Source organism: Nannobrachium achirus, assembly GCF_963921795.1.
Source record: "Nannobrachium achirus genome assembly, chromosome: 13".
Taxonomy (NCBI): Eukaryota; Metazoa; Chordata; class Actinopteri; order Myctophiformes; family Myctophidae; genus Nannobrachium; species Nannobrachium achirus.
Genome location: NC_137833.1, coordinates 57,291,199 through 57,363,287, shown reverse-complemented (window position 1 = coordinate 57,363,287; position 72,089 = coordinate 57,291,199). Strand labels below are relative to the sequence as shown.

The 72,089-nt window shown below is 41.3% G+C and overlaps 1 protein-coding gene across 1 annotated transcript; it reads right to left on the bottom strand.

Moving 5' to 3' along the window:
* Nucleotides 1-32,307: 32,307 nt before the first annotated feature.
* On the bottom strand, nucleotides 32,308-69,906 carry LOC308297468 (protein NLRC3-like). Its single transcript, XM_080740873.1, has 9 exons — nucleotides 69,805-69,906; nucleotides 66,893-67,006; nucleotides 62,855-62,968; nucleotides 58,564-58,622; nucleotides 56,414-58,251; nucleotides 35,741-35,823; nucleotides 35,505-35,657; nucleotides 35,139-35,188; nucleotides 32,308-32,922 (listed from the first exon to the last, which is right to left on the bottom strand). Exons 1-9 carry the CDS (start codon nucleotides 69,870-69,872, stop codon nucleotides 32,363-32,365), a joined length of 3,039 nt encoding a protein of 1,012 aa, XP_080596999.1. The 5' UTR covers nucleotides 69,873-69,906; the 3' UTR covers nucleotides 32,308-32,362.
* Nucleotides 69,907-72,089: the final 2,183 nt, after the last annotated feature.

Genomic DNA, 72,089 nt, shown 5'->3' with positions numbered 1-72,089 from the left:
ATTCTGAGTTAAAACTATAAATATCTATAAATGTCCCTCTCCACTCTACTGATTGACACAGCTGCGATTAACTCTCCCCACGCTTTGAACGTTCACGTTCGCCCGATTTCGCAAGACCTCTCCGCCAATACGGCGCTCGTTCGGTTCGTTCGTCTGATGACTGTAAGCTGATGAGGGGTCGCGCGGCCGTCTACTGTAAACACATTTTCCGCGGTGATGGTGTAAAAAATCCATTATGCGTTAGATCAACGGAGAACAATTCACTTCCTTGTTGATATCTCTGGCTCTGAGGCGCTGTGGCCAGTGACTGGTCTTCTTTTTCTTCAACACATAACAGGCAAATTCACATTCATTCTCGCATGACGCCGCCCTCTGCTGCCTGGCAGACCAAATTGCACTATTGCACAACCCAAAAAAATAAAAATAAATAAATAAATGTCTGTCTGTCTATCTACTATAACGTCGCAAAGGTAAGCCGCTTTTTGATGGCGCCAGACCCAATAAATAAATAAATGATCTGGCAGTAGGAGAGTTAAAGGCCTGTCTGTCATTGGCTGTTCTGTGGTTGCCTGACTGCGAGCGCCAGACATCTCACACTACGTTTCACTTCGGGATGAGAGTCTGAAATTGAGGGCAGACATTCTATTTCGGCGGGGGGGGGCTAAAGCCTATTGACGTCACACACACACACACACACACACATACACACACACACACACACACACACGCGACGGCGACGTGGCGTGACATTGCAAAAATACGTTATTTCTCATAACATATTATATGTCTGCATGTTTACGTTAGTGCAAAATGGTATTAAAACGTGAAGAAACGGCACTATTTCATAGTTTATTAAAATAATACGAGTCGAGTCTGACTCAGCCATGACAGTTTTCACGGACCAATCAGAGTCCACTAGACTCTCACGTGGGCAGAGGACACCAATCAGAGTCCACGAGCGAGTCTCACGTGAGCTCAAGAGCTCTGTTTGGAGGGGGCTGGGACCGGAGCAGCCTACCACGTGCCCCAAGCACACAACCCTGATTGGCCCATTCAATGCGCCCGCTCTTTGGGCGCTTTCGAAATAGATTAAAATGTGTGCAGCTTCAGTCCACACTACACACCACCCACCAGCAGGGGGTGGTGATGTGCGGACTGAAGTGTCAGGCTAGTTCTGTGGTGCTGCAAAGTAACCAAGTACATTTACTCAAGTATATACAAGTACTTGTACCTACAGTAAAATTTTGAGGTACTTTTACTCTACTTTCCATTTGTGTTACTTATACTCTACTATAAATACAGCATTTGACAGCTTCAGTTACTTGTTACTTTGCAGATTTTATTATTAATACAAAACATAGATGGACCACTTAATACTGTAATCATATGAAGTTGATCTACAATGTGCAGTGTTGTGAGCTTGTAGATGAAAAAGTTATGAAAAAGCTTTTCATTGGCTATTTATCTGGTTCTCAAAGTGTGGTTCAGGGAAACCCAGGGGGAGCATTGCTGATTCCCAAAATGTGGTTTGGGGACCCCCGCAGGGGGATTCTCACACACACACACACACACACACACACACACACACACACACACACACACACACACACACACACACACACACACACACACACACACACACACACACACACACACAAAGGGTCCCTCCTCTGGTTTTAGAAACCCGGCCTATGGGATTTACAGTATATCCTGGGATACTCAGCCGTATTAGTGGTTGTTGTTGGTTGTCAGGGAGATACCACAACCAATGCATTTCCAAATCAGACGATCAGCAGCACCTGCCGAACCACACCCCAAACAATAAAAGCCATGGATTGCAGCCTGGAGTGGCCACAAAGAGCAGATTTTATTATTAATACAAAACATACGGTAGATGAATCACTTACTACTTTGGCTTATTGTAAGAAGCTGATCTACACTGTGACGTTGTGACATGTTGTGAGCTTGTAGATCTGCTGTTTTTAAAAAGCTTGTCAATATTAGGACCATCTGAGTAGATCTGCTGTTTTTAAAAAGCTTGTCAATATTAGGACCATCTGAGTACTGTTACTTTGAGGGGGTCCATTGCTGGTTTGCAAAGTGTGGTTCAGGGAACCCCGGGGGTCCTTGAGGGGTTTCCAGTGGGTCCATTGCTGGTTCCCAAAGTGTGGTTTGAGGACTCCTTAGGGACCATGATGTGTTTCCAGGGGGTCCATTGTTGGTTCTCAAAGTGTACACACACACACACACACACACACACACACACACACACACACACACACACACACACACACACACACACACACACACAAGGGTCCCCCCTCTGTCTTCCAATTGGCCAGGCTTTAAACAGCCATAACTTCAGTTCCCAACATGCTACTGGTCTCGAACTTGTGTTGTTTGTTTACCCGTCCACATTATGTTTTAATGTTATTTTGATTTAATTGTCCATACCGTTAAGTTCATGTAATAACACTGCTTCTCTACATTGTTTTTCCATTACCATTACCAGTAAAATGAAAGAGAGCATTTGCCTTGGACCTTGATACCTTTTACTATTATTTTTTGGGTGGAAGCGAGCCCACACTGTTTCGAAGGAACAGTATTTCTAGTTTAACTATTTATCTGTCCCTTTAGGAAAAACAATGATTTGTGGTTGTCTGGGTGGCCTAGACAAAAGGCCACCCAGACAACCACCAATCATCTGACCCGAAAGTTTCCAGAAAAAGAGTGAACTGAGAAATAAAAAGGAACTGAAATCATACAGCATGTATTTCACACGTATTTCATTGCACTTTCGGTGCGAGTTCTGGCACCCATGGAGAGCATCAGGGAGCGTCATGGCCGTTCCCGGCGGTCACGTGGTTTCCCTTCCTTATTTGAACTTGCAAATACGCGTTCAGAACAAACCACAAATCATCTGACCAGATGATCAAGTGCTGTCAGCAATATTTTAACTGTGTATTTGTCCCTTTAGCAAAAACTGTACTTTTTTTTTTGTTAAAGACAAGGAACTTGCAAATACACCCAGACAACCCACAAATCATCTGACTGAAAGTTACCCGAAAACAGTGAACTGAGAGAACTGAAATGTGCAACATACAGCATGTGAAACTTGACTTGAAGTGCATTTTAAAAGTTCTGTGAATCATTGTTCCATAATTGTTTGCTGTCTTGCCTTTATTATTGACAATAATTCTTGCCTTTATTATTGACAATAATAAAGGCCTGACACTTTTTGTTAGTTTTCTTTTAAAACCCATTTAGTGCTCCAGACATGAACGGGTTAAAAGTCCAAGCTGCCGTTCGCCTGCTCCGTCCGCGGCCAGTCTCTTATTTTGAAGGCCAGAAGTAGATCGCGCTCACAATTCCTACTTGACGACCTTTTGAAATTTACCCAGAAGTTTTGTCGTCCAAAGCGTAAACAGTAATGGCGGATCGATGCCTTTCAGCTTGTACTATTTTAGCGAGAATCCAATGCCATCCTTGGCATCAAAAGTGTTTTTTGGAGAAAATGGACATCAAAGATGAGAAAGACCGTTGGCTTCCATGTTAAGGGATCACTATTGTGTGCACGTGGATGCGCGATGATGATGAATCAGCGGCACCACCAGTGCCAGGGCTTTTCACCGGATCGGTAGGTAGCCAGGCCAGCTTTACTGTATGTATATTTTGCGAGTATTCGCGGGATCGGCACTATAAATACTCGCGTATATTTCGCGAGTATTCTCGGGATCGGCTACAAATGAGTTAACTAAATTATTGACGTAATCTATGTTTGCATTTTTTTTTATTAGCAGCATTAAACTGACAGTACTAGACTTGGATCTGGGGCAATTTGAGCCACTTGACTTGACCAATTCTTTTTTTAATAACTCATATTTGTATGGCCCTTTGCCATAGATGCTTGGCATGAAGGCAGAGTAAATTTACGTAGCTTTTATAATTGTAAAGGTTTTATCAACTTATTGCAATAATGTAAACACACAAAGGTAAATCCAAGACAACATATCTGATTTATTCATGCTTGCACACATTCTTTTAACTAATACAAACACAACATAATATCTAATAAATTATCGTAATAAAAAATCATAAAATAATAAATCATGAAAATCATGATATCTAATAAATATTATCTAATAAAAAAACGATTTTTGGAAAATGAGAATCGATTTCCGAATCTTGCCATGTTAGAAACACGAATCGATTTTTTCCTGCACCCCTAAAACTTTAAGTTTAAGCTCTACTTGTGGCATTTGGTTTAACTTTTTCTGTGATGCTCCTATAGTGTTAATTTTGTCAACTAAAACTAAGACGAAAAATGTTAGTCGACTACCTGTTTTCACTAACGAAAAACGAAATAAAAAACTAAGCTGATGACTAAAACTAAGACTAAATGTACTGACAATTTCTTCTACAAATAAAAACTATAAACAAACTAAGCCCTGATTACTAAAACTATGACTAAAGCCCATTTTCCACTGGCCCAACTCCACACCACTCCACACCACACCGCCCACTTGTGCCAGGTTTTCCACTACAAGGACCTGGGTAGAGTGGTGTGAAAGTGGTACTAAACGGGGTACTAAAAAGTATCCACTCTAGAGTAGGTCTGAGCTAGGCCAAATAGGGCCAAACACTTCATAATGACTGATCACTCACTGACTTTTCATTTAGACCACCAGGATATAGTTGTAATACATGATAATAGATTCTATTGTGTTATAACAACTATTATAATCTATTATAGTGTATTTTAATTATCATAGTAATACATTAATACTTTATAATGTATTATAATCACAGTTATAATCCATTACAGTGCATTATAATTAGGATAGTTGTAATACAAATTTATATTGTATTATAATCACAGTTAAAAGGGTCAATTTGTTTCTTACCGATAGGGGTACTTTTTTGTAATGGAAAATGTAGATATTTTTATGTGGTGCGGTGTGGTGTGGTGTAGTGTGGTGTGGTGTGGTGTGGTGCTAAAACTGCAGTCGAAAAGGGGCTTAAGTGTACTGACAATTTCGTCCACAAATAAAAACGAATACAAAATAAAAGGTACTGAGCTGGTGATTCTGACCAGACAATGTTAGGCTGTACTTGTTAACCTAACTGTTGTACTGGGTTGGTTGAAATATGGTTCTATAACCAGGTGTGGTGTTGTTGTAATGTATTGTACTGTATCCCTTAAAATGTGTTTTTCATCAAAAGGATGCGAGAAAATGCTATATGAAATCATTTTAGATAAGATGGATAATATGTTCTATATTATTTGCTGACAAAAAATGTAAAGGGGTAAAATAATCGTCCTGACTAAAACTAGACTAAAATGTCGTCCTGACTAAAACTAGACTAAACAGTTTTTGTTGACTAAAACGAGACTAACTAAAATTACCTTGTCTTGGACTAAGATAAATACTAAAAGGCTTGACTTTTAGTCGACTAAGACTTGACTAAATAAAGACAGGATGAGGTTGACCAAATGTGATAAAAACTAACAAGGGTGATTGAAACTGGACTAAGACTGACATTTTAAAAGAAATGGCTCATAAAATCAACTCTAGAAGCTTTGCTGTATGCAGACTATGGACTGTGGAGTGAGAGGGCCAAGGGGGTCTTATTTATTTGTCAAAAAAGAAGACTGAAATGGCAAATTGACCAGTGACTCACTCACTCACAGTGCATCAAAAAGTTAATGTCAAGCCCTGCTACTAGCTAGCTGGTTATAGAACCATGATTCTATTTCAACCAACCCAGTACAACAATTAGGTTAACAAGTACAGCCTAACATCTGTCTGTATTATTGTCTCCACCAGCCGAAGGCATGGGGGAGAGTATGTTTTCCCCTCCGTCCGTCCGTGTGTCCGTCCGTGCGTGCGTGCGTGCGTGCGTGCGTGCGTCCGTGCGTCCTCGCAGTTTGTGAGCACCTAATCTCAGTCGCCGTTGGCCCGGTCGCTGCCAAAGTGAGCACACACATTCCCTGGATGCCAATCTAGAACCTCTGCCCTAAATTTTTCAAATGGGCCTTTTCTAGCGCCACCTAGTGGCCGATGTTTGCAAAACACATTTCTGTGCACTACTCTTACAGATTTTGTCCAAAAATCCTACAAATCGGTAGGCAGTATCTCGACAGTCATGTGATCGACAAGGATCTATCCGAATTTGCATATTCCATCCTGATTGGCTAAAATTGGCTTCCAAAGTTTGTAGGATTGAGCCGTTTTGAACAAAATGCCTCAAATCACAAACGCAAAGTGCAATTATCATGAAATCGCACACACACATTCCCACTAGGCCGAGGAAGAAATGCCACTTAATTTTTTTTAAATCAGCCTCATGGTGGCGCTATAACAGGCCAATTTGTGGTTTTACCTATAACTCCACCGATCAGTTTCAAACTTTGTAAGCGCACTCCCTAGAGGCTAAGGATAAACCTTTGCCCTGCATTTTTCACATCAGCCTTTTATAGCGCCACCTTTGGGCCGACTTATGTAAAATGCATTTTTGGATATTACTCCTTGAGATTTTATCCAAAAATCACGCAAATCGGTACACAGTATCTCTATAGTCATGTGATCAAGTACGATCCGTCTGATATTTCATATTCCATCCTGATTGGCTAATATTAGCTTCCAAAGTTTGCAGGATTGCTCCGTTTTTGAACAAAATGCCTCAAATCATCAACCATGCTTGCGATTACCGTGAAATTTGCCACACATATTCCCACTAGGTCAAGGAACAAATGCTACCTTTTTCACATTGGCTTGTTATAGCGCCACCAGCAGGTAGACTTTAGCAAAACATATTTTTGGAACAATACTTCAAATCATGCATGCAGCGTCCGATTGCCATGAAAGATCTAAGGTGATAGAACACATGCCACCCTTTTTACATTGGCCTATAATACAGTAGCACCACCAGGACGCACGGCCTGGTGGAGACCTGTGCTCGGAAGAGCACTGCTTCTAGTTTTGTATTTGTTTTTATTCGTCGACGAAATTGTCAGTACACTTAGTCATAGTTTTAGTAATCAGGGCTTAGTTTGTTTAAAGTTTTTATTTTTTGAAGAAATTGTCAGTACATTTAGCTCGTTTTTTTTCTTCTTTTTTTTCCGTTTTTCATTAGTGAAAAAAGGTATAACGAATAACATTTTTCGTCTTAGTTTTAGTTGACAAAATTAACACTATAGGAGCATCACAGAAAAAGTTAAACCAAATGCCACAAGTAGATCTTAAACCTTTATCCCATGATTTTGTAACCCATTTTTCACCCAGTGTCAAGTACATTTTTAATTAACTTGTTCATAAAGATTTATTAGTTGTCCCAGACAACTGGACAAGCCTAAAGTCTATGAGCCTTTCTGCACCGCAAAATATATATATATATAGTTGAGCCTCAATGCATGCGTGCAGCGCACTAGCTCTAAGGAACATTTTAAATGCACTTTTGGCTTTTGGTTTCACTTTTTCTGTGACGCTCCTAGCAGCTTATTGCTGTATGTAGACTATGGACTATGGAGGGGTGTTATTTGTCACTAAACTAGAATTTAAATATTCAATATTAAGTTTTGGTGATTGTTGTTTTCTTAATGCGTTAAGCGGCAGGGGGGTGGGGGGGTAATCTGCTTAAAATGTATGGGGAAATCAGTACAGTTGTGGACACAAAATGACAATGATCGTGCGTAGTGTTGACCCACCAAATGTCAGCTAACCTCTGGAAATGCACAAATGTAGTGTAAAACATGACACTTTTCCTTATAAATTGTCCTGCTGTGATCACTGTTCTAGGAAAAGATGATTGAAAAAGACACAGCCGGTTGAAAATGTGCATTTTGAATAGAGATGGAGCCTGAAGATCTCATTGGATGTGATCAATTGAAAGGCAAAATGTTATGAATATATTTGAAACTATGTAAACTGATGATACAACCACAGTAAAGACATCACACATTATATCCTTCTCCTCTCAGAGTGTAATTTACTATATTTTGAGAGAGACAGACAAAAGTTAACAGTACAGTAAACACATCCAATCCGTTTCATGGTTGGAGCTCTCTCACAAGATGGTGGTCAGACATTCGTTTATAAATAATACAGTATATGACAGTTAGGTGTGGGACAAGTTCATCGGTTCCTGTTAATATGATGAGGTTGCCACATCCATCAAAAACATGTGGGGGTCTTCCTAGTAGATTTCCACAAAGGCAGTTAAACTGTTGTTGAGAGAAGATGGCCAGCAGCATAGCATGGAGTTGTGAAAAGCTCAAGGAATAGGGTAGGACATGTTATTTTCTGCCATACTTCTTATTTCTGTTTTATCTATTAGTTTGGTCATTAAGGTCCACAGAATGAGAGGCCTGCTCTGCCGGAAACATCGCGAAAAAAATATATTCACTGTCCCATTGACTCCACTAGAAATATTTAAAAAAATAAAATACATGTGCTTTAAGTAGCATGTGAGGGGTCAAACTAGGGGTTCTTCTTGATTCTGAATCCATTTCAAGCATTTGTTTTGCATGAAAAACATTCCTTGCGTTAACTTTCAGCAGCCCAAAACTGTGAAAAGTGGAAAAAGGTGATAACTCATCACTTTTCACAGTATTTGGGGGGCCGAAATCTAGCCCAAGGAATGTTTTTCATGCAAAACAAATGCTTGCAATGGATTCAGGATCATGAAAACCCCCAGTTTGACCCCTCACATGCTGACTTTTTTTTTCCTTTTTTAAATATTTCTAGTGGAGTCAATGGGACAGTGAATATACAAATGGCCATAACTTTTTTTTCGCGATGTTTCCAGCAGAGCAGGCCACTCATTCTGTGGACCTTAATGACCAATCTAATAGGTAAAACAGAAATAAAAAGCACGGCAGAAAATCACATGTCCCCTCCCATTTTGGTGACTGGGTCCCCGGCTAGTGGCATTAGCCTGCTGGATAACGTGGGGTTGAACAGCCGTGAGAGGAGAAGGGGAAGGGCGGTCACAGCCAGTAGTGTAGCAGTGTGGTGGAAGCATGAAGGGGACCAGTGGCTGCCATGAAGGGGACCAGTGGCTGCATGGACAGAGCAGCCTCAGCCTGAGGCTCCAAAGCCTCAACACCACCAGCTCCTCCTGGAGCAGGTGGTGCTGGTCTGTCGATGGAAGGGGCAAAATCTCTGAAATAAAAACAAAGTAAAGAAAAAAAAAGTGAATTAATACACAATTTAACACATTGGACGTCATCTAACTCATATTATTATGGATATACAGTGCTGCCATTCACTTGGACTAATATAAATGATAGGCCTAATGCAATTTATAACAGGACATAGGTGACAGTTGGCATGGGTTGAGCAATGCAGCGAGTTGCATGCTGTAAACAAGCCGGAGCAAGCTAGTACTATACTGCCATTGTTGTGGGCAGAGATGGAAATTAAATCATGTTATGCCCTTTTGGGTGGGGACTGTACCTATGTTCCCCAGGTTCTGTTCCCCATTTACCCCCACAAAAAAGGTTCTATGTTCCCCGCTTACACAAAACAGGTCCTATGTTCCCCAGATTCTGTGGAACATAGGGTGGACCCCATTCTGTGTTCCCACTTACCCCCACAAAAAAGGTTCTATGTTCCCCGCTCAACCAAAAAAAGGATTTATGTGCCCAATAGCAAGAAAAAGGTATACAGTATGTTCCCAACTCAAATGCAGGGACATCTGGACACTAAGAACATGTGGGCAGTCCTAATTTAGGTGCCCACTCGTCCAGGTGCTCCTAGTGCCCAGATGTCTCCACCCCTAAGTGCCTACTTTTCCAGGTGCCCACTCGTCCAAATGCCCACATGTCCCTACCTAGTGCCCAGATGTCCAGGTGCCCACTCGTCCAGATGCCCAGTCATAACACAAACATGGTGCCCAGATGTCCCTAGTTCCCCCCTGACTAGTATTTGTAATTTCCCCCCATTATGTTCCATTGTGTGTTTTGAGTTATTTTTGGATGAGCAGGGAACACAGAACCTTTTTTTTTGTTGATTGGGAACATAGAACCTTACATAATACCTTTGTTTGGGGGATAAGTGGGGGACATAGAACCTGGGGAACATAGGTACGGTCCCGCTGCTCAGAGTCAGATGCAAAACATGATTTAATTTCCATCTCTGCCCATGCAAGATGTGTATTGTTTTGAAAATGGCATATCGACAAGCTCACACTGTTTTAAGCTTGTAGATCAGCTATTTTCAAATGGCTGTTATTGTTGTTGTTATTGTTCATTATAACAGTGTGAGCTTGTCGATCTGCCTGCATGGGCAGAGATGGAAATTAAATCATGTATTGCATCTGACTCTGAGCAGCAGCAGGCTGAACCTAGGCTTGTTTCTGATACATCATACAACCTCACTTATCCCCACTCCAAATGGACATTAAACATGTCACCTAGTGTCCCAGAAGCCTGTATGACTCCATTCAAGGACCATATACATAGACGCTAGCCAAACATGCTAACGGAGGCTAACAGACAAACTTTATGACAGCTAAATCAGATGGAAACGGCACCAAATGCTTTGTTTATAATTGTCAGGGCTTCATCTAAGACCTGGCTGATAAAGACAGTAAACTTTGATGTGTTTAGGGCACTTAACAATATTATATGATTTTATGAATTCTCCTCTCTTTGTGTGCCCTGTCACTTGGGTCATAATTAAATAAAAAAAGAAAAATAAGCAACACATGCACTCATAACTCATTTCGATTTCCTAACTAAGCCTTGGCTAATGAAAAATGTTAACTTTGTTGATTTAGAAGCACTTACCAATGTGTTACTACATAGACGCTAGCCAAACATGCTAACGGAGGCTAACAGACAAACTTTATGACAGCTAAATGGAAACTGCACCAAATGCTTTGTTTATAATTGTCAGGGCTTCATCTAAGACATGGCTGATAAAGACAGTAAACTCTGATGTGTTTAGGGCACTTGCCAATATAATATGATTATGAGCCTGCTTCCTGGCAGAGCGCCTGCTAGCTAAAACTTCAGTTCACTCCATTACGTTCCCCCCTCCCGAACCATAACTTGTGATATTGCATAAAAAGACGAATTGCAGAGATAACGAACGTTGTCCTCCTAGCTATAATAACGCATTCCTCGAGTCATTTCCAGTGACAACATAGGGTGTTTGCTACATAGCTAGCCAGCTAACGTGTTAGCAATGTACTTTAGGGTACTAACGTTAGGGAACAGTTAAACGTACCAATCGATTCCCGAAGCTGTACACAACAGTGCTTCACAAACGTACATCTTAACAACAATATCAAGCTTTATACTGTACATTAAGTAGACTATATGGTAAACAATAGTGGGAATGTAACAAACCTTGCTTTGTAATGAATCGCTCGCGTCTCCTCACTTCAGTGGTCCGCCATTACTGTCCGGTCGGCCTTGGGGCGTTAGTAGGGGCAAAATCGCGCTCTTTCGAACGACCATCATTTCGACCCTCCGTAGTAGGGTGTCGAAACATGACATGTAGAAACAGCGACACACTCCCGATAAAGAAGGGAGGGCTACTCAGCCCACTCAGGCTGTGGCGCTCGATTCCACATCTATGCTATGGCGAGGGCACTAACATACGTGCAGACAGCCTGGCGCCGCCCGCCCATCCACCTTCCGACACATTTATCGCCTTCCCCAAACCAAACAAGGGGGGCTACTTGGAGCAACTAGCAAAGCCCACTAAAGGAGGAGCGCTCGATTCCACATGCTGTGGCCGCTCACGGGCGGCGCTCTATATGGAATACATGGAGGCAGCCTAGAACGCCGCCCGCGTGTCCTCATCAGGGGACATTTATCACTTTCCCATGCCCACGTGACTGTCAAAGCGAGTTCCCGGAGGTAGGTAAAGAGTTTTGGCTATCACCAAACTAATAAATACAAATGAAATACAATAAAAATTAACAAGTGACTTTTGTGAATGGACTGGACAAGTGAATGGGAAATGTACTTGTCCAGAGGACACTGTGCCTCAAAAAGTTAATGTCAAGTCCTGCTACTAGCTAGTCCCTACCCTGTCAAGATGGCTGCCTGGGGGAGGGGCAGCCCAGTGTGACATCAGCCTTGCATCCCCCGCGCATCCCCCAGTGGCACAGCTTCTTTAAACGACATTTGACTTCCTTCAGGTTTAGATATGAAATAGGATCTAAATTACTTAATTGCTTGTCAGCTGCTAACCTCACTTCTTTTTTTAACTAGGTGTGTTTGTGTTTGGTCGGTTGGACTGTAAGATATACAGTCGTTTGAGGAAATCAGCAACACGTTGCATGCACATTAACCACTTGGTTCAGAACCAGCTTTATTGGTCACAGGTTTACAATGTAAAGTGGGTTATATTTATTATGTTTTGTATAAAGGAAAGGAAGAGCAATGAGAAAAGCACAGGATAGAAACAGATCAAAATTTGATCTGTTTCTATCTTGTGGTTTTTCTAATTTAATTAGAAAAAGTGCTCCTCGGAGCAAATGTCTCCACTAGGTAGAGGGTGTTATTGTATCAGACAGATCTGTCTTTATCATGACTATAGGTATGTGTACCAAATATCTGAACATTTTCAGAGCCCCAAACTGTTCCAGTGTACCAAGTTTCATACTTTTACGAAAAAGTGAACGATTTTCGTCTCAATCCACCAGACTAGAGGATCACCGACTAGTGACTACCTCTTTTCCCCCTGGGAAACACCTCCCCGAAATGAAATCAGTGTCTCTTAAATATTCAGAAGAAAACCTGATGACATAGCCATATGAATAATTGGTTCTTATCAGTACAGTTACTGCTTTCATCGCACATTGCAGAAACAAAATAAGAACTTTGTATTGTTCAAATTTAAAATTTATTTAAATTGTATTTTTATTAATATTTCAAAATCTTTACCATGGACTCATTTCTCCGTGTAACGCCTGTTCATCATGACATCACGTGCTCCAGGACGCCCTGACGAATCAGCTGCTCACAAGCTGCTCCAAGCTTATGACACTTGTAGATAGCTAGTTTTAGGATATTAGTTAGTTAGTAGTACCCACTAAGACCTGAGGCCAGACTTTCAAGACTTTCAGACTTTCACAAATCACAGATAAGCCAGTGACAGTCGGTGGTCATGATTAGGGTTGGGGACGGTAACCGCCGTACCGCGGTATACCAAGGCCTACCGCGGTGTCAGGGTCCTTAGCGCGGTCAAAAAAGACAAAAGAATTGTCTATTTTTTTTATTGAAAACAAGCAAGTTTTAAAACAGGGGAGAAGCGAGGACCACATGCGCTCCATGCCGCTCTGCTCTGGGCCGTGTACCACATGTTTGGAAGCCACATACGTCACTCGGAGACCTACACAGATTTGTAAGATTTTATTGAAGGAAAGCCCCATTAAGATGCAGCATCTCATTTCAAGAGGGACCCATAGGAACATGACATACAAAAAACATGAACAGCAGGCAAACATACATACATACATACAGGACAGGGATACAGATACATTCTTACACGGATAGCTTGCTCACCCTCACCCACCCTCCCTCCCCAACATTCACCACTTCAGCTGATGTGCAAATAAGAGGCACAGTACAAATACATAAACAATGATTATACTTACAGGTACGGTCAAATTAAAAACACATACAAGTTGTTTCAAGAGGGCAGCAGCAGCCTTGTAGTAGGGAGCACGGAGCAGCGTAAACTTTCTCTGTAATCCACACGACACAAGTATGTTAATACATACCCTGTGTTGTGGCAGTACCTTGGCTTGTGGCAGTTTCTTTTTTATTCATACGGATTACGGGCGGAGCGCGGGCAGCGTGGACTAAAACCAAAAATGAAAATATTTTACTTTTTCCACCGCGTCGCGCGTTGTGCTCCGTCGGCGATTTTATAACCTTTTCTGTCAAGTCAAGTAAAACCTGTATATCAGCACTCAATCACTGCGAGTTGAGACTTGAGTTTACAGAATCACTGTACACGATCTGACTACCCGTCTCTCTTCTGGTTTGTTCACACACAGCTGTCTGTGTCTGAAAAGCCCAAGTGACTACCCGTCTCTCTTCTGGTTTGTTCACACACAGCTGTCTGTGTCTGAAAAGCCCAAGTAGCCTACGTTACTATGGTAACCCGACAGTGCACAGATCTAAAAGCTCATAACGCTCCGCGACGCGTTGTGAGCTTGTAGATCTGCTCCTTTCAAAGCCATACCCGCTGTGCTGTACGGGGCAGTATAACTCGGGCAGTCAGGCTGTGGAGAGGCGACTTTTGGGAAGACGATTGCAATATTTTGGCTTATCGCCGAACCTTAATTAATAGATACGGGGGTGTGGTAATTACCGCAATACCGGCGGTAAATGGGAAGACGGTAACCGCGATAACAAAATGACGATACCGCCCCACCGCTAGTCATGATGGGAGAAATGAGGCTCTTATGCCTTGAAAAAGTGCCATGGAATGGAGTGTTTTTCTTTCTTTTTTTCTTTTTTTTTTGGTACGGCATGTGTTTGTGTTGCAGGACCCAGGTAGCCAGGACAAGCAATCAGTTATTAATGTCCTGTAAAACAGGAGAATGAAGCACACAGAACGTTCTTGTTGTTAACAGACTGGTTGCTCTCATCAGAATTTATTCACAAAAATCACAAATCCACAATTCACTTCATTTCCCATTTCTTTTGTTAGTTAGTATTATATTTCAATGTCTTTTCCTTTATCTTAATCTCTGTTTTCACAAAATCACTCAATTAACATCACTGTATCACTGGAGTTATATTTACCATTACAATACTGCATGTTCTTCCCATATATTTTCACCATAGCAAACCGGTTCTCATCATTACTTCAAAACATACAATAAAGTACCCATAATCAGACCTTCATTAGTTGTCTTGTCCATCTCAGGAATATTCACCTTTAATTCAATGCACTTAGCAATATTCATTTAAGCAATAATACTTTTCTCATTCTTCTCCATTTTACCGCATAGCAGCTTTAAGTTACTCTGCTTAACTGTAATATTTAATTATTAATCCTGAGAGCTGAACTTGTAGAAACCATGTCCAAATACAATAAAATAGCAGGTCAAACTTCTTATAAAACACACACTATCACACCAAAATACTGTACAAAAGCATACAAAAACGGGAGCTGTAGTTTTGGGAGTCTGAACTAAGATTCACATGTTCCTTTGTGCACGGACATTGCCATTTTGCGTTCATTGCTATAGTCAGCCACACTATGTGTTCTGCAGTGGATTCACTCACTAACAATAACCACATCTTATAAACACTTTGGAGTTAGGCTCCACCATCAGAATGTGTCATTAATGTTATTATAATAATCACATATCATTCAGTGAGTTGATGCACCAAAACTAACCTGTAAAACACACAGAACGTTCTTGTTGTTAACAGACTGGTTGCTCTCATCAGAATGAGGGTGAGCTTCAGGTCTGCTGCAGGTAATAAGCTCCTCTGAGGGAGAATTGGGAAAACGCTCCGCTACTGCCACCTACTGACCTTACTGAAGATGAATTCCAATACTACACTGACACTTAAAGCTCCCAAAACTAATTCAAATCACAAAATAAAATAAATAAACCAACACAAAAATGTGACTACATTCTAGGTGGGTCACATTTGTAACAGAACTTATTGAGTTACTTAGGATATTGTTGAAATGAACATTCCAGGTTGGCATGCGTCACAAAAGCCTCTTAATCATCACTAGGGCTACACGTCAAATTGATAAAATTCAATAAAAAAGGACTTGAGAATGGTTGGATTCGCACAGAAAGGAGATCCTCTCCTAAGAATGTGCAAAATGTGCTACAATAAGTAAGAATTCTGTTTTGCCGACCGTGTACAAATGCATAAATCATAATAAGAGAGTTTGTCGGCTGTTGAACGGCTTTGTACAGTACCTCCATGTGGCACAGGGAGCCTCCTGGCTCTGTTTGACTGAGCACCAGCTCACCACTTTATCATGGATCTCCCGCAAGCAACACTCCTTAATAGCCAAATTGCAACACTCAAATTCCTGCCGCCTGGCCTGCTCCGTTACTCCAGCATGCCGGTGTTGCAGTGAAATTGGTGACCTGCCAAAATCTGCGACCTTCTTGTGAGACGTCAAAGTAACGCACAGTGAGGTCTTCTTAGGCAATATGTGGGCCAAACACCTTTTTGAATAGGCCTACTGGACTTCGACTTGTAATAGAGTAGTACACTTGCATTGACCAATCCATCTTGTCTACAACCAGCGAACTGTCAATGCTGTTCTCCGGTCATCGCTTCCTTTTATCCAAGAGTCTCACAAGAAAGATAGCAACGAACATGGCGGGCGGAAGTGGACGATTTTTGCAAGGCAACGCCCAGTCCTCACCCCCTATAGGTTTAAAAAACAAACGGCAGTGATTTACGTTTCGGATATTGATTTTACGTGAAGAGACCATGCAGTTTTATGCAACGGTTAAAATGTTATTTAGATTGCATGTTTGTTAGACATATACCAGGTTCATTTGTTGACCATGGCATCCCATAGTTTGTATAGTTTCAATGTACATTTTATAGATTTTTATATTACACTGTTTAGACTGATTCTAGGTTTACCAATGATCCTAGATTAATGAGGCACTACACTGTCTCTCTGCATTTGCTGTTTATTACCTTGCACTCTGCATAAAGCCTAAATTGTGAAGTCCACAAGATGGTCACATGATTGTCAGGTTACCAATTTGACCGTAACACCACCATGCTAGTTGGAGATTGGCGAATGGGGGAGTTGGCAGAAATATGAATAGTTGGCTCTTGTCAGTACTAAACCACTATTTGTGATGCATATGCGTGTGCACAAAGTGTGCTGTTATTTGTTTTTCATACAGCACCTGCAATTTATATTGTATTTCTGCGCTCTGTTATTGTGTTCACATTTGCAGCGTGATTGTCAGCATCAGCCAGGGCAATCCTCATATGATTTATATTTATTTAAAAGAAGTAAAACATCCTTAGTGGATTACCGCCCTCTGCAGAGTCTGCTTTTTGTCCAGCTCACATTCCAGTATGAAACTATGAAATAAACACAGAGCTGCAAACACACTTGGTTTATTATTATTGCAATGTGACACTGCCTGCAGACTGCTCATGCAGCAAGTCATGCATCATTTCCACTCACTTGACAAAAAGTGACAGATCTACAAGCTATAAACATGTTGCAAGAGATACCTTCACAAGCTTTATACTATAAGCGACAAGACTGATTGTAATAGTCTGAGATTGAGAATCCTCTTTATTGTCAATTCACAAGTTTACAGTGGTAAAGAAGGGTGAATTAAAAAAAATAAAGTACTGTACAAGCTAGCTTAGAGCAGGCTAAAATAGATGGTGGGGGGGGGGGGGGGGGAGAAAAACAAGGATAAAATAGGTCGGATATTCAATATTTGAACTTGCTGGGGAAGAAAGCACTTTGATATTTGTTTCAAAGTAAAGTTAATTATTGCGACCGAAGGTCGCAGTATACCATGAGAAATGTCGCAGCTTGTCTCTGTCTGTGTCAGTCAGTCAGTCAGTCAGTACACATATGACATCACATTGTTGACTATCATGCAGGAATCTCCATATATGTGTAACTGGTCCAATATACGTATATCACTGGCCAGATGGTCAAGAATTGGCGCATGTCGCCCTGAGGCATCTTACGAGTAAATATAAAATGTATTATTGTATTAACTGGTTCTAGTAGGACCGCTGTGTTTAAATCAAGGGGCATGGAAAGCATCCTACTATTCTATCTCATCCACATTTCCCAAACAATTTAATTTATTTGCCTTGGAGTTACCATTAGGCCTACCTTTTGATTCCTTCTCATCATTCATATATATATATATATATATATATATATATATATATTACTCCTGATAAAAAAAACTATTTGCGCGAAAAGTGTATTTAATACACAGCTGCCAACTCTCGCACTCTTAACACACACTCACTCACACATCCTATTTCTTATGCTGTCAAGTGTCAAATAATCCAGAGAGGAAAATGTTGTCAACTTGTGCATAAAAACATCCACTTCTGCCAGGGTTTTGAGCTAAAACGAATTCAGTTGTTTTACAAGTACTGTATGACATCACTCTAACGTTCCAGTGAAGTTGGATATACATTAGTCCATGAACCCTCATTTGATAAGATTTGCAATTGTATTGATTTATTGCTGCTTTAGTAAAATGTAGCCTGTTTCATAATGTGAAACTGCATATTCAGGTTTGCCTTAGGCCCTACCAATGTCATCCAATCAGGAGAGAGAACTCAAACAGGATTCAACATTAACAGTTGAAATGGGAAATGATGAAACAAAGACATGAGCAGACAAAATGTAAACTGGAACACTACATAATTGATGCTGATTTCTCCAGATTGGATAGAATTGGCAACCCATGGACCTGGGGGGAGAAAAATACTATATTTTCTGCTTATTATTTAAGAGCTGGAGAAATGGGGAGACCCCGGTTACTGAACAAACACTAGGAGGCTATATTCCACCGTAAGCTTCCCTTGATGGACAGGACATTCTGTCAAAACCATGCAGATCTTGATTGATTGCATCCTTTATTAACAGTACATTCTGGTTCAATCCCTCAATTATTCAGTAGGCTATTAACAATACAAAACATATTGTAATAAAAAACAATGGAGAGGTGAGGGGAGCAGAGCATTCTACCATCAAGATGTACAAGGAGTTAAGCTGTCTACTGTATGTTCACTTATTGTATTTTTAATACAGTGAGCATACATAAAGTGGAATATAGCTGCACCTATGATCTTATATTTCACCATTTTAAAATGTTATTAAAACAATATTAAAAATTGATGGTTTTGGACATAAAAGGTTTCCACCTGATAGCAACGACTTACCTCTCCACTTCATACTTGCGTACGTACGTACACACACACACACACACACACACACACACACACACACACACACACACACACACACACACACACACACACACACACCTTTAAAAATAGTCATTGGACTCTTCTCTCTCTGTGTATTCATGTTTGCATTGTTTTAGTTTTTCCCTTTTTGTGTATGATGTTTATTTGGTGTACGTGTGCATGTTGGGAACCCAGTGTGTGAATATACAATACAATAAACAGTAATTGGAAAAAAAAGAAAGAAAAACTAAGTGATATCAAATGCAGTCCATACTAACAGGAGAGATGATCAGAGGAGCAGAGTTTTTACCATCACGTTTAACCCCGGGACAGAAGAGTGGATAGAGTTTCTCAGTGAAGGTGCAGCCAGTGAATGAATAGAGAGGAACTCTGGCATCCACATCATAAAAGGAGACCAGACCCTCCTCATAATCCACAAACACTCCTACTTTCTGGACCTCCTCTCTTACAGGGAGGAGGACATCAGGGTCAGCAGCAGCATACAAATTTCCATCCAACAATAGTATAACCCAGTAACCATCTTTGGGCGTCACTTCGTCTGGCCTCTTCCTGTTGATGGACTCTCTGGCCACTCCTAAAAACCAAACAGTCTTTCCTTTAACCTGAACCTCGTAGTAGAACCTTCCTGAGGAGAAGCTTTGTTTTCCTAAAACAAAGAGATAATTAGAGAATCTGTCTGGGTTGTCTGGGACATTCTTTCTCATGTCTCCGTGACTCGCTTGTTTTCCATCCTCAGACAGGCGCATCTCAGGATGTGCTGTATCAGGGTCTAGAGTCACATCCACTGCATATTTCTGGATCACCCACATCTCACCACACAGTTCTTGACTGAGTGTCTTCTCCAGCTGAGCCACAGCTGTCCTCATAGTCCCCACATATGAAGACTGATGGACTTTGATGTTTGTCCAGTCCTTGATGGTTGGAAGAGTGTTGATGGTTAGGACACCCTGGAGGAGGAGGACTAGGTTGAGGTGGTCAGTGTGTGAGAGCTGCTTCAGCGCAGAACGTTTCTTCTCCAACTGAGTGATTTCATTTTGCAGCTCTTTGATGAAGCCTTTGGCCTGTTTTTCAGTTATTTTATGCTTCTCTTCAATCACACCAATGAGCTCAGTCTGGCTTCTCTCAATACAGCTGATCAGTGAAGACTTAACAGTGAAGAGGTCTGCTATCACTGTGTCTCCATCGTTCTTGCTGAGCTCTACCAAGTGTTTGACCTCCTGAATCTTCAGTTGTCTCTCCTGGATCTTCTGCTGAACTTCAGCCTCTGCCTTTCTCAGCTCAGCCATCTTTCCTTCATATTCCTCTGTCAGAGGTTCAAATTGATGGAACTTGTGATCTGACTCAGGGCTGAACGGATAACGGGTTGAGGCTAGGATTATGGCTAGGATTACAGCTAGTACAGTTAGGATTTGGGTGAGGGTTAAGGATGCTTTCGCAGGTTCTTGGTTTTTGTTGTCAGTTTTTTCTTCATCTGGTTTAGCAGGTTCTTGGTTTTTGTTGGCGGTTTTATCTTCATCTGGTTTAGCAGGTTCTTGGTTTGTGTCGGAAGTTGTTTTCTCCTGATTTGATTCTTTGACCTTGATGCAGGTGTTGCAGTGTCCACATGGAGTGGTGGACATACCCAGACCACACGGACACAGGGACTTGAGACTGGGGGTAGGGGTCATTTCTACATCACCCTGAGAATAAAAGTAAAACAAATGTAGTTATTGCATGATACTTACACCAAAAGTCGCACCAGTGCGAAGTGGGCAGTGCAAACACAACACATCCTTGTATGGGCCGTTATGTCAATGATGTCAGTTACTTTATGTGTATGAGCATGTATCTCCATGTATTGTTTATGTTTATGTTTATTCAACTTTCAGCATGATCACAGATGTTTAAAAAAGACAGGTGCCATTAAAAAACACTGAATTATTTTGCTGATTACAATAAAAATCATAAAATCATAAAATGCATTTGCCTATCTAAAAGTCCATATAACCTAAAAACACAAATCTAGAATCCATTATCATTTAAGAGTCTGCACATGTATGGGATTGGTGATTTCTTGTATCTCTCAGTTTTGCATGTTGGAGTGTCCAGGTCATCTCCATTCCTTGTTTGGCGACCAGAGATCTCCTTCCTGAGGGGGGGTAACCAGTTTCTGAAGTTTGACTTAAACAGCTTCCTTGCAAAGTCCAGACACAGTTGGGTGCGCCTCTCTGCTAGGGTGCACAATGCGAGGGTGCGGAGAGCCTCTGTGTATCCTGAGTATCTCCGGCCGAGTATGATTTTGCAAGCCCGTTTCTGAACTCTTTCCAGTCTTTTAGTCTGGTTGACAGTCAAGGGACTGTGCCAGACTGGGACTGCATACTCCAGCACTGGACGCACATAGCCTGTGTAGATCGAAACCAATTCTGTGTCTTGAACTCCAAATTTCTTGAGGCGACATAGGACAAACAGCTTTCTATTGGCTGAGGTCAGCATATAGTCCACCTGGCTGTCCCATTTCAAGTCAGCTTGAATTGTGACCCCCAGCACCTTTACTGTGTCACAAACCTCTAGTATGTTTTGGTCAATGGAAAGTGTTGGCAGGGCCGGTTTTTCTCTCATGAAGGTAACATGTACAACTTTGCATTTTTTTGGATTGTTGAATGTATGGAGATCCATTCGATATGACGGGTCGGGTGAGTGTTTTTTTGCAGGTCTTTCAGTCCGATTGTATCAAAAAAGCAACTGGGTTAATTAATCACCGTTGGTCCGACCAGTTTAACATTCACCAGGTTAGCATTCACCAGTGTCGGTCTTGGCAGGTTAGCATTTCACCAGTCTTGGCAGGTTAGCATTTCACCAGGTTAGCATCCACAGGTTTTGGGTTAAGGTTAGGTTTAGGTATATCTTTTGGCACCTCTGCACAGCCAATCACAAGCTTCTGCTGCCTTAACCCAGTTGCCTTTTTGATACACTCGGACTGAAAGACCTGCAAAAAACCCTAACCATAACCTCACAAACAATTATGCCTAAACCTAAACTCACAGTAAATCAAAAACAACCATTCGTCGCGATGTGCTTTGGAGTGCTTTGGAAACAAAAGACACACCTGCAGCAAGATTCAAACCCCATGAACTTAGGGTTGCAGACCAAACACTCCAACACTACACCACTGAGCTTGCTGTTCCAGCTACGGTATGTATCCATACGTTCTCCAGGTTCTATGTCCCCCACTTAACTTAGGGGTAGCTGCCATTTTCCCTCCCCAATTCATCAATACAGGACTACTATGTGTGAGAATGTTCTGTTCATTTAATCCATTGTTGTTATTAAATCACCAGTTCTCCAGCATGGACTCCTACTTTCTTTCAGTATAGAATAAAGGATAAGCATTACTCTGTGGTTATAACACATGCATTCTATTCTACCTGCTTGTTGTTCATGTCCATCTGTACAGCGGTGGCTCCACCAGCCTCCTCCTCCTGATCCCTGTGGAGGTCATCTCTCTGCTTCTCAACCTTAACCTCCATCTCTTCCTCCAGTTCCTTTCAAATCCATGATATTAGGTTAACATGTGACAATCCTCATTCACTCTTACGTATTACTCTTACTTTGTGATTCTCAACGTTGTGCATGTGAAGGACCCCCGGTTGGATAGGCATTAGACCATGGAGCCCCTTTTGATGTAAGTGGGCATTTGGTTACATTTGGACACTTTCAGAATTATACACGTGTAAGGGTCCATTTGTAACCCTGGTGGTCCCCATCCAGTGAATTAATCATTTAAGGACAATAAATCACACCCAGTATGTTTAAGCTGGTGCCTACTCTTGTTTGATGAGTGTGTAATGGTATTCAGGCGGTACTACTCTATGTGATGTGTGGGCACTGGTATTCAGGTGGTACTACTTTTTATAGGTGCTGATAATCAGACGGTACTTCTCTATTTCACGAGTATGCTGCTGACTGTTGGCAAAACACCTGGTGCTCTTTGATCTTCTTCTGTAGAAAGGTGTTCATCTTCAATCTTATTCAGGAGCTGGACTATTTCAAAGTCCTTTCTGTGGAATACAGTACATTATATATGTTAGTGTCATTTTGCAGTGGAAAACAGTACATCATGTTAGTGTCTTTCTTCAGGTAGGTTTTTCTGCATGTCATGTCCACATTACTTCTTGATCTCATCCTCCAGATCCCTGATGGTTTTCTGGGCCCGTTTCAGATCCTCCTCCAGCTTCCTGTTGACTCTCTCAGCCCTCTCCAGGTCCATGTGGAGCGTCTTCTCTTGCTCCAGAGAACCCTCCGACAATAACACACTACATTATTATTCAGTTAAACTTATAGTGTTCAAAACATCTGTTTCTTCATTGTTTTCCAGCCAAGTATTTTCCATTTAATTCGTATTAAGTTGTAAACTGACTCACCGGATCTGTTTGATGCTCCTGATCAGACTGATCACTGAGATCCTCCTTCTGTTGGTCCCTGTATAGAGGAATCACACGCACGCACGCACGCACGCACACACGCACGCACGCACACACACACACACACACACACACACACACACACACACACACACACACACACAAAATTACATCCATTATAATAAATTAGCGACATAAAACTTTCTTGATTCTGTAATGTATTTATCTATTTATTAAATTCTCACGAAAGTGAATAATCTAAGTCAGGATTCAAGCCAAATCTAGACTTGACAAAGCCTTATTCGGTTCCACGAAAGCCAAGTCAGGATGGAGAAGGAGCGACTTTGTCAAGCCAGGATGGTAAAGCCAGGCTGAATGCGCGTCCATGTATTCCATGCGGTCGGGCGTTGATTCCTTGATCGTGACCAATCATGGTGAACCGAAGAAAAGAGCTCTGTTACAAGTAAAAGTCCGGAATTCAAAATGTACTTGAGAGTAAAATTATCAAAATGTACTTAAAAGTACTCATTATGCAGAATGTCCTATTTCAAGTTTTCAAATGTAAGAAAATCTTTTGAAAATAGCAGATCTACAAGCTCAGAATGTGTTACATTGTGAGCTTGTAAATCTACAAAGTAAATAGAAACTAAAGTTTTCAACTAGAAAAGAAAATTTCTAAGAAATTTTAAGTGTGCCTGCAGCTCGCTAAGTCTGTGCAACCTTGTGTAGCGGTTGGTGTTAGTGTTTCGTTTTGAGAGAGTCATTCCCCCTGAAAAACACGTTTTGGCATGAAACGGTTACGTTTTGCGCGTTTGTGGTGCCCCCTATGGGTCGAAGTGGAAATGCTTTTGGGTATATGTTCACTATAGCGCCCCCCACTTGTGGTTAAAATTTGGTGTTGACTGGATGTTTCGTTTGTGATTTATGGCTACTTCTTACAAAACGGGCTCCTCCCGCTAACTTTGGAACCCTGTTACAGAAGAACGGTATGGACTATCAAAATATCGTTTAAATATGTTTATCGCATGAGTCCATAGATCGTGTGTATTGATTTTTGTGACATTTGGAGAAAATATGTAGGAAAAGGAGCAAAAAGTGTATTTTGAAGAAAATTCAAAATGGCGGAAAATCTATCCTGACGCAAATGGGCGTGGCCTATATGAGGAGATGCGTCATAACCCAAGGAATCCAGGGAAAAAGGAATTTTAATTTTCCGACCCACGGTTCAAGAGTTACAGGCCGAAAGGTAAAGTGGACTGTTATAGCGCCACCATGAGGCCAACTGACGAAATTATTTTTTATTTAATCCTTGATATCATTATAAATCTCCTCTCTAAGTTTTGAAACTGTAGCCCCTATGGTTTGCGAGAAAAAAAATATTGAATGTGAGTTTTTGCAATTCCCATTATAAGTCAATGGGTAAAATTAATTCACTAATAAATTAATATCAATTAAACGATACAACTTTTCTCTTAGAAAAGTTGTATCACACCATTCCCGGTCGAGCCGCACGTTTTGATGTATATATTGCGGCGGTGGCGTAAATTGTGCGGCAGTTATTAGCGCACCAAATTTGCAAGAACGTTACTTACTTACTTAAGTATGGGGGAGTACAATAAGTGTTTTGCCATTGCATGGCAGGCACACTTAACTACCCTAATTAATTAAGTATGGCGGATTACAATAAGTGTTTTGCCATTGCATGGCAGGCACACTTAATTAATTAAGTATGGCGGATTACAATAAGTGTTTTGCCATTGCATGGCAGGCACACTTAATTAAGTATGGCGGATTACAATAAGTGTTTTGCCATTGCATTGCATGGCAGGCACACTTAATTAATATATGCTGAGACCTGATCTGTATTTATTTATTATTATTAAATCATTATGAGTAGTATTTATTTATTATTATTACATCATTATTAGTAGTATTTATTTATATAAGCTGGTACTTCATCTATAGATTTGTATATATTTATTATTATTGTTAAATAATTGACTATTATTTGTATTCATTTATATTTGCTGGGACCTCATATATCGATTGGTATTTATTTATTCTCTCAAAATGGTAGATCTACAAGCTCACCAAGAGAGTACAGATGGAGCCAAATGGACCCTTACAGCTCTGTAACTCTGAGAGTGTACAAATGGAACCAAATGGACCCTTACAGCTCTGTAACTCTGAGAGTGTACAAATGGAACCAAATGGACCCTTACAGCTCTGTAACTCTGAGAGTGTACAAATGGAACCAAATGGACCCTTACAGCTCTGTAACTCTGAGAGTGTACACATGGAACCAAATGGACCCTTACAGCTCTGTAACTCTGAGAGTGTGCAAATGGAACCAAATGGACCCTTACAGGTCTGTAACTCTGAGAGTGTGCAAATGGAACCAAATGGACCCTTACAGCTCTGTAACTCTGAGAGTGTACAAATGGAACCAAATGGACCCTTACAGCTCTGTAACTCTGAGAGTGTACACATGGAACCAAATGGACCCTTACAGGTCTGTAACTCTGAGAGTGTGCAAATGGAACCAAATGGACCCTTACAGCTCTGTAACTCTGAGAGTGTGCAAATGGAACCAAATGGACCCTTACAGCTCTGTAACTCTGAGAGTGTGCAAATGGAACCAAATGGACCCTTACAGGTCTGTAACTCTGAGAGTGTACAAATGGAACCAAATGGACCCTTACAGCTCTGTAACTCTGAGAGTGTACAAATGGAACCAAATGGACCCTTACAGCTCTGTAACTCTGAGAGTGTGCAAATGGAACCAAATGGACCCTTACAGCTCTGTAACTCTGAGAGTGTGCAAATGGAACCAAATGGACCCTTACAGGTCTGTAACTCTGAGAGTGTACAAATGGAACCAAATGGACCCTTACAGCTCTGTAACTCTGAGAGTGTACAAATGGAACCAAATGGACCCTTACAGCCGGGTCTGTAATTCAGAGTGTACACAAGAATCAAATTTGTTCCCCTGCTATACCACCAAAATGTGGAACGCCTTACCGAAGGCCTTAAAGGAGTTCAAATCTATAGCATCCTTTGAAACCGCCCTGAAAAACCACTCACAGACCTTGTGTCAGTGAACTGTCATGAAACTGTACCTTTTACTATGCAATACTACCTCAGTCAATCAATCAAACAATGGAACCAAATTTGGTGTACTCTTCATTTCTGACAGTAATCATTAGAGCAGTGGTTCTCAACCAGTGGTCCGGGGACCACCTGTGGACCTTGAGGGGGTTCCAGGTGGTCCCCAGCTAAATGATGGAGAGTTGGTAACCAACCATTTGGTTCCATTTTATCCTCTCAAGAGTTAAATTATTGTTAAACATTTGCATTAATTAATTTACAAGAAGGCTAAAAATTAAGAGAATGTAGAAGAATTGTTATTTTGATCAACGTTGGCCTGTTATCTCTCCTATGAGAACTTTAGCCAAAAATAGCAGATCTACAAGCTCACAACGCCTCGCAGCGCGAGGCGTTGTGAGCTTGTAGATCGGCTATTTTTGGCAAAGAGGTTTGGCGTAGAAGGGGGAAAAGAGCAGTCTAAGTACAGAGTGAAAGGTCAAGTTTATTGAGTATTGACGGTTCAAGTGGTTAAATATCTGAAAACACAAATTGACATGAATCCAAAATACGCTGATGATTGTGCTGTCAAACAATGAAACGATATGGAATCTATGAACAGGTTGTGGGGGTCCCTGCTTCATCTCTCTCTCAATAAGGGGTCCCTGCTTCAACTCTCTCTCAACTAAGGGGTCCCTGCTTCATCTCTCTTTCAACTAAGGGGTCCCTGCTTCATCTCTCTCTCAACTAAGGGGTCCCTGCTTCATCTCTCTCTCAACTAAAGGGTCCCTGCTTCAACTCTCTCTCAACTAAGGGGTCCCTGCTTCAACTTTCTCTCAACTAAGGGGTCCCTGCTTCAACTCTCTCTCAATAAGGGGTCCCTGCTTCATCTCTCTCTCAACTAAGGGGTCCATCTTCAACTCTCTCTCAACTAAAGGGTCCCTGCTTCAACTCTCTCTCAACTAAGGGGTCCCTGCTTCAACTTTCTCTCAACTAAGGGGTCCCTCTTCAACTCTCTCTCAACTAAGGGGTCCCTGCTTCATCTCTCTCTCAACTAAGGGGTCCCTGCTTCATCTCTCTCTCAACTAAAGGGTCCCTGCTTCAACTCTCTCTCAACTAAGGGGTCCCTGCTTCAACTCTCTCTCAACTAAGGGGTCCACCTTCAACTCTCTCTCTCAACTAAGGGGTCCCTGCTTCAACTCTCTCTCAACTAAGGGGTCCATCTTCAACTCTCTCTCTCAACTAAGGGGTCCCTGCTTCAACTCTCTCTCAACTAAGGGGTCCATCTTCAACTCTCTCTCAACTAAGGGGTCCCTGGCCTGAAAATGTTGAAGACCCCTGATATAGAGTGTTTGGTCTATCAGTGCACTGTGCATCTCAAACCTTTCTGACTTCCCTTTCTGTACTTTCTGAATCAAACTCAAAGTACCCTACAATTAACTCAATAGCTGCCGGGCGCCGCTAGGTGCCGCTAGAGTGCCAGCCATTCTCCCGTAGGCATTCACTATCACATCCGGGTCGCCAGCCTGAACTGGCTTGGCTTTTCACTCGAATGAGTGCTATGCTAGCGAGCCGGAGGAAGTTAGCTATCAGTTAGCAATCCACTATATAATTTTTTAGAAGAGCGATCTAAAGTTATTCAGCCGCCAAAATAACTTGTCTGCTGGCCTCGGAACACAATCCGGAGAAAATCCGCTGTAAAGATGTGTTTTTCTATTGGAGTGGGCGGCGTGCTGCGGCCTTTTCTTCCCATTACGGGCCATGTAAACAGAATCGCGGCCTTGTGCTAGGATGCTAAATTAGACCGGGGCGATCGTTGATGCCTCCGATTATTTAATTTATTTTACTAAAGGAACCGAATAATGTCGGTTCTTGTAATCCTTAATACGTCTTGCTGAAACAGCGTTTTTTGGGGGGGGCTCTAAACTTTTTTCTAAACCATTTTCAATGGAATAAATCATCGGGACAAGTAGAATGGCTCGCTGGGAAGCGGTGGAGGAGCCAGGACCACCCACGTTTCTACTAGCAGCTCAGGGTAAGCGAAATAGATTAAAAAATTAGTATTGGAATGGAAAAAAGAACCGAGATTATTCGGTTTTCGCACAGAAAGAGTTAAGATATTTATGCAAATATATTGTTATATGCAAATAAGTATTAATTTCTACTCTGTAGCAGTTGTGTAGTCAAGCTTTTTTTTATTTCATTTGGTTTGAAACTTTAGGTTTCAAAACTTTAGGTTCTCACAAAGTTTCTTACATTTTTTTTCGATTGCTAAAACACATTTTTCAAAACTGTACGTTTGTTTCAAAACTGCACACACAAAACTCCAAACATCAAACACAAATTGCTAAACCCTGGCATCCCTTTGCAAAACAACTCTTTGCCATCAAATCTCTTAACATGTTCACAAAATGGAACTCGTGTTTTCATTTGGTAAACACAGCCATATTTTCACATGACACACACATGCATTCATTGAATAAACACAACTAGCTTTTGGCTGAACACTACCAAGCATGAACAGAACACTGAAGAGCAAAATTGAAAACACAATTGTCGAAATGGAACACACTGAATGAATGTCAATTACTCTGGTAAATGAACCAATTCCCTTTTTGTAAAATGACCCAGTGTATGCCCACTACTACCAAGCATGAACAGAACACTGAAGAGCAAAATTGAAAACACAATTGTCGAAATGGAACACACTGAATGAATGTCAATTACTCTGGTAAATGAACCAATTCCCTTTTTGTAAAATGACCCAGTGTATGCCCACTAATCTCATAGACAAACATAAAACAGCACACAAATATGCAGACAAAACATTTTATTGACTGTAGGTCCAAACGTTTACCCCCAAACACTCCAAACACACAACGCCTCGCATCGCGACGCGTGGGTGATGGGTGCCCCATCACCCACTTTGAAAACCCCTGGCCTAGAGTGCCGCATGAAGCCCTGACAGGCCTCAAAGCCCACATCTCCACAAGCCTCCTCCATGGCCTGAAGCAGTGGGACCTGGCTCTGAATTGCTCGCCTGACCCGAAAGTTTAGAGATTTGAATATTTGTGTGTTGTGGATTGATGCTTTGAGATTTTATGTGAGAAGTGTGTGCAAACCTGAAAAGTGTGTCTTGTGTTTTGACAACAAGGTGATGTGAAATTTACATCAGAGTGTAAAGAAGGAAAGTCAGAGTCTAATATGATAAGGAAATCTAAAGTAGTAACAAATTGAGTCAAGCGATTGGGGACAGAAGTAAAGGTTGTGAAAATTGTGCCAAATGTTTGAAAAATGTGTTTTAGCAATCGAAAAAAACTGTAATGTTTCATAATTAAATACAACTGCATTTCATACTTTCTTTCACATACCCTCTGTAGTACCTCTGAGTACCCCTAGGGGTCAATGTAGCCCCATTTATAGAGCTATTTAACACTGTTACTGAACAAACACTCAATGATTACTGTCACAATATAGAGCTATTTAACACTGTTACTGAACACTCTATAGCAATGATTACTGTCACAATATAGAGCTGTTTAACACTTACTGAACAAACACTATAGCAATGATTACTGTCACAATATAGAGCTATTTAACACTGTTACTGAACACTCTATAGCAATGATTACTGTCACAATATAGAGCTATTTAACACTGTTACTGAACAAACACTCTATAGCAACGATTACTGTCACTATATAGAGCTATTTAACACTGTTACTGAACACTCTATAGCAATGATTACTGTCACAATAGAGCTATTTAACACTGTTACTGAACACTCTATAGCGATGATTACTGTCACAATATAGAGCTATTTAACACTGTTACTGAACAAACACTCTATAGCAACGATTACTGTCACAAAATAGAGCTATTTAACACTGTTACTGAACAAACACTCTATAGCAATGATTACTGTCACAATATAGAGCTATTTAACACGGTTACTGAACACACACTAATGATTACTGCGTATGCGCGTGTGTGTATGTGCGCGAGTGTGCGTACAGAATAACCCTCACTTAAAAAAGTTACATTCAAAATGTTTTTATTTTATAATATTTTATTGTTGTTTTTATCAAAACATTGTATCATGGTTTAATGTAACTTTGGCACAATGTAAATAGAATAGCAATGGTTTCATTTTATTGAAAATATGAGTAAATATAAATGTTTTACATTTTATTATTACATCTTATAGGTAAAAACAAACAAACAAAACAAAACAAAAGTACATGATTTTCAAAACCCTTCATTAGAGTAATTTTATTTTTGTTTTCATTATCAATAAAACTTTACAGTATTCATGTTTAAATGAGCAGGGGTCTTCAACAGGGGGTCCTCAGAGTTACTACAGGGGGTCCTCCAAATCCTTATGTGATAGGATAATTATTTTAAATGAACAACTTGAACCCTCACATCCTTATTCTGAGGAGAACTGTAGCCAAAAATAGCAGATCTACAAGCTCTCAACGCCTCGCGCTGCGAGGCACCCTGCCCGTCCAGCTTGGCAAAAAGGTTTGGCTTAGAGGTAAAAAAGAGCAGACCAAGTACAGAGTGAAAGGTCAAGTTTACTAAGTATCGACGATTTAAGATTTTAATTGGTTAAGTGTCAAACAAGTCTATGAATCTATCTATGAAATCCATGAGAATCTCCATCACACATTTACAATATGTAGAGGGGGTCCCTGCTTCATCTCTCTCAGCTAAGGGGTCCCTGCTTCATCTCTCTCAGCTAAGGGGTTCATCTCTCTCTGCTAAGGGGTCCCTGCTTCATCTCTCTCTCTGCTAAGGGGTCCCTGCTTCATCTCTCTCTCTGCTAAGGGGTCCCTGCTTCATCTCTCTCTACTAAGGGGTCCCTGCTTCATCTCTCTCTGCTAAGGGGTCCCTGCTTCATCTCTCTCTGCTAAGGGGTCTCTGCTTCATCTCTCTCTCTGCTAAGGGGTCCCTGCTTCATATCTCTCTCTGCTAAGGGGTCCCTGCTTCATCTCTCTCTCTGCTAAGGGGTCCTTGACTTGAAAACGTTGAAGACCCCTGTTCTAGAGCAGATGTTCTCACACTTTAAAGGACACGACCCCCAAAATAATCATATATGAACTGGGGACCCCCCAGTTCAAACAAAGTGTAAATTGTAGAGTTGAAGCATTACATTTAGTTTGACTCAGTTCCACGTTGCGAGGCGTTGTGAGCTTGTAGATCGTCTATTTTCACAATATTTGCCTCTTTATGTTATTTGACAATTTGTCCAATGTTTGACCAGTTTATACTTTGATTACTTTTAAAAGTTCTTTCATTGTCACTTCAGTGTCATCTGGGGACCCCCTGGGGGTCCTTCTGTGGGTCCCCAGGTGGGGGTCCCCCTGGGGGTCCAGACCCACAGGTTGAGAACAAACCTTTTCATGTCAATCTGAACAGTTTGTTCCAGAGACTCCATTTTTACAAGATTCATTTTTTGAAAATAGCAGATCTACAAGTTCACAACACGCCGTGATGCGACATGTTGTGTGCTTGTAGATCGTCTATTTTCAAACAGTCAATTTATACAGTAAATGGTTAAAGTGGTTACACAGATTTTGATGCTATATACATGAATGTTGCTGGGGACCCCCTGGAACCCCTTCAAGGACCCCTGGGGGTCCCCGGACCCTGCACTTTGAGAACCACTGTATGATGATATCATGATCTATAAATCTGTACAATATTCATGTTTAAATGTGTTACACACCCCCCCCCCCCCCCCCCCCCCATCGCTATGGAAACCAAACCATATTGATTCTATAAACATCCCCCCCCCCCACCCACCCCCCGTTCCTGATTATTACATTATGATACATTATGAACACCCTGTCTGTCTGTCTGTCTGTCTGTCTGTCTGTCTGTCTGTCTGTCTGTCTGTCTGTCTGTCTGTCTGTCCTCACAGCCTGTCTGTCTGTCTGTCCTCACACAGAGACACAGAGGAGTCACGGTTTATATAGAACCCAGCATAGAGAGGTTCAGTAAATGTGGTCTGGACGGTGTAGAGGTGTGTCAGTTTCAGTGAGGACACTTCATAGAAGGACAGAGTCCCACCAGGACAGTCCAGATACACTGCTACTCTGTTGGAGTCAGAGGGACGATTAGGAAGGTAAGTGGGCTTACTATTGTGTGTGACAGCGTATACGTTACCATGGTTACCATCATAACACCACAGACTCCATGACATTTTATTGTATCCAAGCTCACATTCCTCACCCTCTCCTTTCCTACTGATTCCTCTGTAAGTTACTGCTATCCTAACCGTTCCACTCCTCTCTACCTCCCAGTAACAGCGTCCAGTCAGACCCTCTGTACACAGAACCTGGACCCGTCTATCAAACCTGTGAGGATGATCAGGATATGAATGAGGCTGTTCCACCCGAGTCGCCTTCCTGTTGTTCTCAGAGAGAGAGAGGAATCTGTTTGCTGTGTTTGAGTCCAGTGTGAGACGATGAGAATCTGATGAGAAAACAACACAGTAAACATTAAATACATATTCACTGAGTGACACACACACACACACGCACAGGCGCACACACACACACACACACACACACACACACACACACACACACACACACACACACACACACACACACACACACACACACACACACACACACACAGGCAAGGTGTATAGTTTGGTTTCCATAGCGATGGGGGGGGGGGGGGGGGGGGGGGGGGGGGGCTCTGTGTGTCTAACACATTTAAACATGAATATTATACAGATTTATAGATCATGAATACAGTGGTTCTCAAGGGGGTTCCAGGGGGTCCCCAACAACCATTTACTGCTGAACGATTGACAATTTGAAAATAGACGATCTACAAGGTCAAAACGCGCCACATTGCGGGACGTTGTGAGCTTGTAGATCTGCTATTTTCAAATGAAGAATATTGGGAAAATGTTGTGTCTGGCACAAACTTTTTTCAGATGGGGGTCCTTGACACACACCTAGACACATGCGCTGTGAGCTTGTAGATCTGCAATTTGTAAATAGCCAAGGTGTAAAATATGGATAAAGTGGTTCAAATGAGTGATGCTGTATTAAACATTTTGCTGGGGACCCCCTGGAACTCCCTAAGGACCCCTAGGGGTCCCAGGACCACACTTTGAGAAGCATCAACCACTTTAACCCTTCATTGACCGGTGTCTCCCAGGGCTCTATACCCTCCACACTCCAAAATAGCCGATCTACACGTTCACAACACGTCGCAGCACGATGTGTTGAGAGCTTGTAGATCTGCTATTTACGGTAAATGTTCACGTATTGAGACATGTCCAACATTGGGACGCAGGGTTTAAATGGTTAATGGTTCAAAGAAGGTTCTTTGAGGAACATGTGTGGTTGTGAGTTGTAGATCTGATATTTGGGCGGGCGGATCTCAGATCTTAATGGGTTAACCGCTTAAGCCTTATTTCAAATATAGTGAAAATAGCAGATCTACAAGCTCACAACGCCTCACACTGTGGTGCATTGTGAGCTTGTAGATTGGCTATTTTCACTATATTTAAGCAGTTCTGTTTTAATGCATTTTTGGGGGGAAATGTTTTTAATTTCAATACAACAATGCATTGATGGAATATAAAAATTGCTGTAGTTGTAATTTGTACATTTAATACTTGCGTATTTACTGGAGTAACACTTTCAGGATAGAAAAATGTTCAAACATGGAATAAATTCCTTCTCAAGACATTTCCTCACTAATGTGTTTGTAAATATGTCTAGTAACACATTTCATTTAATAAATTCCTTCTCAAGACATTTCCTCACTAATGTGATTGTAAAGATGTCTAGTAACACATTTAATTTAATAAATTCCTTCTCAAGACATTTCCTCACTAATGTGATTGTAAAGATGTTTAGTAACACATTTCAAAAGGTTGAAACTCCCCTAGGCAGGGGTGTCACACCAAATTCTGGGCCCTGCGTACAAGGATTCACTTTAACCCATTTAGACTGGGAACGTATTATTACGCATTATGTTGTGCTTTAACTATTGAAAAATAGCAGATATACAAGCTCACCGTGTGGCACCGAGTGCCGCTCTGCGAGCTTGTAGATCTGCTATTTTTGAAAAATTGTGAAATCCTTCAAAATATTTTTTTGAAAACCCTTTGTTTCTATGTCAGTGGTGCTCAAACCTTTTCATGTGAAGGACCCCCAAAATGATATGTATTTGGCCACGGACCCCCATCTCAATATATTTAGTTCCAGGGACCCCTCAGAAGCAAAACTTGATTCACAAAATACATATATTCAAAGATTTGCACACATTTTAGCGACTTTAAAAAAATAGCAGCTCTACAAGCACGCAACGCGGCACTCGGTGCCGCGCTGTGAGCTAGTATATCTGCTATCTTTCAATAGTTAAAGCATAAAATACTTTTGGGCCCTAAATGGTGTTTTAAATGGTCTCTCTAGGGGTCCCGAACCCCAGTTTAGAACCACTGCCCTGGAGGGGTTGAATTTCAATGTTTTGGATTGTGTTACTAAACACATTGATGAAGGTTTTTATAATATCCTCTGAATACAAGGAGGGAGGGGCCAACACAGTATAAAACACTGTATAAAACTGTGTATAAAATGTCAATGTGACAGACAGACAGACAGACAGACAGACAGACAGACAGACAGACAGACAGACAGACAGACAGACAGACAGACACTCACATCTTGTAAGGAGTTGAGGTTTAATCCAGTGTTCTCCTCCATGATTCACACTGTAGGAAATAGAACAACAATGAATCAATGTCTGACTGTCTAACACACTGTCTCCACTAGCTGACATAGTTCTGTTCCTTTTGCTATGTCGCACGTGCACGCACACACGCACGCACGCACGCACGCACGCACGCACGCACGCGCACGCGCACACACACACACACACACACACACACACACACACACACACACACACACACACACACACACACACACACCTAGTCTACTCTATTCACTTCAGAGTCTCCAGTTCAACATTGTAAGGAAACACTCCACTAACCAACACCAACATGGACACAGTCCAAGTCTACTCACTTCAGAGTCTCCAGTGCAGCAGAGAGCTTCTTCAGACCAGAGCCTCCTAAGTGGCTGAAGTTCAAGTCCAGCTGTTTCAGATGGGAGGGGTTGAAGGTCAGAGCTGAAGCCAGAGAAGAACAGCCTTCCTCTGTGAGCCCACAGCCTGACAACCTGCAGAGAAATCCATATTTAACAAAGTGCTGTTGATGTTCAAGTAGAGATCCACACAGAGAGAAAACACACTATTTATTTACCTCAGGATCTGCAGTCTACACTCTTCACTCTTCAGTAGAGCAGAGAGTTGCTCCACTTGTGATTCCTGCAGGCAGTTGAAACTGATGTCCAATTCTCTCAAATGGGAAAGATTAGATCTGAGAGCTGAGAGCAGGATGTCAAATCCTGTCTGTGTGATGTTACAGCCAGCAAGTCTGTAATTAAAGATTACATATCTGGATTGATTATCAGAGTTTTGGAGGAGGGACCAAAGAGATGGAAAGAACAGGCAGGCAGGAATAATGTGAAGTAAATCATGGTCATCTTCCAACAGGAAGCTAACTGACAGGAAACAGGAAGCAACAAGTTAACAACAGATTAGTCTTGCGTAGCCAGACAACTATTCCACAATCTCTGAATGCTATATAGAGTCTGGAACAGCAGCTCCCGAACGGCGAGTAATGGAAACGGGCATTAGCATTCAAATATATTTACATTTTTAATTTCTGCTAAGCAGCAAGCTAAAGATGCTTGTACGATTTTAATTTATATAATGATAAATGTGTGCGATGTGAGACGGAAACGGAAGTGACGAGGAGGCTTCACTTCCGCTTTAACCGGTACTCATCGTTCTTCTCTCGATGCACCAGACTGTATGACGGGAGCATTTCCAAATCGCGGAGTCAACAGTCTGGCCACGCGAGACTAACAACAGATGATCCAGCAAACTGACAGAGAGGACAGACAGACAGACAGACAGACAGACAGACAGACAGACAGACAGACAGACAGACAGACACACCTGGTAGTTATAGTAAAAGTAAAAAACTTCCCCGGGGTGCTGACCACAATCGCCTCCTCCTTCAAAGGGAAGCCTACTATATATATACACTTAACACTATGGCCCCCTGTGGACTCAATGAAGAATTTGACATCAAGCCTTTTTTGTGACATGTTTTCCTTCCTCTGTATATATTTATTTATATATTTTGTTCTATCTGTGTGTACATATGTGTTGTTTTTCTGATGTTAACGTCTTTTATTATTGCCTTTACTCATCTGATTAAATTTTGTGTACTGTTTATATATTTTGTTTTGGTCTTTTCTTTAGGCGTATACTGAGGGACTCTGTGTTTTTTACACATGTTATTTTGTTTACATTGTTTGGCTATTTTATAGCTTTAACCGGCTACACTGGTAGACTGTTTATAAATATTGTCACTAGCCCAGATCCTCTGATTTTTAAAAGGGCAGTGTTATTAGACTAGATGGGTGTGTCTACCCAGCTGCTACACATGTGTACTGATGAACTTCCTCCGGTTCCATATAACTGGCTAGCCTATTGTGTCATTCACTTTAGACCTGATGAAGACGCCGAAGGGCGTCGAAACGTTGTTGATTTTAATGTTATAGTTAATAAATAATTAACTTTGGGAGCGAGCCACCAGTGTGCGGACTTCATCTTCTTTAAAAAAAAAAAAAAGAACACATAATATATCAATATTTTATCGCTTCTTATTATTTTTTATTATATGTTTCTAGTCAGTGTGGGTTACCATGATATCAGCCTTATTGACCAAATGAAACAGACAACAAACTGCTGGTGCTGGTGGGCTGGGGAACCAGCAAACCTTCCAGTCTGTGTTTACACCAGTTTGACACTCAATGATTGTGTAAGTGGACGTGATAATTCCCTAGCAGCCATGATGGATCACATATTGTATTTACTGTAGCGTATCAGTGTGATGTGATGCCAGAGCATAGGGGAGGCTATGCCTTCCCAAATGCTACTGGGTAGTTTTCAAATTAGGCTATAGCCTAATATACAGTATGAGCGCAGCATTATATAGACAGATTTCTTGTTTACCAAATTTGAGACTTCATGCGCAGGTGCCTAAAATGTAATCAATTCCCTAAATGTGTTGTTTTGGGGTGCGCTTAGCGCGGGTTTCAGTTCATTCGTACCTCTTCTGTGTTGGCTGGTGAGACGTCACCCGGCCACAACGGCATTGCCCGCTGAGAACAGCCGGCTGTACACGCTTCAGTCATACTATAGCCTACAAGCTCACATCACGTCGTGGGCGTGCCCGTAGTGACCATAGACTGTAGAAAAATATGGACGAAGCGAAGCCATTGGTTTCTATGCAGCGCGAATGGCCCTTTTCCACCCCTTGAAATGGGTGTCGCCATCATAGAAATAAATAGAATTGTAATGCCACCAGAGATGCTATTGGCTGCCAACGGTCACGTGAAACGCAAGGATACTCGGGAGAATGTGTTGAGGTCTGCCGAAAATATAGCAGACGAGGAAGAAAACGTGGACCGCCCACAAGCCAGCCAGCGAAAAACAAATCCAGTATGGCTGACACAGACGGACCGCAGTGACAGTAAATGTCCGAAAAACTTTTTGATTTTACCACGGAGATTTGTGCACCGAATGCTTGGACTGCAGCCGCTGCTAACCTGACCGGGCCGTCTAGGACTCTGTACCCCGCATTGGAAGCCTTGTTGAGGACTCTACTTTTGAAATTGCCCGTGCAGTTCTGCAGGGTCTTATAATAATCCAGTTGTCCACTAGACTTTTCACAAAGCAAAGAGGCATTCGTCCAGAGAAATATGCATGGGTTTATTCATATTTATTAACAGGGATTTGTGATGTTTATAGGACTGAAGTTGCACTAATAGTTTTCATTCACACCTCTTAACAAAAGCTATCAACAATGTCAATGTGACACCTATGTTAACAATGCGATTAATGTAGGAATGGATGCAATATGCATATGAATTGTCCATTGTGACTACAGTCTATGATTGTGACATGCTAAGTAGGCTACAGTAGCGAGAAGCTGGATTAATGAATTGATTGGTGAACTAATTATTGAGCTGACATTATGCAGTATCGTGGGTTAATTATTCCTACATATTAAAGAGGTTATATCAATCAGCGATCGTTAACGTAAATGCGCTTGATTCGTGTCATTTTTGTTTGATTGAGGTATTTACAGTAGTAGCCTACATCAATCAGCCTATTCCTCCTCTTTGATTCAGTCAATTTCAATCTGGTTTATATTTTGGAAATAAAATGTGAGATCAACCAATGCCTATTTGTGTGCGTTCCTATGCCAATTTGTGTGAAATGTGTATGTGTGAATGTAAGTGCTAACTTTGTTTGACTGTTCTATTGACAATTATACTGTAGCCTCAGTGTCGTTTTCAAATGTATTAATTAATACCATTTGGCGAGGTGCTAAATGTTGAGTGTTTCTTTTGTTTAGTTTTATATTCTATTATAGGCTATACCACTTTATATACGAGTGGTTACTTGGGGGAAATACATTATTATACTAGCCGTTCTAAACCTACAAAAAGCCAGATATTAAATGCCATAACATCACGTCGCCGAAGCCTGCTATGACCCACTTCAAATTCCAAAAGAGCTCCCGACCAAGAACTCCCATACTCAGCTGGCTCCAACAACAGGATGAGGTATGCCAAGGGATACACAGGATAGCAGGACATGCAACTTATGTAAAAAGTGCTGTTTTCAGTTTCCAAAATGTTACATGAAATATTTGATAAATGGTCTGAAGTAGGCCTAATGTAAAGTAAGTCTGTGGTAGGCATACATGACAAATTATCAAGAATGCCATATGCCAATGTTAAAGACGAGTTCATAAAATAATATAGGCTTCCATTGGCTTAGAACATAGGCTATTTTAGCTGTGAGTGGCGGCAGTGGCCACTGATAATCTGTAGGCTCATGTCGATCACGGATTGATGTGGCATGCCATACTTGCACAAATCATGACGAGAAAAAAAATAAAGACGCATTGTTTTGGTGGCATTATATAGGGCAGGCTCTCATAAGTTGTTACACAATCGGGCAGGTATAGCCTTCATAATAAATAAATACCAAGTCGTGTGGCTGATATGTCTATAAGAGTAAATAAATTATAGGCGTATTAACAAAAACTATGTTTTAACATCAAACATATAATTTTCCGAATGTCTGTCTGAGTGAGTGTCTGTCTGTCTGTCTGTCTGTCTGTCTGTCTGTCTGTCTGTCTGTCTGTCTGTCTGTCTGAGTGTCTGTCACAGCGTTTCTCTTCAGTGGCTGGAGCAATTGATCTGAAATCGCATCAACATTAGCATATGAACACACCTGACATAACTGTGAAGCCCGTTTGTCACTTTCACAAATCATATGCTGTATATTAGCATTTTTATGGTGTATCTATATCTATTCTGCATCTAGCTTGAGGCATGTCTATTCTGCATCTAGCATGAGGCAACATGTTTAACCAGCTGTGTGTGTGTGTGTGTGTGTGTGTGTGTGTGTGTGTGTGTGTGTGTGTGTGTGTGTGTGTGTGTGTGTGTGTGTGTGTGTGTGTGTGTGTGTGCGTGCAGGCGGGTGGCGGGCTGGGGATCGGTTGTCTGGCCCTGTTACAGATTTTGTCCAAAAATCATGCAGATCGGTACACAGTATCTCTGTAGCCATTAAACGAAACGGGTATTTCTTACATTGATGCTCCTACATATTATCATGCAAGCACCAGTTAAAGTTACTTTCCATCCCTCATACTGTGTGCACAGTGCACACTGCACATCATTTCGGAGCTCATATCTTTGAACGGGTAAGGGCTAGTTTATATAATTATACAGAATAGCCTATATGTGTGTTTATTTATGTCCTCACTCATTTTAATAGCTCTGGATTAAGAGCGTCAGCCTATATTGTACAGTGTAACCTGGGTTTGTATAATAGTTTTATATTGTAGGCCTAACAATGTTTATACGCCGTTGTACAAAGAAAACGACCTACAAGCTAACAGTGCGTCGTATTGCGATCGACGCTGATGAGCTGATTTGGGCAAAGGCTGATCTGGGATCAGAACTTTATCATCCATTTTAAAATAAATTGACCAAATTTCGACAAAACGCATATGATGGTGATTGAAAGGCAATTTTTAACTAGCGATAGGAACCATAAAGTATTCATGAAAATGTTAATTAAGGCTAGAACACGAAAGGGGAAAATGAATGGGATCCAATGGAGAACAATTCTTTTTGCAACCGGCCGGGGGGGGGGGGGGGGGGAAACAGCGCAACTAGCGGCCAATCATAGGAAGTTTTACTTCCGTATTGGAGTCATTTTAAATCGGCAGAACTATGCCCCTGGTAGTGACTCTGAGCTTGGAGGTCTGCTATTCTCTGCATGCGTGCAACATTGTTGGAGAATAAAGGCTTGTTCATGGCCATGGGCTGCAGCTGCTGTGATCATACTCATAGTACTCTCTAGTCTCTGTCTCTCCGTTCTCAGTGGAGGAAAACGTACTGCGATTTTTTTGTTGAAATACTTTGTTACAAGTTAAAGTCTGGAATTCAAAATGTACATGGGTAAAAGTAGGCTACGAAAGTGAAGGAATCAAAATAAGCTCACAACGTGTCACAGCACAACGCGTTGTGAGCTTGTAGATTGGCTATTTTTAAATTGTCTCTATAGGTATAAAACAGGGCTAAAGATGGCTTTATAATATAATCATTTATATCTGCAAAGTAACTAGTAACTCAAGTTTTCATATAATTGTAGTGGAGTGAAAGTAGCCTACAATATTTGGATCTGAGATGTATGTATGGCCAAAGTGAGTACAAACCAACACTGTATCATGATTCTACCATGATGTCAACTTAATGCACACTCCTCTTATTATAATCAAACTATAAATAATAAAACAGAACTAACTATACAAGTGGTTACTTGGGGGAAATACATTATTATACTAGCCGTTCTAAACCTACAAAAAGCCAGATATTAAATGCCATAACATCACGTCGCCGAAGCCTGCTATGACCCACTTCAAATTCCAAAAGAGCTCCCGACCAAGAACTCCCATACTCAGCTGGCTCCAACAACAGGATGAGGTATGCCAAGGGATACACAGGATAGCAGGACATGCAACTTATGTAAAAAGTGCTGTTTTCAGTTTCCAAAATGTTACATGAAATATTTGATAAATGGTCTGAAGTAGGCCTAATGTAAAGTAAGTCTGTGGTAGGCATACATGACAAATTATCAAGAATGCCATATGCCAATGTTAAAGACGAGTTCATAAAATAATATAGGCTTCCATTGGCTTAGAACATAGGCTATTTTAGCTGTGAGTGGCGGCAGTGGCCACTGATAATCTGTAGGCTCATGTCGATCACGGATTGATGTGGCATGCCATACTTGCACAAATCATGACGAGAAAAAAAATAAAGACGCATTGTTTTGGTGGCATTATATAGGCTCTCATAAGTTGTTACACAATCGGGCAGGTATAGCCTTCATAATAAATAAATACCAAGTCGTGTGGCTGATATGCCTATAAGAGTAAATAAATTATAGGCGTATTAACAAAAACGATGTTTTAACATCAAACATATAATTTTCCGAATGTCTGTCTGAGTGAGTGTCTGTCTGTCTGTCTGTCTGTCTGAGTGTCTGTCACAGCGTTTCTCCTCAGTGGCTGGAGCAATTGATCTGAAATCGCATCAACATTAGCATATGAACACACCTGACATAACTGTGAAGCCCGTTTGTCACTTTCACAAATCATATGCTGTATATTAGCATTTTTATGGTGTATCTATATCTATTCTGCATCTAGCTTGAGGCATGTCTATTCTGCATCTAGCATGAGGCAACATGTTTAACCAGCTGTGTGTGTGTGTGTGTGTGTGTGTGTGTGTGTGTGTGTGTGTGTGTGTGTGTGTGTGTGTGTGTGTGTGTGTGCGTGCAGGCGGGTGGCGGGCTGGGGGTCGGTTGTCTGGCCCTGTTACAGATTTTGTCCAAAAATCATGCAGATCGGTACACAGTATCTCTGTAGCCATTAAACGAAATGGGTATTTCTTACATTGATGCTCCTACATATTCTCATGCAAGCACCAGTTAAAGTTACTTTCCATCCCTCATACTGTGTGCACAGTGCACATCCCATAACCCACACACTGCACATCATTTCGGAGCTCATATCTTTGAACGGGTAAGGGCTAGTTTATATAATTATACAGAATAGCCTATATGTGTGTTTATTTATGTCCTCACTCATTTTAACCCTTAAGTGCTGTTCGGGTCATTTTGACCCGTTTTACATTTTCATTTGAAAAAAAAAGGTAGAAGTTAAAAATGTTTCCACCTGAAACTCACTGGCCTTAAAGATTCTTCTGAGATGAACATGTAAAAAATATATTTTTGCACTACACCCATGCTACACCCCCCTCATATTTTTTGAACCTTAAGTGCTGTTCGGGTCATTTTGACCCGGAAGCACAGAAATACACAGTATTATGCCAAAACACAGACACACAGTCACCCCCACTTCTAACACCCCCCTTCCGAAGCCCCATTCCGAACCCTCCCCCCCTTCCTATAAGCATGAGCAATATTGCCCAGTATTAAATGAAGTCGTTTTTTTTACATGGATTTCAGCTAAATCAGTAAAAACGCCTAGCTCTTTCAGTGTTTAATGTGATATAGCAAAGCAGAAATGCAAACATTTACCAAATATATCATATGAATTGTTTGGTATTGAGTCAAAGTCAATGTATCATGATGATTTGTTAAGTTAAAATTTATATTAGTGTTGTTTTTTTTAAACCAAATATCCACCGGGTCAAAATGACCCGAACAGAACGAAGGTGTAGTGAATCTGAACAGAACTTAAGGGTTAATAGCTCTGGATTAAGAGCGTCAGCCTATATTGTACAGTGTAACCTGGGTTTGTATAATAGTTTTATATTGTAGGCCTAACAATGTTTATACGCCGTTGTACAAAGAAAACGACCTACAAGCTAACAGTGCGTCGTATTGCGATCGACGCTGATGAGCTGATTTGGGCAAAGGCTGATCTGGGATCAGCCGCGCCCTGCAACTTTATCATCCATTTTAAAATAAATTGACCAAATTTCGACAAAACGCATATGATGGTGATTGAAAGGCAATTTTTAACTAGCGATAGGAACCATAAAGTATTCATGAAAATGTTAATTAAGGCTAGAACACGAAAGGGGAAAATGAATGGGATCCAATGGAGAACAATTCTTCTTGCAACCGGCCGGGGGGGGGGGGAAACAGCGCAACTAGCGGCCAATCATAGGAAGTTTTACTTCCGTATTGGAGTCATTTTAAATCGGCAGAACTATGCCCCTGGTAGTGACTCTGAGCTTGGAGGTCTGCTATTCTCTGCATGCGTGCAACATTGTTGGAGAATAAAGGCTTGTTCATGGCCATGGGCTGCAGCTGCTGTGATCATACTCATAGTACTCTCTAGTCTCTGTCTCTCCGTTCTCAGTGGAGGAAAACGTACTGCGATTTTTTTGTTGAAATACTCTGTTACAAGTTAAAGTCTGGAATTCAAAATGTACATGGGTAAAAGTAGGCTACGAAAGTGAAGGAATCAAAATAAGCTCACAACGTGTCACAGCACAACGCGTTGTGAGCTTGTAGATTGGCTATTTTTAAATTGTCTCTATAGGTATAAAACAGGGCTAAAGATGGCTTTATAATATAATCATTTATATCTGCAAAGTAACTAGTAACTCAAGTTTTCATATAATTGTAGTGGAGTGAAAGTAGCCTACAATATTTGGATCTGAGATGTATGTATGGCCAAAGTGAGTACAAACCAACACTGTATCATGATTCTACCATGATGTCAACTTAATGCACACTCCTCTTATTATAATCAAACTATAAATAATAAAACAGAACTAACTATACAAGTGGTTACTTGGGGGAAATACATTATTATACTAGCCGTTCTAAACCTACAAAAAGCCAGATATTAAATGCCATAACATCACGTCGCCGAAGCCTGCTATGACCCACTTCAAATTCCAAAAGAGCTCCCGACCAAGATCTCCCATACTCAGCTGGCTCCAACAACAGGATGAGGTATGCCAAGGGATACACAGGATAGCAGGACATGCAACTTATGTAAAAAATGCTGTTTTCAGTTTCCAAAATGTTACATGAAATATTTGATAAATGGTCTGAAGTAGGCCTAATGTAAAGTAAGTCTGTGGTAGGCATACATGACAAATTATCAAGAATGCCATATGCCAATGTTAAAGACGAGTTCATAAAATAATATAGGCTTCCATTGGCTTAGAACATAGGCTATTTTAGCTGTGAGTGGCGGCAGTGGCCACTGATAATCTGTAGGCTCATGTCGATCACGGATTGATGTGGCATGCCATACTTGCACAAATCATGACGAGAAAAAAAATAAAGACGCATTGTTTTGGTGGCATTATATAGGCTCTCATAAGTTGTTACACAATCGGGCAGGTATAGCCTTCATAATAAATAAATACCAAGTCGTGTGGCTGATATGCCTATAAGAGTAAATAAATTATAGGCGTATTAACAAAAACGATGTTTTAACATCAAACATATAATTTTCCGAATGTCTGTCTGAGTGAGTGTCTGTCTGTCTGTCTGTCTGTCTGTCTGTCTGAGTGTCTGTCACAGCGTTTCTCCTCAGTGGCTGGAGCAATTGATCTGAAATCGCATCAACATTAGCATATGAACACACCTGACATAACTGTGAAGCCCGTTTGTCACTTTCACAAATCATATGCTGTATATTAGCATTTTTATGGTGTATCTATATCTATTCTGCATCTAGCTTGAGGCATGTCTATTCTGCATCTAGCATGAGGCAACATGTTTAACCAGCTGTGTGTGTGTGTGTGTGTGTGTGTGTGTGTGTGTGTGTGTGTGTGTGTGTGTGTGTGTGTGTGTGTGTGTGTGTGTGTGTGTGTGTGTGCGTGCAGGCGGGTGGCGGGCTGGGGGTCGGTTGTCTGGCCCTGTTACAGATTTTGTCCAAAAATCATGCAGATCGGTACACAGTATCTCTGTAGCCATTAAACGAAACGGGTATTTCTTACATTGATGCTCCTACATATTCTCATGCAAGCACCAGTTAAAGTTACTTTCCATCCCTCATACTGTGTGCACAGTGCACATCCCATAACCCACACACTGCACATCATTTCGGAGCTCATATCTTTGAACGGGTAAGGGCTAGTTTATATAATTATACAGAATAGCCTATATGTGTGTTTATTTATGTCCTCACTCATTTTAATAGCTCTGGATTAAGAGCGTCAGCCTATATTGTACAGTGTAACCTGGGTTTGTATAATAGTTTTATATTGTAGGCCTAACAATGTTTATACGCCGTTGTACAAAGAAAACGACCTACAAGCTAACAGTGCGTCGTATTGCGATCGACGCTGATGAGCTGATTTGGGCAAAGGCTGATCTGGGATCAGCCGCACCCTGCAACTTTATCATCCATTTTAAAATAAATTGACCAAATTTCGACAAAACGCATATGATGGTGATTGAAAGGCAATTTTTAACTAGCGATAGGAACCATAAAGTATTCATGAAAATGTTAATTAAGGCTAGAACACGAAAGGGGAAAATGAATGGGATCCAATGGAGAACAATTCTTTTTGCAACCGGCCGGGGGGGGGGGGGGGGGGGGGGGAACAGCGCAACTAGCGGCCAATCATAGGAAGTTGTACTTCCGTATTGGAGTCATTTTAAATCGGCAGAACTATGCCCCTGGTAGTGACTCTGAGCTTGGAGGTCTGCTATTCTCTGCATGCGTGCAACATTGTTGGAGAATAAAGGCTTGTTCATGGCCATGGGCTGCAGCTGCTGTGATCATACTCATAGTACTCTCTAGTCTCTGTCTCTCCGTTCTCAGTGGAGGAAAACGTACTGCGATTTTTTTGTTGAAATACTCTGTTACAAGTTAAAGTCTGGAATTCAAAATGTACATGGGTAAAAGTAGGCTACGAAAGTGAAGGAATCAAAATAAGCTCACAACGTGTCACAGCACAACGCGTTGTGAGCTTGTAGATTGGCTATTTTTAAATTGTCTCTATAGGTATAAAACAGGGCTAAAGATGGCTTTATAATATAATCATTTATATCTGCAAAGTAACTAGTAACTCAAGTTTTCATATAATTGTAGTGGAGTGAAAGTAGCCTACAATATTTGGATCTGAGATGTATGTATGGCCAAAGTGAGTACAAACCAACACTTTATCATGATTCTACCATGATGTCAACTTAATGCACACTCCTCTTATTATAATCAAACTATAAATAATAAAACAGAACTAACTATACAAGTGGTTACTTGGGGGAAATACATTATTATACTAGCCGTTCTAAACCTACAAAAAGCCAGATATTAAATGCCATAACATCACGTCGCCGAAGCCTGCTATGACCCACTTCAAATTCCAAAAGAGCTCCCGACCAAGATCTCCCATACTCAGCTGGCTCCAACAACAGGATGAGGTATGCCAAGGGATACACAGGATAGCAGGACATGCAACTTATGTAAAAAGTGCTGTTTTCAGTTTCCAAAATGTTACATGAAATATTTGATAAATGGTCTGAAGTAGGCCTAATGTAAAGTAAGTCTGTGGTAGGCATACATGACAAATTATCAAGAATGCCATATGCCAATGTTAAAGACGAGTTCATAAAATAATATAGGCTTCCATTGGCTTAGAACATAGGCTATTTTAGCTGTGAGTGGCGGCAGTGGCCACTGATAATCTGTAGGCTCATGTCGATCATGGATTGATGTGGCATGCCATACTTGCACAAATCATGACGAGAAAAAAAATAAAGACGCATTGTTTTGGTGGCATTATATAGGCTCTCATAAGTTGTTACACAATCGGGCAGGTATAGCCTTCATAATAAATAAATACCAAGTCGTGTGGCTGATATGCCTATAAGAGTAAATAAATTATAGGCGTATTAACAAAAACGATGTTTTAACATCAAACATATAATTTTCCGAATGTCTGTCTGAGTGAGTGTCTGTCTGTCTGTCTGTCTGTCTGTCTGTCTGTCTGAGTGTCTGTCACAGCGTTTCTCCTCAGTGGCTGGAGCAATTGATCTGAAATCGCATCAACATTAGCATATGAACACACCTGACATAACTGTGAAGCCCGTTTGTCACTTTCACAAATCATATGCTGTATATTAGCATTTTTATGGTGTATCTATATCTATTCTGCATCTAGCTTGAGGCATGTCTATTCTGCATCTAGCATGAGGCAACATGTTTAACCAGCTGTGTGTGTGTGTGTGTGTGTGTGTGTGTGTGTGTGTGTGTGTGTGTGTGTGTGTGTGTGTGTGTGTGTGTGTGTGTGTGTGTGTGTGTGTGTGCGTGCAGGCGGGTGGCGGGCTGGGGGTCGGTTGTCTGGCCCTGTTACAGATTTTGTCCAAAAATCATGCAGATCGGTACACAGTATCTCTGTAGCCATTAAACGAAACGGGTATTTCTTACATTGATGCTCCTACATATTCTCATGCAAGCACCAGTTAAAGTTACTTTCCATCCCTCATACTGTGTGCACAGTGCACATCCCATAACCCACACACTGCACATCATTTCGGAGCTCATATCTTTGAACGGGTAAGGGCTAGTTTATATAATTATACAGAATAGCCTATATGTGTGTTTATTTATGTCCTCACTCATTTTAATAGCTCTGGATTAAGAGCGTCAGCCTATATTGTACAGTGTAACCTGGGTTTGTATAATAGTTTTATATTGTAGGCCTAACAATGTTTATACGCCGTTGTACAAAGAAAACGACCTACAAGCTAACAGTGCGTCGTATTGCGATCGACGCTGATGAGCTGATTTGGGCAAAGGCTGATCTGGGATCAGCCGCACCCTGCAACTTTATCATCCATTTTAAAATAAATTGACCAAATTTCGACAAAACGCATATGATGGTGATTGAAAGGCAATTTTTAACTAGCGATAGGAACCATAAAGTATTCATGAAAATGTTAATTAAGGCTAGAACACGAAAGGGGAAAATGAATGGGATCCAATGGAGAACAATTCTTTTTGCAACCGGCCGGGGGGGGGGGGGGGGAAACAGCGCAACTAGCGGCCAATCATAGGAAGTTGTACTTCCGTATTGGAGTCATTTTAAATCGGCAGAACTATGCCCCTGGTAGTGACTCTGAGCTTGGAGGTCTGCTATTCTCTGCATGCGTGCAACATTGTTGGAGAATAAAGGCTTGTTCATGGCCATGGGCTGCAGCTGCTGTGATCATACTCATAGTACTCTCTAGTCTCTGTCTCTCCGTTCTCAGTGGAGGAAAACGTACTGCGATTTTTTTGTTGAAATACTCTGTTACAAGTTAAAGTCTGGAATTCAAAATGTACATGGGTAAAAGTAGGCTACGAAAGTGAAGGAATCAAAATAAGCTCACAACGTGTCACAGCACAACGCGTTGTGAGCTTGTAGATTGGCTATTTTTAAATTGTCTCTATAGGTATAAAACAGGGCTAAAGATGGCTTTATAATATAATCATTTATATCTGCAAAGTAACTAGTAACTCAAGTTTTCATATAATTGTAGTGGAGTGAAAGTAGCCTACAATATTTGGATCTGAGATGTATGTATGGCCAAAGTGAGTACAAACCAACACTTTATCATGATTCTACCATGATGTCAACTTAATGCACACTCCTCTTATTATAATCAAACTATAAATAATAAAACAGAACTAACTATACAAGTGGTTACTTGGGGGAAATACATTATTATACTAGCCGTTCTAAACCTACAAAAAGCCAGATATTAAATGCCATAACATCACGTCGCCGAAGCCTGCTATGACCCACTTCAAATTCCAAAAGAGCTCCCGACCAAGATCTCCCATACTCAGCTGGCTCCAACAACAGGATGAGGTATGCCAAGGGATACACAGGATAGCAGGACATGCAACTTATGTAAAAAGTGCTGTTTTCAGTTTCCAAAATGTTACATGAAATATTTGATAAATGGTCTGAAGTAGGCCTAATGTAAAGTAAGTCTGTGGTAGGCATACATGACAAATTATCAAGAATGCCATATGCCAATGTTAAAGACGAGTTCATAAAATAATATAGGCTTCCATTGGCTTAGAACATAGGCTATTTTAGCTGTGAGTGGCGGCAGTGGCCACTGATAATCTGTAGGCTCATGTCGATCATGGATTGATGTGGCATGCCATACTTGCACAAATCATGACGAGAAAAAAAATAAAGACGCATTGTTTTGGTGGCATTATATAGGCTCTCATAAGTTGTTACACAATCGGGCAGGTATAGCCTTCATAATAAATAAATACCAAGTCGTGTGGCTGATATGCCTATAAGAGTAAATAAATTATAGGCGTATTAACAAAAACGATGTTTTAACATCAAACATATAATTTTCCGAATGTCTGTCTGAGTGAGTGTCTGTCTGTCTGTCTGTCTGTCTGTCTGTCTGTCTGTCTGAGTGTCTGTCACAGCGTTTCTCCTCAGTGGCTGGAGCAATTGATCTGAAATCGCATCAACATTAGCATATGAACACACCTGACATAACTGTGAAGCCCGTTTGTCACTTTCACAAATCATATGCTGTATATTAGCATTTTTATGGTGTATCTATATCTATTCTGCATCTAGCTTGAGGCATGTCTATTCTGCATCTAGCATGAGGCAACATGTTTAACCAGCTGTGTGTGTGTGTGTGTGTGTGTGTGTGTGTGTGTGTGTGTGTGTGTGTGTGTGTGTGTGTGTGTGTGTGTGTGTGTGTGCGTGCAGGCGGGTGGCGGGCTGGGGGTCGGTTGTCTGGCCCTGTTACAGATTTTGTCCAAAAATCATGCAGATCGGTACACAGTATCTCTGTAGCCATTAAACGAAACGGGTATTTCTTACATTGATGCTCCTACATATTCTCATGCAAGCACCAGTTAAAGTTACTTTCCATCCCTCATACTGTGTGCACAGTGCACATCCCATAACCCACACACTGCACATCATTTCGGAGCTCATATCTTTGAACGGGTAAGGGCTAGTTTATATAATTATACAGAATAGCCTATATGTGTGTTTATTTATGTCCTCACTCATTTTAATAGCTCTGGATTAAGAGTGTCAGCCTATATTGTACAGTGTAACCTGGGTTTGTATAATAGTTTTATATTGTAGGCCTAACAATGTTTATACGCCGTTGTACAAAGAAAACGACCTACAAGCTAACAGTGCGTCGTATTGCGATCGACGCTGATGAGCTGATTTGGGCAAAGGCTGATCTGGGATCAGCCGCACCCTGCAACTTTATCATCCATTTTAAAATAAATTGACCAAATTTCGACAAAACGCATATGATGGTGATTGAAAGGCAATTTTTAACTAGCGATAGGAACCATAAAGTATTCATGAAAATGTTAATTAAGGCTAGAACACGAAAGGGGAAAATGAATGGGATCCAATGGAGAACAATTCTTTTTGCAACCGGCCGGGGGGGGGGGGGGGGAAACAGCGCAACTAGCGGCCAATCATAGGAAGTTGTACTTCCGTATTGGAGTCATTTTAAATCGGCAGAACTATGCCCCTGGTAGTGACTCTGAGCTTGGAGGTCTGCTATTCTCTGCATGCGTGCAACATTGTTGGAGAATAAAGGCTTGTTCATGGCCATGGGCTGCAGCTGCTGTGATCATACTCATAGTACTCTCTAGTCTCTGTCTCTCCGTTCTCAGTGGAGGAAAACGTACTGCGATTTTTTTGTTGAAATACTCTGTTACAAGTTAAAGTCTGGAATTCAAAATGTACATGGGTAAAAGTAGGCTACGAAAGTGAAGGAATCAAAATAAGCTCACAACGTGTCACAGCACAACGCGTTGTGAGCTTGTAGATTGGCTATTTTTAAATTGTCTCTATAGGTATAAAACAGGGCTAAAGATGGCTTTATAATATAATCATTTATATCTGCAAAGTAACTAGTAACTCAAGTTTTCATATAATTGTAGTGGAGTGAAAGTAGCCTACAATATTTGGATCTGAGATGTATGTATGGCCAAAGTGAGTACAAACCAACACTGTATCATGATTCTACCATGATGTCAACTTAATGCACACTCCTCTTATTATAATCAAACTATAAATAATAAAACAGAACTAACTATACAAGTGGTTACTTGGGGGAAATACATTATTATACTAGCCGTTCTAAACCTACAAAAAGCCAGATATTAAATGCCATAACATCACGTCGCCGAAGCCTGCTATGACCCACTTCAAATTCCAAAAGAGCTCCCGACCAAGATCTCCCATACTCAGCTGGCTCCAACAACAGGATGAGGTATGCCAAGGGATACACAGGATAGCAGGACATGCAACTTATGTAAAAAGTGCTGTTTTCAGTTTCCAAAATGTTACATGAAATATTTGATAAATGGTCTGAAGTAGGCCTAATGTAAAGTAAGTCTGTGGTAGGCATACATGACAAATTATCAAGAATGCCATATGCCAATGTTAAAGACGAGTTCATAAAATAATATAGGCTTCCATTGGCTTAGAACATAGGCTATTTTAGCTGTGAGTGGCGGCAGTGGCCACTGATAATCTGTAGGCTCATGTCGATCACGGATTGATGTGGCATGCCATACTTGCACAAATCATGACGAGAAAAAAAATAAAGACGCATTGTTTTGGTGGCATTATATAGGCTCTCATAAGTTGTTACACAATCGGGCAGGTATAGCCTTCATAATAAATAAATATCAAGTCGTGTGGCTGATATGCCTATAAGAGTAAATAAATTATAGGCGTATTAACAAAAACGATGTTTTAACATCAAACATATAATTTTCCGAATGTCTGTCTGAGTGAGTGTCTGTCTGTCTGTCTGTCTGAGTGTCTGTCACAGCGTTTCTCCTCAGTGGCTGGAGCAATTGATCTGAAATCGCATCAACATTAGCATATGAACACACCTGACATAACTGTGAAGCCCGTTTGTCACTTTCACAAATCATATGCTGTATATTAGCATTTTTATGGTGTATCTATATCTATTCTGCATCTAGCTTGAGGCATGTCTATTCTGCATCTAGCATGAGGCAACATGTATAACCAGCTGTGTGTGTGTGTGTGTGTGTGTGTGTGTGTGTGTGTGTGTGTGTGTGTGTGTGTGTGTGTGTGTGTGTGTGTGTGTGTGTGTGTGTGCGTGCAGGCGGGTGGCGGGCTGGGGGTCGGTTGTCTGGCCCTGTTACAGATTTTGTCCAAAAATCATGCAGATCGGTACACAGTATCTCTGTAGCCATTAAACGAAACGGGTATTTCTTACATTGATGCTCCTACATATTCTCATGCAAGCACCAGTTAAAGTTACTTTCCATCCCTCATACTGTGTGCACAGTGCACATCCCATAACCCACACACTGCACATCATTTCGGAGCTCATATCTTTGAACGGGTAAGGGCTAGTTTATATAATTATACAGAATAGCCTATATGTGTGTTTATTTATGTCCTCACTCATTTTAATAGCTCTGGATTAAGAGAGTCAGCCTATATTGTACAGTGTAACCTGGGTTTGTATAATAGTTTTATATTGTAGGCCTAACAATGTTTATACGCCGTTGTACAAAGAAAACCGACCTACAAGCTAACAGTGCGTCGTATTGCGATCGACGCTGATGAGCTGATTTGGGCAAAGGCTGATCTGGGATCAGCCGCTCCCTGCAACTTTATCATCCATTTTAAAATAAATTGACCAAATTTCGACAAAACGCATATGATGGTGATTGAAAGGCAATTTTTAACTAGTGATAGGAACCATAAAGTATTCATGAAAATGTTAATTAAGGCTAGAACACGAAAGGGGAAAATGAATGGGATCCAATGGAGAACAATTCTTTTTGCAACCGGCCGGGGGGGGGGGGGGGGGGGGGGAACAGCGCAACTAGCGGCCAATCATAGGAAGTTTTACTTCCGTATTGGAGTCATTTTAAATCGGCAGAACTATGCCCCTGGTAGTGACTCTGAGCTTGGAGGTCTGCTATTCTCTGCATGCGTGCAACATTGTTGGAGAATAAAGGCTTGTTCATGGCCATGGGCTGCAGCTGCTGTGATCATACTCATAGTACTCTCTAGTCTCTGTCTCTCCGTTCTCAGTGGAGGAAAACGTACTGCGATTTTTTTGTTGAAATACTCTGTTACAAGTTAAAGTCTGGAATTCAAAATGTACATGGGTAAAAGTAGGCTACGAAAGTGAAGGAATCAAAATAAGCTCACAACGTGTCACAGCACAACGCGTTGTCAGCTTGTAGATTGGCTATTTTTAAATTGTCTCTATAGGTATAAAACAGGGCTAAAGATGGCTTTATAATATAATCATTTATATCTGCAAAGTAACTAGTAACTCAGTTCATATAATTGTAGTGGAGTGAAAGTAGCCTACAATATTTGGATCTGAGATGTATGTATGGCCAAAGTGAGTACTAACCAACACTGTATCATGATTCTACCATGATGTCAACTTAATGCACACTCCTCTTATTATAATCAAACTATAAATAATAAAACAGAACTAATCTAAATAATGCTGGTTAATTAATCTGACCTCAGTATCTCCAGTTCACAATGTGGACTCTTTAATCCAGCAGAGATGAGTTCCATGAATGAATCCTTCACGTCGTTATAACTGAGATCCAATTCTCTGAGATGTGAAGGATTAGAGCTGAGAGCTGAAGACACAATTTCATAATCTGGCTCCTCAAGTAGACAGCCAACAAGCCTGTAAATGTAGAATATGTAAAACAGAGATTATCAACACAGATTAGATCAAGTTCATGTTCAAGGAAAAAGAAAAAAATCAAACCTCGGTTCGAAGTGGAGCGGTGAATCTGAGCAGCTATACCCTGTGTGTGTGTGTGTGTGTGTGTGTGTGTGTGTGTGTGTGTGTGTGTGTGTGTGTGTGTGTGTGTGTTGTGTGTGTGTGTGTGTGTGTGTGTGTGTGTGTGTGTGTGTGTGTGTGTGTGTGTGTGTGTGTGTGTGTGTGTGTGTGTGTGTGTGTATGTTTTTGATTATATGTGTTCTATATCTATGTGTTTTTATTCTATATGTTCTATATCTATGTTTTTGATTCTGTGTTCTAGATTTATGTTTTTGATTCTGTGTTCTAGATCTATGTTTTTGATTCTGTGTTCTAGATCTATGTTTTTGATTCTATATGGTGTTTTTGATATATGTTCTAGATCTATGTTTTTGATTCTGTGTTCTAGATCTATGTTTTTGATTCTATGTGTTCTAGATCTATGTTTTTGATTCTATATGTTCTATATCTATGTTTTTGATTCTGTGTTCTAGATCTATGTTTTTGATTCTATGTGTTCTAGATCTATGTTTGATTCTATATGGTGTTTTTGATTCTATATGTTCTAGATCTATGTTTTTTGATTCTACATGTTCTAGATCTATGTTTTTGATTCTGTGTTCTAGATCTATGTTTTTGATTCTATGTGTTCCAGATCTATGTTTTTGATTCTATATGTTCTAGATCTATGTTTTTGATTCTATATGTTCTAGATCTGTTTTCAATTCTGTGTTCTAGGTCTATGTTTTTACATTCTATGTGTTCTAGATCTATGTTTGTGATTCTATATGTTCTAGATCTATGTTTTTGATTCTATGTGTTCTAGATCTATGTTTTTGATTCTATGTTTTTGATTCTGTGTTCTAGGTGTGTGTGTGTGTGTGTGTGTGTGTGTGTGTGTGTGTGTGTGTGTGTGTGTGTGTGTGTGTGTGTGTGTGTGTGTGTGTGTGTGTGTGTGTGTGTGTGTGTGTGTGTGTGTGTTTTGAGTGTGCCTGGCCTGCACAAAACAGCGCCCCTCCTTTAACTAGTGTGTTGTGTGTGGCCACTCAAGGTATTGCCAGGCTACGGACACGGCCAGCCAGCCACCCACCCACCCACCCACAGACATACCCACGGTCATACCTGTCTATTGGGAGCGCTTTCACCACTCCAAAAACATAACCATGAAAAAAAATCATTCAACCCCAATTATGGATCATCACATGGTGAGGGTTGTATCAACGCAGCACCAGAAGCATTTCCACTTAAACCAGGAGGAGCACTAATGTGAACATTTGAACTGTTTATTGTGTGTCTTTAATGGTTATGTTCATAGGAGTTTTGTCATTCTAGGGTCAAGACCACTTGACCTTTAGTGTTTTCAACGTTTTGAGGGCACAAAGGTCAAATGCCAGGACAGGAAGGTCATCAAATAAAACAATGATTTAATGTCCATGGAAATAATTAATTTAACTATTTTACTGCCAAAATCTATTGGCAGTAAAAGTGTGTGTGTGTGCGCGCACACGCACGCACGCACGCACGCACGCACGCACGCACGCACGCACGCACGCACGCACGCACACACACACACACACACACACACACACACACACACACACACACACACAGCATATTAGACTGTGTTCTTTGGTGAATAAATCAAGTGTTTGGTTAGAGGAGCTACAGGACTGTGGACATAGGAACATAATGTGACAGTTGTGATATTATACTGGTACAGTATAACTCATGTCTGTTTTACTTAACTACACTGGTAATATTACATTATATATGTTATAGGGTTCAATTATAAAGTATTAATGTCTTATTAGCCATGGATATTTTTAATACGACTGTCCTTTATTTGCACATAAACACAATACCACCAGACCTGATTATTATTGGATATTTTAATTTAACCATCATTTCTACTTATAGTGTTAGGTGTGATGGTAGATCTATTCTCCTCTAATACATTTTCTATTCACATGACTACTAACCGAGCCTTTCTGGTGTTCCTCACAGCTGAGACCAGCCTGGATTTCCCCCAGCTTGATGTTGTGTTGTATTTGTCCAGGTCCAACTCATCCAGAACCTCCTCTGACGTCAGCAGCATGTGGGCCAGAGCTGAACACTGGCTCTCAGACAGTCTTGTCTTTGATCTGTCCCCTGACTCCAGGTACTGTTGGATCTCCTGATGCAGTGAGTGGTCGTTCATCTCCATCAAACAGTGGAAGATGTTGATCAATCTGTCAGAAGAAATATCTGGATCCTCACATTTCATCTTCTTCAGATTGTTGATGACTCTCTGGATGCTCTTTGGACTGTTTTTTGTCTGAAACAGCAGACCTCCTAACAGACTCTGGTTGGACTGCAGTGAGAGACCATGAAGGAAGCGGAGAAAGAGGTCCAGATGGCCATTCTTACTCTTCAGGGATTTTTTGAAGGCTCTTTTCAGAAAGACATCCAGGGTCATATATTTTTCTTCTCCTCCTCCTCCTTCTTCATCTTCTTCATCATCTCCCAGGAATGTCTTCAGTACCTTCATGTTCCTCTGTGTGTAACAGTGGAACAGGTAGACTGCAGCCAGAAACTCCTGGATGCTCAGATGAACAAAGCTGTAGACCTTTCCCTCAGATTGAACAGCCTCTTCTTTGAAGATCTCTGTGCACACTCCTGAGTACAGCGAGGCGTCTGTCACATCAAGACCACACTCTTCCAGGTCTTCTTGGTAGAACATCATGCTACCTTTCTCCAGATGTTCAAACGCCAGCCTGCCCAGCTTCAGAAGAACCTCCCTGTCCTTCTCCATGAGCTGCTGTTGATTCAAATCATGATACTTCTTCCACTTCCTCTTGGTCTGAACCCACAGGAAGTGGCTGTACATCGCAGTCTGGGTCTTGGGCAGCTTTTCTGTCTCGTCTGTCTTCAACATGTCCTCCAGAACTGTAGCAGTGATCCAACAGAAGACTGGGATGTGACACATGATGTGGAGGCTCTTTGATGTCTTCATGTGTGAGATTATTTTGTTGGCCATCTTCTCATCACTGAATCTCTTCCTGAAGAACTCCTCCTTCTGGGGGTCTGTGAACCCTCGTACTTCTGTCACCAGGTCAACATGTGCAGGAGGTATCTGATTGGCTGCTGCAGGTCTGGTAGTTATCCAGAGGAGGGCTGAGGGGAGCAGATTCCCCTTGATGAGGTTTGTCAACAGCAAGCCCACTGATGATGTCACTGTGGCATCAGAAACAACGTCATTGTTGTTGAAGACATCAGAATCAATTTCAATGTTCTCGAATTTCAGCGGAAACCTGCTTTCATCCAAACCATCAAAGATGAAGCCAACCTTCCAGACAGCGAGCTGCTCTGCTGTGACCTTCTTTAATTCTGGGTGGAAACGATGGATCAGTGAGAGAAGACTGTGCTGCTCATCTCTGACCAGGTTCAGCTCCCGGAATGAGAAGGGAACCAGGAGAATGACATCTTGATTTTCCAAACCCTTTGCCCAGTCCAGAGTGAACTTACGCACAGAGAAGGTTTTTCCAATGCCAGCGATACCCTTGGTCAGAACTCTTCTGTTGGGTGTCTTTCTGCCAAGGAGGAGGGGCTTAAAGATGTCACTGCATTTGATTGGTTGGTCATGGAGGGTCCTCTTCTTGGAAGCTGTCTCAAGCTGCCAGACCTCATGTTGGGTATTAACCCCTTCACTCTCTCCCGCTGAGAGGTAGAGCTCTGTGTAGATGCTGCTGAGGGAGGGCACTTCAGTGACGTATGTCACACGATCAAGATGGTTCAAACCGACCTTATAAACCTTTAAATCCTCCTGCGGACTGACACCTGCTATGAGAAGACAATGAAGACATGTTAAACATTCAAGTTCATTCATTAATTTACATCTAAAATAGCATACTCTTAAAACTATGTCTTAAATACCGTCCAGAAAATCTACAATTCGTCAAGAAAGAAGGGAAAAACAGCCTAATAAAGAACATTGGATCATTTGTTTTGGTCTAAATGTATACGTTAATCAACAGTATTTGGACATTGATACAGGAATACAATGTGGACATTTAGTCTGATGATGTTTTCTGCTATTTAAACATTTCAGTAATTGATATAAAATGTTAATTAGTGTAACGTGTCCAGTCTTACTTTGTTCACTTGTGGTTTGACTGGATGTCTTCTGTTCAGGTGTGGTTCTGAGTCTCTCTCTGTGGAGATGAAGACAATATAATATAAATAGATAGTCTAATACAGGGGTCTTCAACGTTTTCAGGCCAAGGACCCCTTAGTTGAGAGAGAGATGAAGCAGGGACCCCCACAACATGTTCAGAGATTCCATATTGTTTAACTGTTTGACAGCACAATCATCAGTGTATTTTGGATTCATGTCAATTTGTGTGTTCAGATATTTAACTACTTGAACCGTCAATACTTCAACAACTTGACCTTTCACCCTGTACTTAGTCAGTCTGCTCTTTTTCCCCTCTACACCAAACCTCTCTTTGCCGAAAATAGCCGATATACAAGCTCACACCACCTCGCAGCACGAGGTGTTGTGAGCTCGTAGATCTGCTATTTTTGGCTAAAGTTCTCAGAATATGGATGCTAGGGATCAAATCGTTAGTATAAAAAAGGAGAAAAAAGTTTATATTACTCAAAGATTTGGAGGACCCCCTGTAGTAACTCTGAGGACCCCCTAGGGGTCCCGGACCCCCTGTTGAAGACCCCTGGTCTAATATATTAAGTTATATTATTATTGAATTAACCACTTAAGACCTGTATTACTTGTCCTTCAATGAATAGTGCCGATATACAAGCTCACAATTGTAATGTTCATGATCTGACAATATTATAGTTGATCCACAAGGGGGCGCTTGGCATTTGAATATACTAGTAACATCACTGAAGCAGTGCCCCAGATGTAGATCATTGTGTGATGTTGACATTGTGAGTGAAGGACACACGTTCTCAGTGCTCTCTTGTTACCAAGTAAAGAAGTTAAAATAAATACTGTTTGGAGTTAAAGGACTGCTGTGGGGATTAATTCAAGAACTTTACAACAGTGTGTTGTTATGCCATGTGTTGTGAGCTTGTAGATCTTTCTTTTGATCTATATAGACACCTGGCCTGTATCATGTAGCCTCGTAAACCAGGCCCCTCATTGGAGGAGTCAGTTTACTAGGCTATGTATCATGTACAAAGAGGTTAGGAAAGGTTTTGGCAGCTGGATATGGGAGTGGATCCTAACAGCGAATATGAACTGTGCGGCAGTGGCTCAGGGCTGGATGGAGAACTACATGGTTCCCGGTTCGATCCCTGTGGGTTCCCCCAGAGTTAGTGTTGAAGTGTCCTTGAGCAAGACTCTGAACCCCTAACTGCTCCTGATGAGCAGGTTGGTGCTGCGCATGGTTTCCTCTGCCATCGGTGTGTGAATGAGTGTGTGTGTTTGTGTGTGTGTGTGTGTGTGTGTGTGTGTGTGTGTGTGTGTGTGTGTGTGTGTGTGTGTGTGTGTGTGTGTGTGTGTGTGTGTGTGTGTGTGTGTGTGTGTGTGTGTGTGTGCGTGCGTGTGTGCGCGTGAATGAAATGCACAATCTATGTGAAGCGATTTGGAATAAGGCGCTATATAAATCAGCCAATTGGAACATCAAATTCAACAGTTTCTTTTTTTTTCTGAAACAGCACTGCTACTGAAGTACTGCACTAATGTACTGTTCAGTAACATCAAAGGGGAGGAACTGGTGGAGAGGGCAGGCAGCACAAGGTGAGAAGCAGTATGGGGGGGGGGGGGGGGGCGGAGGGTCATCAATGACATGACTTGACATGACAGGACGGAAGAGGACCAAGTTAGACTAAGTACACTAAGTACTGAGGACTAGCCTCTATCGTAGTCCAAGGGGAAGAGCTATCACCTCAACGCGGTGTTGTTTTCTAGCCATCGCATAACACCTAGGATCAGAATCATCAGGAGAGACAGGTTGAGGGACACAGCCCAGAGGAAGAGGACCAAGGAGGGACAGGTTGAGGGACACAGCCCAGAGGAAGAGGACCAAGGAGGGACAGGTTGAGGGACACAGCCCAGAGGAAGAGGACCAAGGAGGGACAGGTTGAGGGACACAGCCCAGAGGAAGAGGACCAAGGAGGGACAGGTTGACACAGCCCAGAGGAGAGGGTGACCACCTGGTTCAACCACTCTGACCTTAGAGTTTATGGTTGCCTTTTATGGTGTTAAATGGGGTGTGGATGATCTACACTCGCTTGTGACCTTCAGGCTAAAATGAGTTCCACTGTGATACACACATATCAGAGCTGTTTGGTGAATGTCACGTCAGATTATCTCCACCGTGGTGTGTCTTATAGTGTGTACATTGTAATGGATTCACATGCTGTGTTTATAATAACATTCATTAGACTAATATGTCTGGCATTTTACTTATATTTTTATGAGGAATAGCTTCAGTGAAAAAGTGAGATGTTGTTCGTCAAGACTCTGGACTCCAGAGATCTTTAAGTGGTGTGAATGTCAGCCTCTGCGGGGGGTATTTATATGCAAATATCCTGGCCAATGGCATTGTAATACTAAACAATAGGATCCAAGTAGGATCCAAGTTTATGTGAAAAAAGAACAGGAAAACTAATTATTTAAACCCTTTTTTTTTTATATAAAATATAAATGTTGACAAAAAGCTACGCTGGGCCTTCCAGGGTTAAAGGGAATGACAGCAATCTGCAATTCGTCAAAAAAGAGGATAACAGCCTAATAAAGAACATGGGATCATTTGTTTTTAACTACATCTTTCATGGGCAGATGTGACTTATGGGGGCTGGTGTAAATAGTAACAAAGAAATTGCCACCTTATTGTGTCTAAAGAGACATACTTAGCCACTTGTACGCATGCCCCCAACCACTGAAATCAAAATACTAAAATCTCTAAAACAATAGAAAGCAGTAAATGAAAACATTTTAACACTCATCTTTTGTTTTCTCTAAATACAATCTAAAATATGATCCCTTGTTGTAAAAAAACAAAGTTGTCCTTTAAATGTGCACATGTAGCCTAACTTACAGTAGTATGAGGATAATAGGCTATTTAAGCAGAGACGTTGTGGACGACGGCTACGGCGAACGGAAATGAATCGGTGCTCGATGTATAAACCTCGCTGCAGAGAGATCAGCTGATTGATTTTACAACTGTGGACGCATTTTTTGCATGATCTCGGCTTATAATTACACAGTATTGTTATTACTGCTTTTCTCCTTTTTTGTGAAGCAATCGTGATGTTTGTTCTTTACATGTGAAGCACTTTGAGCTGCAGTCTCTGTATGAAAGTTGCTGCTATATAAATAAAGTGTGTTATTATTAGTATTATTGTTAGGCCTATCATTATATTATCTGGGATAAATGAATTTACTAACTGTGCGAAAGTAAGATAGGCTACACTTTTCCACACAGCATGTTGAGTGAATAAGCTCTGCCGCGAGCTGTCCCCATCTAGCTCAGTCGGCCAACTCAAAGACTAGAACAGGATTTCTCAGCCCCTACGAGGCATCAACTTCAGTCACAATAAACTAAACCACTTCGCTACTCACCTATCCAAAGGTCGCTTTTCGTTGTTGAACGTCTATTCTCCGCGGTGGGCAGCCTAACAGCACCAAACCCACTCTGTAAAATACATTATTTTTGTCATGAAATAAAACGCACCCACTTCGAACCACCGCAGACACAACCCAGGAATAAGCGGCGGTTGAGTTGGATGCGTTTTATTTCATGCCAAAAATAATGTATTTTACAGAGTGGGTGGGGTGCTGAGAGGTTTCCCACCGCGGAGAATAGAATTTCAACAACGCAAAACTACCTTTGGTTTGGTGAGTAGTGAAGTAGTTTAGTTTATATTGATTGAAGTTGAGCCCTCGTAGGGGTACAGAAATCCTGGTCTAGTCTTAGAGCCCGCCGCCTGTCATAGGGAGCTGACGCTTTGGACCAGAGCTGTGTGTGCCACTGACACACGCATCATCATAACGCACACACACGCACACACACACACACACACACACACACACACACACACACACACACACACACACACACACACACACACACACACACACACTGTATATGCGATCAGCAGGCATCTTTTTCACCGGCTCGTTATAGGCTGATGCGCAATGGAGTGTTGTCTTTGTTTCTGTCCGTATTTATGTTCGACACGTGTGGCATAGACACGTCACCATGCATGAGAACCACAGCTGTCAGTGGAAGGGGTGTTTTACCACCGCCAGGCGGTGGCGTTGTGTATGGTTGGTTCCGTCGCCGCCGGCTGTGAGCTTAACGTTTTGGACCGCAACGGCGATTACGTCATAGCAGCCGTAGTCCCGCCTCACGTCGCCGTATCAGAAAGGCGCCGCTTAAATAGCCTATTTACTGTAGGAAGATTCTCTTACTGTGTGTGTGGAGGTCCAGGTTCATCACTGAAGTCGGGCACTCCTCCTTTAGAGCGGTCACTCTCCATAGACACACAGCTGGCTGCTGAAGACTCTGCTCTGTGGTCAACACTTCTGCAATCATAAAACATGTTCATATCATATGAGCTCATGATTTTGTCTCCTTGACAATGCAGCAACAAACAATAGAAGAATGGTCTATGAACATACAGTAGGACTAAAACAGTAATATTAAGGATTCACTCTTAGGTTTTCAATGTTCTTCATAGGGGGCCCTCCCCCTGGTTTAACCCATTTAGACTGGAAAACGCATTATTACACATTATTTTGTGCTTTAACTATTGAAAAATAGCAGATATAGGGCCTACAAGCTCACAGCGCGGCACTGAATGCCGCACTGCGAGCTTGTAGATCTGCTATTTGTGAGTAAAAAATATACAGACTGACGGACTGACTGACTCACAGTTTGTGGAGGTTTTTGCGACCGTCAGGCCGCACTTACTATCAAAACCTCCACAAACTGTGAGTCAGTCAGTCAGACCGTCCGTCCGTCCGTCCGTCCGTCCGTCCGTCAGTCTGTCTGTTACATCTCACACGTCACACTATTGCCCTGCTCATATCTCCGCAACCGTTGCCCCGATCCATGCCAAATTTTGCACACACACACCCAGAGCTCCAGGGACCCCCAGGTCCCTGGGGGACCCCCAGATGTAAAAAATGACCAAATGTGCAAAAATGACCAAATGACCACCCCAACGGGGCTGCTCACAGGGAATTCCCGGGGACCACCGACTCCTGGTGCTCCAGAACGGATGCCAAAGTGGTGGCGCCCCCAGTGGAGGACCCCCTCCACTGCAGCTCACATAAAATGCCGTAACTCGGGCTAGGAGCGTCCGGGAGAGCCGGGGCCGGTACCTATTCGTCCGCCAAGGCAACGTGGAGACCCCACCCCTCATTTCTCACATGGCCCTCTTCTAGCGCCACCATGAGGCTGATTCTTGCAAAACACATTTTTGGACACTGCTCCTACAGATTTTGCCCTAAAATCACGCAAATCGGTACACAGTATGTCTACACTCATCTCATCAATATGGATGTCCCATATAGCGCCACCATCAGGCCGATTTTTTTAACCACATTTTTGGACACTGCTCCTACACATTTTGCCCTAAAATCACGCTGCGACCTGACGGTCGCTTATCTCCCGATTAGGGAGTCTTACTGGTGATAGTAAGTGCGACCTGACGGTCGCAACTATACCCCTGTAAAGCTATTTAGGATGGGTTTAATTGAAGATAAAGATGTTGGAAATGTAAGGGAGATAATTATAATGAAACATTCTTGCATGCTTTTTGGGACTGTCCAGTGGTAGTGCCCTTCTGGAAGGAAATAATTGGGAAACTGTGTGACTGGTTGGGAGTGACTCTGCCAGAATCTCCAGGACTCTGTCTCTTAGGAGACAACACACATCTGCCACAAGGAGTCACCAAGAGGCAACAAGCACTCATCACGGCAGGACTTATTACAGCAGCAAGGATAATACTGAGGACCTGGAAGAGCTCTGCCACACCGGGGCTCGCAGACTGGACTCAACTTATGACTGAGACTGCGTCATATGAATATACAGTATGATTACAGGAGGAAAAACGGTAAAGGGAAGTTCCATTTAATATGGGACTATTTCTTTGTGTACATTAACACTACTGGTGCCAACCCTGAGTTTCCCGAGTTTGTATAGGTACCACCCCTGTGCCAACCCCGAGTTTCCCGAGTTTGGGCCGTTTTTGAAAAAAAAAAAAAAAAAAGAAATGTAATAGGCCTGATGGGATTTCCAAGCGGATTTTTGTTTGAAAGCTGTGAACAGCCTGCACACGTGGTGCATGATCTAGGCATGGGCGTGCACGATCCGTGCACTATGAATTACATGGAAGTCTATGGAGACCATGGCATCGCGGACCTTCAAAGAGAATAATTGATTGCAACTTAAGTGTTAAGGGTCTGCCAGGAGGAACATTGTTTAGGGGAGGTTCCATCTAGGTTGGGACTATTTATTTTTGTACATTAAAGGGATATTTCACTTTCAAAAAAAAACTTTTGGTAACTTTATCGTCTAATCAGGCTTTTGGGAACACCCAAGACAGTTTTTGAATTTCTTCATTATAAAAAGACAGTTTTGATGAGAATATCCTTACTGTATAAAGATTAAATAAAGACAGTTTTGATGACAATAACCTTACTATATAAATATTAAATATATAAAGACAGTTTTGATGACAATAACCTTACTATATAAAGATTAAATATATAAAGACAGTTTTGATGACAATAACCTTACTATATAAATCTTAAATATATAAAGACAGTTTGTAAGACAATAACCTTACTATATAAATATTAAATATATAAAGACAGTTTTGATGACAATAACCTTACTATATAAATATTAAATATATAAAGACAGTTTTGATGACAATAACCTTACTGTATAAATATTAAATATATAAAGACAGTTTTGATGACAATAACCTTACTATATAAAGATGAAATATATAAAGACAGTTTGTAAGACAATAACCTTACTATATAAAGATTAAATATATAAAGACAGTTTTGATGACAATAACCTTACTATATAAATATTAAATATATAAAGACAGTTTTGATGACAATAACCTTACTGTATAAATATTAAATATATAAAGACAGTTTTGATGACAATAACCTTACTATATAAAGATGAAATATATAAAGACAGTTTGTAAGACAATAACCTTACTATATAAAGATTAAATATATAAAGACAGTTTTGATGACAATAACCTTACTATATAAAGATGAAATATATAAAGACAGTTTTGATGACAATAACCTTACTATATAAAGATTAAATATATAAAGACAGTTTTGATGACAATAACCTTACTATATAAAGATTAAATATATAAAGACAGTTTTGATGACAATAACCTTACTATATAAAGATTAGATATATAAAGACAGTTTTGATGACAATAACCTTACTATATGAAGATTAAATATATAAAGACAGTTTTGATGACAATAATCTTACTGTATAAAGATTTGGGAGAACAAACTGGTCTCTCTTTTTACAAAGCCAGACCACAACTAGAAAGTTGCAATCCTGGGAAATTGCAAGTGTGGTTGCAAGGATGCGAGCCGAATGAATTCCTTCTTACTATTTATATTCTATAGTGTGATGTCATGTTGACATGACAACAGTATTAATATTGTGATGTCATGTTGTCATCACTTTTAACTTTGTGCAAAAGTTGAACAAAAACCACAGTAAACAACAGACCAGTAAACACACCTACAGTACATTAATCCTTACATAATACAGTATATATTCCATAGTTACATAGACATGAACATGAACACAAGCAGTCAGTCTGTATAGAGCAGCTTCACCACTGAACAGCACAGTGATTTGTAGCACTTCATTCAAAAACTGCACTTCATTCTATAGTAACGTATCATCTAACTGACTATAATGATTGGAGAGAGGACACATTGTTATTAGACCAGATCTGGGCATTGTGCGGCCCGGGGGCCGTATGCAGCCCTTTGGTTCACTCTGCTGGCCATTTCTTTTATTTTGACGTTTTTTAAACACGTAGACATGGATGCAATGCGTACATCAGCACGTGTGTGTGATCATTGGATGTTGTCTCAATAACAAGCAGGTGGTCAGACTGGTCACTGCCTTACCAATACCCATCAAAAATGGCTAAAGTGGCTAAAAAAAGAAAAGTCGATGCCGAATTGGACTGCTAAGTATTGCTAAGTATTATTTAGTGAAGTCGGAGGTAAAGCTGTGTGTTTAGTTTGTGGGGAGCACTGCCTTTTGGCCCGGCCCTCCACAATATGTTCTGTTGTTCATGTGGCCCCATGGAAACAATAATTGCCCACCCCTGCATTAGACTGTCTGACTATTTAGTAACTTGCAGACATAGCCTAGCATAAGAACATGTTCTAGTGTGTATGTTGTATAGGAAGATTCACATCACATTGACATACTGTGTGTGTGGAGGTCCAGGTTCATTAGTGAAGTCAATCAGTCTTCCTTTAGAGCAGTCACTCTTCATAGACAGAAGGCTGGCTGTTGGAGACTCTGCTCTGTGGTCAACACTTCTGGACACATACAAAAACAACACCACAAAAACATCTTTAATCAGCTGGTGATTGTAAAAGTTGGTTTATTCAATATTCTTCATTGTAACGTCCCATTATTCAAGCATAAGAGAGTAAAATTCCATGGGTTTCAATTCAACAGTCAGCTTCATGTTCCTCCACTGGCCAGTAGGGGGAGCCATGCTACCACTGTAACATTCTAAACACTCTAAAAGATCCCAGGATTTAACATTTAAGTGGTTCTATTTTAATCAAGTAAAATAAATGGAATATAGGTGGGTTTATGAGTCACAGTGGCCCTATATTTATATACAGCTATTGATTGGACAGGGAGGGAACACTAGTAGAATACTCTGTTTTATGTTCTAATCATTTGCACACTGTGCAACACAGGTGTCATGTTATAGTATTGTGTGTGTGTGTGTGTGTGTGTGTGTGTGTGTGTGTGTGTGTGTGTGTGTGTGTGTGTGTGTGTGTGTGTGTGTGTGTGTGTGTGTGTGTGTGTGTGTGTGCGTGCGTGCGTGCGTGCGTGCGTGCGTGTGTGATTGGACCCCCTTTTCTCCCCCTCTGCCACCCAGGTGGAAGAACGCATTTCTGCATGTCTGGCCGACATCTCACACCCACCACCTCAAGCTGAACCCGGACAAGACGGAGCTTCTCTTCTTCCCAGCTAAGTCTTTCCCCATGCAAGATCTCACTATCTCCATAGATATGCATTGAAGCTAATCTTTCCAGTGAAAAGATGACTTCTAAAGTAATAAATAAAATCAACCAACAAACTCGTTTCCTACAGAGGATCGGCCCAATGGTCAATTTCAACACACTGAAGACCATAGCTGGTGCAATAATCCAGCCCCTCTTTGACTACGGAGTCCACGTATGGTATCGTGACGCCCCACAAGCCCTGAAAACTAAACTCCAAACAGCCCAAAATAAGCTAATTAGGGTCCTGCTTAACCTTCCCTATCAGACTCACCTCACCGCTACTCACCAGTTAAGAGTGGGGTGGCTCAGAGTAGATGACAGAGTACAGCAACTTGCAATGGGCCTGGTGTACAAGATACACTACACCACTATGATACCCAAGTACCTGTCAAAATACTTTATAAACATTAAGGATGTCCATAATTACAACACCAGAGGCAGCGCCACAGATCACTTTCAACCCAGAGTCAAAACCAACAAAGGGTCAAACTCTTTTTTCTGCTATACCACCAAAATGTGGAAAGCCTTACCGAAGGCCATAAAGGAGTGTGGATCACTAGCATCCTTTAAAATTGCCCTGAAAAACCACTTACAGGCAGCAGCCGTTCGCAACTGGTAAAAAAAAAAAAATAACCTAGCCCAACCCTACCCTCCCCTGCCCCTTCTTTGTATATACTTACTGTTTGTTTAGACTCTTTTTTTTTTCTTTACTGCATAGTACTGTGTTCTATTCGTCTGTCATTCAATGTTATATGAGATACTTAAATGGTTTCCTGTGGAAACAAGCTTAGTCTTTTCATGGATCTCCTTTTAGTAGACCTTGTACCAGTGAACTGTACCGTCATGAAACTGTACCTTTTCCTATGCAAACTTCTAATAAAGTCTTCAATCAATCAATCAAACTTCGGTTCCAACTGCTAGAAACCCTGGTGTGGTCCTGGACAGCCAGCTATCATTCAAGGCACACATTGCATCAGTCACCCGGTCCTGTAGGTTCACAGTTCACACTCTATAACATCCATAGAATCAGACCTATCCTCACCCAGGAGTCAGCCCAGCTCCTCATCCAGACATCTGTCATATCAAAACTTGACTATTGTAACTCTCCTCACTGGCCTCCCAGCATGTGTACTTAAACCTCTCCAACTGATCCAAAATGCCGCGGCACAACTGTTCTTCAACCAGCCAAAATTCTCACATGTCTCCCGCCTTCTCCGCTCCCTCCACTGGCTCCCGGTTGCGGCCCGCACTGAATACAAAACACTGATGCTGACCTTCAAAGCATACCTCCAAAACCTGACCAACCCCTACAACCCCACCTGTTCACTCAGATCAGCCAACACAGGGATGCTGACAGAACCCTCGCTAAAAATCCCAGGACAAAAACCCACTCGTCCTAGACAATTTGCCCTATTGGCCCCAAACTGTCGAATAAACTCCCTGTTGCAGAACTACATTAGAACTACAGACTCAATCCCTAGCTTCCATTAGAACTACAGACTCACTCCCTAGCTTCCATTAGAACTACAGACTCACTCCCTAGCTTCCATTAGAACTACAGACTCACTCCCTAGCTTCCATTAGAACTACAGACTCACTCCCTAGCTTCCATTAAAACTACAGACTCACTCCCTAGCTTCCATTAGAACTACAGACTCACTCCCTAGCTTCCATTAGAACTACAGACTCTCTCCCTAGCTTCCATTAGATCTACAGACTCACTCCCTAGCTTCCATTAAAACTAAAGATTCACTCCCTAGCTTCCATTAAAACTACAGACTCACTCCCTAGCTTCCACAATGGAATGAAGACTCACCTCTTCAGACTCCACCTAAACCCATAGCACTTACAGTAGCACTCGCCTACCTCAATGACTATAGATGAAAGCTAGATAGCATTGTTTAGGTTTAGATCAACAAAAACAAATGATTCCCGAGCACAACATGGCTGTGGCTCACCGCTCCTAGAGATGGGTGAAATGTGGAGAACAAATCTCACATACAGGCAGCAATGAATGCAACAAAATAGTAGGACTTTAACTTCAACCTTTAACTAATGATGTGTTTTCACTTCAGAGTGTTTTACATTCTGACCTGGGATCAGTAGAGTGGTGTCCATCTTTGAAGAGAACACCTTTATCCATGGACTTGTCACTCTTCATGGAGACACAGCTGGGTACAGGAGACCCTGCTCTCTGCTGATGGACCCTGAGAGAAAGACAGGATTATTAAAATAGTTCTCACATAAGTGTGATCAGTAGTGTCTGATTACAAACCAGCTCAGGGGCTTTGTGGTTAGAGTGTCTGCTCTGAGACTGGGAGGTCGGGGTGGACCCTGACAGAAAGACAGGATTATTAAAATAGTTCTCACATAAACCCAGCTCACTTTGCAAGGATAGGATGGATCAGAGGATCAATGGGTCTGATCTTTAACACTTTTATTATAGTCTTTTATAATCTATAAGGATTGGAGAGAGAGGACACATTGTCATTAGACTATGTCTGTCTATTTAGTAACTTGCAGACGTAACCTAGCATAAGAACATGTTCTAGTGTGTATATTGTATAGGAAGATTCACATCACATTGACATACTGTGTCTACGGTATGATCTTGGTATATGATTTACACCAACAGCATGTGTTCAGTAGCTGCCACATGACATGACTTAATGTAAACAACTTCACAGTGTCTTCTATACAGGCACGTGCACACATAGACATCAAAGGGGGCTCAAACCCCTGCCCTTTTATCTGTCTGTAAAAAGTGCCCTCTCCAGACCATGAATGCAGTTTTTACTATGGTGAAAAAAATTCAAATGCCCTCTTTCCATGCCATATCTGAATGCAGCATTCAAGAGAGTTGCCTTGTCCAAACTCTCCTGAACTTGAATGCAGCATCTTATGTTGAAAGAATTGCCCTGTAGAAATCCATGCTGTTACGCCACATCTCCAGTATTCACTTGATTATGCTAAGTTCAGTGTGGTATCAAGCACCGAAAATAGCCAACCTCCAAGCTCACAACGCGTCGCAGCGCGACGCTGTTTTCGATGTTTTCACCAAAAGGCCCTTTTAGAAATGTCAGCCCCTGCCTCTTTAAAAGTATCTGCACGTCCCTGCTTCTATATACAGCAGGTTAGGCAAACTGAAATGCAAGAAAAGGACAAGAAAGGGAAGGATGGGAACAAGTAGGGTTTCCTTTTGTCCTGCTTTTTTTTTCTTCCCCCACAATCTATTTTTAAAGTTTACATTTTCAAATTACAAACAGACAAAGAGACAGACAAAAACTCAAAAGAAAAAAGAAGCCACTGGTAAAAAATAAAATAAAATAGAAATTACAGTTGTTAGAGTATCGGTCGGTCCGCTATCTGCCATGCCACCGCTCGTTGTCATATTAATGGCTGGTAGATCAATCCGAGCCCATATTTAAAAAAGGGTCCCATATCTTATTGAATCTCTTTAGGGAGCCACCCAGCAGGTATCTGATTCTCTCCAGTTTCATATAGTTAAGAATATCCCTTATCCAAAAGGTGTGGGATGGGGGAGTAGGAGATTTACATCTGAGCAATATCAGACGTCTCTCTAATAAGGTAACAAATGCTATAAAGGTTGCCTCTAAAGAGGAAAGCGACACCGTAGGAGGAATCACTCCAAACAGTGCAGTAAACGCATTACGTTCAGTTGGTTTCTCAACTATTTTAGACCAGTAAGACTCCCTAATCGGGAGATACGTCACGTCACATCAACAAACTTTAGAAGGCAATCGTAGCCAATCAGGAGGGAATATGAGAAAATGCTTTGCAAACATCGGCCTGATGGTGGCGCTAGAAGAGGGCCATGTGAGAAATGAGGGGTGGAGGTTGTGGTTTGCCATCCAAGGAGTGTGTGTGTGCAAAGTTTGGCATCGATAGGGCCAACGGTGGTGGAGATAAAAGTACGGCATTTTCATAGTAACTTCCAATGAGTCAAAAATGTCAACCCAATAGGACTGCAGAGCAGGCCAGGACCAAAACATAATGTGCATGGCTTGCTGGGTGACATCTGTCACAGGTTGGATCCACATCCCTATACAGTTTAGATCATACATGGGCAACTGGCGGCCCCCACTTCATACGGCCCGCAGGTTAATACCGGAATACTGGTATATTACTGATTACAGCTGTTGCAATTCCAAAATAGACCTACTTTAATTCCTTCAGTCTATATTAGTAGCTTAATGACTAGGCTATAGTAGTATTAAAATGTTTTTTCTTTTTTTTTTTTTTTTTTTTTATGTTGTGTGTATTTGTATTTAGGTTCATAAAGTTAACATGAGAATATAACTAAATGTGTTTGAAATTAAATCAAAATGTTACATTTCAGGATTCCAAACTTTCTAAG

What these genes read in the sequence shown, in the direction of transcription:
- LOC308297468 (XM_080740873.1), bottom strand. Translation starts at nt 69,872, where the DNA reads ATGAAGAGTGACAAGTCCATGGATAAAGGTGTTCTCTTCAAAGATGGA. An exon ending in CCTGGACCTCCACACACACA is followed by an intron (nt 58,623 to 62,854) that starts GTAAGAGAATCT and finishes TCATCTCCACAG; the next exon opens with AGAGAGACTCAGAACCACAC. An exon ending in TGTAGACTGCAGATCCTGAG is followed by an intron (nt 35,658 to 35,740) that starts GTAAATAAATAG and finishes ATTTCTCTGCAG; the next exon opens with GTTGTCAGGCTGTGGGCTCA.